The sequence below is a fragment of the Pan paniscus genome, chromosome 5 (assembly GCF_029289425.2).
Source record: "Pan paniscus chromosome 5, NHGRI_mPanPan1-v2.0_pri, whole genome shotgun sequence".
NCBI lineage: Eukaryota > Metazoa > Chordata > Mammalia > Primates > Hominidae > Pan > Pan paniscus.
The window spans coordinates 64,312,139-64,384,227 of NC_073254.2; the positions used below are offsets into that span (position 1 = coordinate 64,312,139).

The following is a 72,089-nucleotide window of genomic DNA, read 5'->3' on the forward strand; positions in this document are numbered from 1 at the left end:
TTAAAACACATGAAAAATGTGCAAATAACTCACAGGAAGGCAAGAAAAGAGAAACAGAGGAACAACAAACAGAGAAACAAATGAAAATAAATAATATAAGGCCAACTTGAGCCTAAATACACTAATAATTTTAAAAAGCACAAAGAGAGAAAATGGTGGAGAGAATATCAAGATGGATCATGATATAGTTCAGTAAAAAATTGAATTTGAAGCTTGGCCAAAGTGAGAATTCTGCTATGAAAACATCATTTAATACATTATATTTAGATATGCACGTGGATACATTTTCAGTGATAGTCATCACGAGAACATCAGGCAAGGGAAATTTCAATGATACTTGAGTCTTCCTGAATACCTCTGCGAGGCATGATGGAGCAGTGGGAATGGTGTTAGACTCAGTCCAAAGGAATGGTTAAAATGCGATAAGAACCCCATCGAAGCTCTCACATAGTTTCAGACACAAAGAGGTATCAGGGCTAAGACTCCAAACCAGGTCTGTTCTCTAAACTGAAACATGTCTCACTTAGAAGCTCATTCTCTATCATGGTTCTAACATTCTATTTATTATTTGACAGCTCTATGCAATGCTTAGTTTAACAAGTATTTAAAAATCCTGTTCATAAAATGGTTGGAATGGATGAGAAAGAAAAGAACATTTTGAAAAACCTACATTTCATGTGTGTACTTTCCACATTAATCTTCTAATAACTTCCTGTTATAGCTCTATATAGTGATATACTATTTTATGGCATCTAAATTTTGGAAGGAGCTATTCTTTGTGTAGGATCTCTCTGTTACTTTCAAGCTATTTAACCATGAAGAAGTCATGTAAAATTTTGGAGTCTTAGTGTCTAAATATGTAAAATTGTAATAATAAATCCCACCACAAAAGGCTATATGTAGTTGAAGTGATACCATATAAATAACATAATGTATTATTAACATTCAGCATAATTCTAAATACCTGAATATAGTTACTGTTTGAAAAAATGATTTGACATTTACAACCTCAAGCTAGATACCTAAATGCAGTTGAGATTTGCAGAAATGAAATAATTATCATGCCTCTTCAGAGATAATTTAGCTTTATTTAAAGAACATATATTTTTGATAAGTCTTTTACTAAATAATATTCTCAAGTTTTTTGTAATATAATTCACTTATATGCTTAAAGAAGCTCCAATATTCACAAAATTTTATCAACAAATGACACTCCTCCCCTGAACTTTTTCATGTACTAGAGGTATTTACATAAATAATTCATCAAGAGTGTTATAGGGTGTTGTACAAATTAAGTAAAAGACCAGAGATGGTATTTATGGTCCTTTTGTGCCCAAATGCTTCATTCTAAAAGGGTTACTAAATGCAGTGTATATTGCTGTGAATGCCATAAATACCACCTCATGGTCTTGTTTCGGAAGTACTTTTCTGGAAGGTTTTTGAATTTAAGTGGTAATGAATTCTGAACTTCAAGTTCCGTGAAGCCGGATAAAAACATTTCTATTCCATTTTTACATGAGGTCATTGGTTTCACAGTATGAAAATTTCTATATTGCTTCATGATTTTTCTTCCCATAAAAACATGCAGTAACTACAGGCTAATATAAGTATAAGGAATGTACCACATTCCTACTATGATACAATGGTTTCCTGTATATGATCCCAGAACTGTTCTGGTATCACCATTCCTTTAGCAGTGTCCTTCCTTGTTAAGGAAAACACAGTATTTACCATGGTGTCCCAACTATTTAGGCTTTGAGCACATTTCAAAAGTCCACTATTACCTTGCATGGCAATTATCAGTCTGGACACTTTGAAAGATTTTATTTTCTTTGAAGGATTTTATTTTTATTTTAGTCTCCATATAAATCTATATAGAATATAGTATATATTGTAGTGTTCTTATAATGGAGAGTCAAGAATGTGCTACCTTTGTTTGGGGCCTCATTTAGGCTTTCTTTTCAAGTTACCCAGTAATCTAGATCTATTTTGTGCCACCCTGCCCTCCACTGCCACCTGACAACCTAATCAGATTTTTGTTCTGAATGGTGACCTTTTCTACCTTTGCTTCACAGATCATCCTGACTTTCATTCCTACATGTAAGCACACACACACACACAAACACACACACACACACACACACACAGAGAGAGAGAGAGAGAGAGAAACACATATCTGTTTTGGGCTCCTGAGTCTGTGACACTCCTCCCCAGACAGTGATCTTGAAATATACCATGAGTTTTCATACTATGAGTAAGTGTGCTACTCTGTTCATAAACACTGTTGATAAGCTATGGACATGAGGGTGATGTTGAAGACCATTCCGAAAAATTACACCGTTGTTTGCCACACATTTTCTTGGAGATAGCCTATGAAGCTATTTAAGTCACTTAACCAATATTCATCTTTGAAGTAAACATGGTTTCTACTCCCTCCTGCAAGTGATGTGACACATGGTGGAAACCTAGGGAACTTTCTTTTATATCAACTTTCAGGAGAAAAGAGTGGATTCTGGGGAAAATAAAACACACTGAAACTAAAAGCAAATACCAGGTATCGGGCTTTGTTTGTAGCTACACTGTTGGCCATATTTCTTTTTCTTTTTTCTTTTTCTTTTTTTTTTTTTTTTTTTGAGACGGAGTCTCGCTCTGTCGCCCAGGCTGAAGTGCAGTGGCACGATCTCGGCTCACTGCAAGCTCCGCCTCCCGGGTTCACGCCATTCTCCTGCCTCAGCCTCCTGAGTAGCTGGGACTTAAGGCGCCCGCCACCACGCCCAGCTAATTTTTTGTATTTTTAGTAGAGACGGGGTTTCACCGTGTTAGCCAGGATGGTCTCGATCTCCTGAACCTCATGATCCGCCCGCCTCGGCCTCCCAAAGTGCTGGGATTACAGGCGTGAGCCACCGCGCCTGGCCCCATATTTCTTTAATGTTCAAATTTACTAATGTTTATGTCCTCATTTGAAACAGGCAAAGATTTGTGCTTCTTGATCACTGAATATATTAATATTTTACAACACTAAGAACTCATTGTTTAATATTTTGTTTTCACTTTCATTCCTCTACTTACTTAAAACGTGTGTCTGAAAAGGTTTAGCTGCATTTTTTTCAAATTATGTAATTTAATAAAATGAAATCAAAGGATTAGATATTTCAAATAACTCACAGCGGCATAAACTGTTTCCAGTTATGATGTTAGAAATGTAAAAAATCAGAAAATGCTTGAGTGAAAGGAGGAATGAGAGCAACAGAGGACGTAGATGGAGGAGGGAAAGACTAGATCATGTCATTTGCATTAGATTCTATAATTTTGACTTTTAGAAAACTGCATCTCTCATCAAAAGAATATAAAAACTTTAATCGTTTTTCTAACCACCTGCATAGTATTTCATATCATGGATCATTCCTAATTTTCTTAACCATTTATTGCACTTACGTGTATTTTTATAGCATTTGGTTTTCCTTTATTATAAATAATGCTTAAGTAAAAATCTTTTTATAGAGATACATTTTTGCATGTGAGTATTTCAGTATAATACATTCCTTCATGAGAAACTAACAAACCAAAAACCATGTTATTTTTAATATCACTTGGTATCTTTAAATAGGGGTCTTTCTACAAACTTTTAGTTCCCACTAATGATGTATTGAAATGGTTGCCTCTTCCCACTTCTCTGATGGGTAGATTTTAACATATAATTAATTTATTCTTGGCTGGACAGAAAGATAATCCTAACTATATTTGCAATACACTTTTTTGCATTATGAAAGAGGTAACTTTTCTGTTTAATGGCATGTGCATTTCTGTATCTATTTAGTGGATTTCTCTCCTTTTTTTTTCTAATGTAACACTTCATTATTATCAATCTATAGATTCATTTTCTGTATTTATGTAAACATACATAAGTCACATAGATCAACTATGTATTGACCTTTTAAAATAAAAGATTTAAAAATTAATCTTAAACTTTCACTTGCTGTACTTCTGCCTTTATACATGTTTTTTTTTTGTTTTCCAGTGAAATTACTATCTTCAAATAAATACTTTCAAGATTTCATGTCATGATTTTGTTCAAATTTCCTGCCCTAGTATCTTAATACTGTTTTCCAAAAATTATCTTTCTCATATGTAAATATCTTTATCAAAACACACATCTTTAATTTAATTTTAATTTTGGTGGTCTCTACTGAATAATTATTTTCCAAATGAATTTAGGATAAACATGTAAATTCTATAAAAGCTCTTCTTGATATTTCCATTCTGATTGCATTGAATTACTAAATAATGTGGTGAAATCAGGTATTTCTACTAAATTGAATGTCTTCTTTAATCAAAAGTAGTTTTATACTATAGATTTCTGTGAAAGCTCCTTTATTGTATTAATAAATTATTCCATACTTGTTATGTTATTTGGGTTGGGGCAGAGACTGTTCATTTATCACCATAACACTTGTTCACTGCTGAGTTCACAAAAGGGAAGAGTCCAGAGTGTGCCGCTCAACTATGTCTGAAAGGCAGAGCTCAGGGACTGGAGTTTGAAGAGAATGAATAATAATGCCAGCTAATAGTTATCGAGCACACTTTAAGCACAAGATCCTTTCTAAGGATTTTACATACGAACTCATTCAATCCTTAAAACAAACTTATGAAGTAGGTTCTATCTCTTACTATAACTTATGGATGAGGACAAAGAAAAATAATCTTTTTCAAAGTCACAGAGCAAGCACATGTTGTGTCCTGAATTCAAACCAGCTGGGTGACACCTCTGCTCATGCTCTTAATCTTTGTATTACACACTTAGAACTATTTTTTTTTGCTTTTACTACTGTGAAAGTACAGACTGCCACTGGATATTGTTTCTGCTTCAGAATTATTTGTTATTATTTATTCTATATCCAATAACATTTGGAAAGAGGTGTAAGACTGTTTCCATTTTTTAGAAAGGTGTTGCATGGTAAATAAGAGTTCTTTCTCTGTTATCTAAAATAGCTTTTTAAATGATTTTCCAAACAATATGTGTGATTCTGAAAGCTTTTGAGATAATAGAAGAATGGTGTACATGAGGTCATCCACCGCCCCCAACCTTCTTCATTACAGGGTACTTTTCACACAGTCAGTGTGCCCTGAGATATTTTGGGGGGGGAATACTTTTTATATTTAACAAATACAATTTATTGTGAAATAAGCCAACATATTATTTAAATTTGGGTAATGTAGACAAATGAGGTCAAAGTTTTGTTACTTGCTTATTTGATTTTCCTTAGACGTAGGCATACCCTTCCGCCTCCTTCCCCAACCCTTAAGAAATATTTGAATATGCTTACTCTTATGCAAAGTGGGAAGAGATGTGATTGGAATGCAAATTTTGAGAAGTATCATGTTAATTTCTAGAAAGAGCATATTGTAGTGTAAGAATACAGTAACACTGCCTGCCAATATGTTACAATAGACTGCAGGATTAGTTGGTTATCTAGCATGCAAAATTCAGAACTCAGGGCTCTAATTTAATCACTCTAAAATCTAATGCTACCTTGGTGAGGTAAGAGAAATCATAATACCTGGTAATGCAAAAATGAGTAAAGATTTTCTACAGCACACACATTTAATTTTCTTAGGGTAAATTATTACTTTGATTTTTGTAATGAGTTCCATTTATTAAATATTTCAGCTATAAAGCACCATCCTACTTACTGTGTCCCAGGATGAGTCACTGTTCTCCTGATGTTAATATGTCCATGATTGTGCTAATGACAATTACTCAAAAGATAGATACAATCAAGTGGATAGATCTAACATATGTAGTTTAAGTAAAAAGTGAGAAAGGGTCTGAAGGATTTACATGGGAGAAATGCCCATAGATCTAGATGGAAAGACATGGGTCATGTCAAGAGGGCATCATTCTCAAATTGTCCTCTTTTCTTGGAGCCACACAGAATTTTTGTACCTGTGACGAGAACCTCTGTATGATGCAGAAAGGGTTTGAGGCATGGCTTACCTGTTTACTTTTGGAAAGTGGGTGATGTCTTTTTTTTTTTTTCAAACACTTTATTGAAATGAGTAAAGAAATATACAAGTAGGTAGAACTGCGTATAACTTTGGTATAATGTTAAAATTTGACCAAGTATTTCTAGCCTTCCCTTTCCCCATGTCAGGCCCTTCAATATTCCCTAAGGCTTTAGTGCATTTTACGTTAGTTGGCCTTAACTGTGCTCTTCCATTGTGTTGAAATAATCATAACCTTTGCAACCCTGTTTACCCAGAAGATGTTCCTCATTCCACCCTAAGGCTTTCCTGAATCTCCAAACAGAAGCTATTTATGCTCATCTGGCAATAATAATATGTGACCCATATGTCTTTAGGGACTTATTAATTTCTCATATTATGCTATTTTATATATCTTTTATACTGCCTTTGCAATGAAATGAAACTATATTCCTTCCATGTATATAAACATGCATCTTGTATGCAATCAGTACTGAATACATATTTTGTTAAATTAATGGCATACGAAGATTTTTATTGTTTCTTGCTTCACAAATGTATATATAGATGTGTCAATAAAACAATGAGACATTTAAACTACTTCCAATTAAGTGATATTTACCTTGCAAGATGAGACTGAACTCTGTTTGCTTTGTGGATTCCTTTAATGATTGATTTAAAGTAGAAGTAAAATTTTAAAAGTGAAGAATTATTACTGGATGTTAGTTGTGCAGAGAAGATAATCAGAGTGGCTGAAAATATGGGGAAGGCGGGGGTGGGAGTTTAACCACATAAGGCCTATTTTAGCCCAGGTTACTGTTGAGGGACCCAGTTACACCATAAGTTGATTTATGCCAGCTTAAAAACTATAAATCGCATGATTTAAATTTAAGGCAGGTGTTGGACTTGACCTTTTACTCCAGCACTAAGAAAGTTTAAAACAGTGTTACTTCAGGATGTATCAGGATGGGAGTTAAGGTCTCCAGCATGATTAAAATCAGTGAAATTTAGCAGAAGCTACTGAACTATAGCAAAAGACATGAATCCAACAGACATCTCCTCCTCATCGTCACAGCATAGAACAGTTGAAAATAACAAAGACCTATTTTATCTCAGTGTCACACAGACAAGTGGCTTTACAGAATAGGATAGTTGTTGAGTGGTTGCATCCCAGATAATGGACTTGTATGTCACAGTCGAAGTATTCATCATAGTAGATGCAGGGGTTAGCTGAAAGAAAATAGTATGGTTTTACAATACAGTCTTTTAAAAATCGCATTTGCTGAGGAGAGACCATCTTATTAAAGACAAAAAGAGAAATTTTTATTAACAATAGCTAACTAAATTTAATTAGCATAAGCTAACTAAATCTGAATGCAAAACAGGTGATAAGATCATGTATGAAAAGAAAAAGGTAAAATTTTTGTCTTTGTGTAAAACAGGTTTTTATCACAATTTTTTAAATCCAATATAAACAGATTGGAGAGGAATCACATTTTTAATTACACTGTCATTTTGAAAGTATTAACTATGCCATTGCAATATAAAATATTCATAATTTTTTGTCTAATTCTCTAATGCTGCATTATTTAATGGTTAAAGATTTGCTTTGGATTATTAAAAGTAATGTATAACCAATGGAAAATGGAATTAAAAAGCACATATAGGATGGCATATATAATCTCTCCATCCACCCAGAGGTTATCTCAACTAACATTCTAGTGATTTTTCTCACCTTGCTCTATCCTATGGATGTGCACGCACCTACATCCTGGTACATACAGAGGCAGAAATGCACACGAAATTCTCCAATCAGTATGAAGATACCCAAAATTTTAAATTTGTGGCAATAGCACCAAAAAGCTTACCAAAATATTTTTGACCTGAATTCTCTATCACAACTAACAAATGTATCTATTTGTCTCTATATAAAGGCAAAAATAACAACAATTTAATTCCCTCTCTCTTTTAAGATTTTCTGACCTTTATGCAGTCTTGAATTTGAATCTTGATAATGGAAAAATTTAAATTTTTCCATTATATCTCTTCTCCTTCAATTATAAAGTTTGATCATTGCATGAAATTTATAACAATCTTATAAATTTTATTTATTTTTATTTTTATTTATTTATTTATGTTTGAGACGGAATCTCGCTCTGTGGCCCAAGCGGGAGTGCAGTGGTGCAATCTCGGCTCACTGCAAGCTCCGCCTCCCGGGTTCACGCCATTCTCCTGCCTCAGCCTCCCGAGTAGCTGGGACTACAGGCCCCCGCCATCACGCCCTGCTAATTTTTTTGTATTTTTAGTAGAGACGGGGTTTCACCGTGTTAGCCAGGGTGGTCTACGATCTCCTGACCTCGTGATCCGCCCGCCTCGGCCTCCCAAAGTGCTGGGATTACAAGCGTGAGCCACCGCGCCCGGCCTACAAATTTTAAATTTACATTTATGTCTTACTGTTTATTATTTTAGTGAATATCCTTCTATGCTATATACATTTTCCTCTTCCTAAATTATTAAACTGATTCACCTTCCAGGAACTTGGAGAATAACTACAGATTTATCAAGGTGCAACAAGGAGATGAAATATGGATGTCATATTACTGCCAGAGCAATTGTATATTTGATAGTGTATCTCTGCTTCTTTTTCCTACAATCAGTAATTTGCCAAAGTCATTACTCATTTTTTTAAAAAAATCAATTACCTATCTTTATCCTACTTTATTCTCTTACGTAGTATTCTGGTGAAATATGATTATCAGTGGATTTTTTTTTTCTTTAGCAGTAACATATATTTTCTTTGAATCTGTAAAGTGTTGTAATCCATTGTTTTCTTTTTTCTGTTGTTCTTAATTTATATACTTTCCTAATATTATAAGTAAGAATTATTTTTATAAATTTTATTTGAATTACATTAAAAGAATTATATCTGCATGTCTAGGTCTTACATTTTTAGCATTGTTTGTGCCCAATATGTTCAATTCTTAAGTTCATATATTTCTTTAATAGCTCTCACTTTCTCAAACACTTACAGGTGAAGAAAGGGCTTATGATATACATCATCTATGTGATAGAATCAATCTTCTTGAGTAACATTTCTCTTTCCTACTCTTCTTTTACTTCTATTAAATTGTTATACCACCACAGACATTGCTTTTCTCACCTAGATGCTAAAAATCTACTCAATTGCCATCCCTTCTCCTGCTAAGGCATAGGTAACTGGTTGATTTTTTTTTTTTTTTTCCGGTGGGGAGGAATCTCTCTCCATCTACATTTTTTTCCAGAAACGAGGTATAAAAAGTGAAGTGGATACAGAGAAAGAGAGAGGGAGACAGATAGAGAAGTAAATAAAAGAGTACAAGAGAAGAGAAACGAGAGAAAGGTAAAAGGAGGAAGAAGAATCCATTTTCTTTCTTACTTTAAAAGACAATAAAGTAACCTAGTTAGGTGAAGAAAAATAAGTGGCCTTTCAAGTCGGAGGTCACAGGATATTTTTCTTAGGTTTATTTTTTTCTCCACAGACTTATTACTAGTATAATTTATCTTAATCAAGATTATTCCTAGAAATTAAGAAATTATGTTTGCAGGTAGGCTTCAAAAAGTGAAATTTGGCTATCTAAGGGAATAAACAGAAATGGCACCCATTTGGCTAAAACTTCACCTTAGGTAAGATTTATTCAAGAAATTAAAAAAAAAAAGAGGCTGTAAGGTATAATGTGAGCATCAGCTAACTTTTTAGATGGTTCACAGGAACCAAAGAAGAATAAGGATCACTCAGTAAAAATTGCATGCCACAATAAGTGGTTAGGCAACCTGGGTAGGTAGTCATGGAGGGGCAAGCAATTGGAGAACACCGGTAAACTGAAAGCAACGGGCCTAAATTATGGGCTGCAGTAAGGGGGTCCAAGAACTTTTTAGAGAGCAGAGAAAAATCTACACTTACCTCAATATTTTATCTAGGTTGACACTAATTAAATATTTTAATCTATTGGGTGGGAACTCGAGTTCTCAGACCTAGACTTTGTAATTTCCTTTGCCATAGATTAAATCAATGGTCTTCAGTCACTCTGGCAATTGGGGAGGGGTAAGCAGAAATAATTTGTACATGAATGAGATGAAAGCTGTAGAAAAGTGCAATGTTTTTTAATGCTTAATTTAAAGGATGTATGGTTCCCAGATCAATGGGTTAACTGTAAACAAACAGAATGTATAAAACTTACTGCAAAGTTTGTCTTCACAGTTACTTGGGCAGGCTTCACATGGGACGCCCGTCTTATAAGGTTCATTCTTTGTTTCAGGATCATTTCCCCTTGAATAAAAAAAAGTGATTTCATAAAACCCATCTTTGAAAAACTCACATAAAACTTTACTCACAGTGTACAACCAATTTGAAAAACAAATTGTGTAAACATTCTTGTAAATAACAGTGATAATTTTTAAGATGGCTGTGAGATTTCCAATCTTACAGCTATAATATTTTTAGCACGTAGAACCAATAAATGTGAGTGACATGAAAATATTTTTCAGTCAATGTGCACATCTCGTTGGACAGTCAAGTCCTAACAGTACTTGGGAACTTTGGGTACTCCCAAGTACAAGCAAGGGGACTCACAAGCAAGAGGGCTTTAGAGCCAATTACAATAGAACATTCTTCATTAATACCTATAAGGACTTGGTAAACCATCATTTAAAAGGGCATGATTCTTACCAATGTTAAGAAGAAAACCTCAAGTGAGGCAAGTTAGAGAGGTTCTAACTCCATCTTGCACTATGTTATAAGAAACTTTTTACATGTTAATGTCTTTTATTGAAAGAGATGGTGTATATAAAAGATGAAAGTACATCAGCATGGATAAAACTAAAGTGCTGGGGTGTGGGAAAGAAAGTAGATGAGAAGTTCTAGTTCTGGACTAATTTGAAACTTTAGAAAAGACGGGCAGGGCTCAATGACTTATCCCTGTAATCTCAGCACTTTGAGAGGGCAAAGTGGAAGGATTGCTTGAGCCCGAAAGTTTGAGAAAAGCCTGGGCAAAAAAAAAGCAGCTTCATATCTAAAAAAAAAAAAAAAAAAAAATTAGTTAGGCCTGGTGGCGTATGCCTGTAGTTCCAGATACTTGGAAGGCTGAGGTGGGAGGATAGCTGGAGCCCAGAAGGTCAATACTGCAGGGAGCTATGTTGACACCTCTGCACTCCAGCCTGGGTGACAGAACAAGGCCTTATCTCAAAAGGAAAAACAAAAAAGAAAAGACAATTCTTACCCGTGTATGTCTAAAAACATAATGTAGATAATATCTGCTTCTAAATACAACTTTAAAAAGTAAATGTTCTGGTTTTAAAAAGCCTTTTTAAATATGATATTTGTTTATCTGAGCTGTTAAAATTTCACTTTGAAAAGAAGATTATTACTAAATTCAGTAAGAGATTTAATCAGAGACTTGGACTAATCTTCAACCAAGAAAATTCCCCATCATAGATCTCCATGTTTTGTACTTTTCTTTTTTGGATCAGTTGAAGTTCACTGCAGACTACCAACCCCTGAAAACGTGTATCACAAATGATGTGTTGTAGCAGCAAAGAGATTTTATTGTCTTCAGCACAATTTATATATAACTCATATAGAGTTATTATATGGTGATATTACACTCTGAATCAATAGTGATAGTGGTGGCGCCACTGAAAATGTGAAGTATGGCAGTGTGTTTTCAAATAAATCATGTTCATTGATTTATACTGAACATTTTGTATTGTGCTACATACATGGGAGGCAGTGGTTAAGCACCATGCATTGAGTTCACATTATGTAGGAAAGACTTATGTGTTAATCTAAGAAATACATGTAGCTGAAGGAGATATATGATGGCGTCACTGACTTTTATCAGCAGAAGTGCAGAAGTGATATTGAACTGGCATTTGTAGTCAAATATCAGGCAGTTCTATCCAGCTCTGAATAATCTTCACTTTTCTGATAACCGTCACTGGAGCCACACAGATGGGCCCTGCAGTCATCCTTGTCTTACTTGATCTTGCTTCATAATCACAGTTGATAGGAGAAGAAGGTGCAGCAGAACCTTACTGAAACAATCAGATTAAATTTTGTAGGAATTGTGACTAGTATCTGTGGTAGAATCTGTAACATGTATATTTAATTTTTAAAGAGAAGACATGCAACAACTTTTTGACTAGATAGCTAAATACAGGGAAAGACACTTGGCTCTTTCTATTTGTTTCCTTGTTAAGACTCCACTGCATGTCTGTCCTTTTGGTCTAACAATACTCTTGTTTTGTTGAAGTAAATGTCCTTGTTTCTTTGCTTAATCAAATTTTTTTCTCTTATATAATAATTACCTGAAGAATCAATGACACATAGGAAGACTGCTGGTAAATTGCTCTGAAAATATATTGGAGTTTTTTTTAAATAAGAGAAAATACAGTCAAAGGAATAAAATAATATATAACTAAATATGTGTTTTCACATAACTAGGAAGTAGTCAAGACTCAAACTACAGATTGTGTAACCATTCATCTTTGAAGGACATCTGGGTTATTTCCAGCTCTTGTCTATTATGAATAAAGTTGCTACAAACATTTATGCACACAAAAAAACAATGTTTGAAAAACTAGATTAGGTTACTTTAGGGGGATATATATTTTAAAAACTAATAATACATACTCATGACAATAGTGACAAACGTAGAGATATCGAGGTGATCCTTTTTGGCGGCAAGATGCAATGGCACAGCCAATCAGGTAAGATGTGGCCCAAACAATCTGCAATGATAAAGAGTTGTTTTATTACAGATTAAATATTTTACTAAATGACTATAATATCCATATTGTCATCCATGATTAAAAGTAAACATGTTGCTTTTAGGTTTACTTTGGGCATGGCTTAATAAGAAGTCATAGAAACAAAAGGACTCCCACGTGTCTGGATACCACACATGCATGTACACGCACATAGCTGCACACAATGGAAACCAGGTGGAGAAAATCAGCTGACGGGGAGGATGACTTGATGATTGACATTGTCTCTATTTTTTGTCAGTTTTTCTTTTTGAAAGTAAGTTGGGCTTCTAGATGTAATTTCTAATTTTAACAAATCCCAAAGTTCATTTTCTCTGGGATAGGAGAGATGGGTAGAGAGAGGGTAAAGGTCCAAAAGGTAGCGTTGATCATTTTGCTATGAACAGGCTGATGTTCAAAGAGGACTTGAGTGTTGCCTTTCTGTACATGGGCCGTACATGACTGTGCATAGGATTCATTTCTCTGATCTTATCCAGTATACTCAGGGATGATCAAAACTCTGTGTCAATTCTCCATGACTCATTGGAACGAAACATGAGTGGCTGTCATCAACGCTGGCTCATTCTCCCCTTCTCATCAAACTTATGTGGACAAGATAACTTATCAGTTTACATAATGAAGGCTGCTTGGTGGTTATATAAAAATCAAAGCTTGGAAGAAACTTTTCTTATCGGTCAGTGAACAGGCATACTGTAGAGTACTGAGTTGGTTTTTGAGGAAAAGTGAGCCAGGCTTAAATTCCATCATTTACTTCTTGGGTAGGGTATACTTAGAAGTTTGCTTTATGCCTCTGAGTTTCATTTTCTCAGCTGTAAAATGGGATACAACAACGCTGTCCTCTACATTATAAGTGAATGGTAGGATTAAACATTCAAATATTTAAGTGGTTCAAAAGGAGATGTTTTCAGTAAGTGTGATTGTTCTCACTCGCCCTCCCTGCCTTATGTGAGCCTGGGTAGCTTTCTCACAGTCCTAGAGACTTTCCTCACATTTCTGTTCATGTTCTTGATTAGAGAACATGTTTGCTATGACTCTTTTAGATAAAATATTGTTTTCTCTTTACAAAGAGAGTCATGCATGGGTGCCAATCTCTCCACACCATATGGCTTTTAATTATCGGCTGCTAACCTAGGCTTTTACTAAAACTATTGCTCTATCTGGGCATAAAAATTTTATAATGTAGATTCTTTGTTTGCAGGTTCTTACTAACATTTTCTACCAATGAGTATTTTCTGTAAGAGACCCTGTTGAACTCAGAATCTAATGGAGCACATAACCTGAAACATGATTTTAATAAAAATGCAGCTGAACATCTATTTTGCTATGTTCTCTCTCTATATTAATTCGTAATAAGATTATTGAACTTAATTTATTCATTTATTCTTTTAACTCATAGCAAAGAAAAATTGAAAATGAAACTTTTTTCATTAGGCCTTCAGACACAAATGATTGTAGAAAAAGAGCTTTTATTTTACAAAATTTTTCTATGAACATACTAATGTATTTATACAAGGCTACAGAAAATGTCGGAAAATGTCTGGAAAAGCCTTGTGGTATATTCCCCCACTGGGCCTGCTGTCATGGGCTTACTCACCTTTGCATTAATGTTCTTGCTGTTCAGTTCATTCTGCTTGGAACCCTGTATTCTGCTACTTGCCCTTCCCTGCGCTCAGCTGCTTCTGATTTTTAGAACATTAGGTGAAATGAAGTTCCCATCTCTCAAGTGCATATGAAAGATTAAGAGCTGTGTAAAGACCACTTGACTAGGATTCAGATCTGGGTTCTAGTCCTAGCTCCTCCATTTGCTAGTCATGAGAGGAATCCATAACTGGTGGAATGTAAAATGTTTCTATATTCTACTGTGTTAAATTTTAAGCAAATGAAAGCGAATTTCTCTGATTTAATTGTCTTCATTCCTGGAAACAGGAAATGAGAGAAATCATTTTGATAAAACGTGTTCTATTTTGAAAGTGACACCGATTCACTTTGAAGGAGACAAATCAAGATTATCTGAAGGTGATGGAATTCAGTTAATATACCACAGTGATGAGATAATGCTTTTGTGATAAAATTAGTGCGTTAGTTGACTTATATAGGAAATAGAAGGTTTGAATCCAGGCCACAAATTTCTTAGATTTTTAGCTTTCTAGATATTTATTGTATTTTTATCCCTTAATCCTTTGATAAGGTAAATTACATGATTAGTTTAATGTTAAGATACTCCTGGATTCCTGCCACATACCCTTTGTGTCTAAGTGTATCAATCTTAAAAGAAAATGCTATTTACTAGTGTTTTATTTAGGATTTCTGCATTAATTTCTGTGATTATGCCTCTTTTTTATATGCTTTATCTTCATTGGCTTTTAACATCAAATTTAAGTAGGCTTTATTTCAAGTGGATTTTATTTTAGATTTTATGTAACTTACCAATGGGCACATGTGAGAACATAGTGAAAGGAAGCAGTCTTTAAGCCAGAAGGAGAATCCTCTCAAGAAACTAACTATGCTGGCACTCTAATCTTGGACTTCCAGCCTTTGTGAATTCAATAAAATAAACTTCTGTGGTTTAAGTCATTCAGGAATGTGATATTTTGTTATGGTAGACTGAGCACACTAAAACAGATTTTGGTATCAAGAACTGAGATGCTGCTTCAACAAATACCTAAAAATGTGGAAGCAGCCTTGGAATTGGATAATGGGTACAGACTGGAAGTTCTTAAGTGCATGCTATAAAAAGTGTAGATTGCCTTGAGGGGAGTGTTGATAGAAATAAGGGCATTCAAGTCTATTTTGTTGTGGTCTCAGATATAAATGAGGGACATGTTCTTGGAAATTGGAAGAAAGGTAATCTTTGTTACAAAGTAGCAAACAAAATGGCTGCTGCCTTGTCTTCTAGTGTTTTGTGGAAGGCAGAAGTTGTGAATAACAAACATAGAAATTTAGCTGAGGAGATTTCAGAGCAAAGGATTGAAGGAGTGGTTTGGTTTCTCCTCATCACTTATAGTAAACCTACAAGAGGAGAGCAAGCAATTGAAGAAATCTTTATGCAAGGAAGAACCAGAACTTGAAGATTTACACAATCATTAGCCCATCTATATTGCAGAAAATGAGAAAGTATTTTCAAAAGAGAATCCTAAGGATGTCGCTGAACAACCATTAGATAAAGACACCATGGATATGATTTATGGATTTAATCATACATCTCAGCAGAAATAGAGGTGTGATTATGCAGTGGAGATACTGCCAGTTTGAACTAAAGTGGACAGAGAAAACAGACCCGAGTGAAGGAAGGCTGTCCGACTTCTTAGACTCTTCAGAATGACATGATAGAGATATTTCACTGCAAACATGCTTTATCTTTCAAGAAAAGGGAAGAATGACTCCCCAGATGTTTCAGAGATCATGAGGGCTCCCATGCCCACTACAGGTCCGGGGAGCAAGGCTGCTTCCTGCTTAGCTTCAAACAGTGTTGTCCCTGCAGATGATCTCTGAAAACAGCCATGTTAGCAGGGCCTCTTCTGAGAGTCATTTGATGAGGCTGCCTCACTGAGCTAAAGGGAAGAGGCTGCCCACAGAGCCATGGGTGATGCTGCCTCCAAGTTGGCCAAGAGTGCAGAGCATCAAACCAAAGAGAATTATTCTCAAGCCTTACTATCATATGAAATTTCTTTTTTTGTTTCCATATGAACTTTAAAGTAGTTTTTTCCAATTCTGTGAAGAAAGTCATTGGTAGCTTGATGGGGATGGCATTGAATCTGTAAATTACCTTGGGCGGTATGGCCATTTTCACGATAATGATTCTTCCTACCCATGAGCATGGAATGTTCTTCCATTTGTTTGTATCCTCTTTTATTTCCTTGGGCAGTGGTTTGTAGTTCTCCTTGAAGAGGTCCTTCACATCCCTTGTAAGTTGGATTCCTAGGTATTTTATTCTCTTTGAAGCAATTGTGAATGGGAGTTCACTCATGATTTGGCTCTCTGTTTGTCTGTTGTTGGTGTATAGGAATGCTTGTGATTTTTGTACATTGATTTTGTATCCTGAGACTTTGCTGAAGTTGCTTATCAGCTTAAGGAGATTTTGGGCTGAGACGATGGGGTTTTCTAGACAAACAATCATGTCATCTGCAAACAGGGACAATTTGACTTCCTCTTTTCCTAATTGAATACCCTTTATTTCCTTCTCCTGCCTAATTGCCCTGGCCAGAACTTCCAACACTATGTTGAATAGGAGCGGTGAGAGAGGGCATCCCTGTCTGGTGCCAGTTTTCAAAGGGAATGCTTCCAGTTTTTGCCCATTCAGTATGATATTGGCTGTGGGTTTGTCATAGATAGCTCTTATTATTTTGAAATACGTCCCAGCATCACACTACCTGACTTCAAACTATACTACAAGGCTACAGTAACCAAAACAGCATGGTACTGGTACCAAAACAGAGATATAGATCAATGGAACAGAACAGAGCCCTCAGAAATAACGCCACTTACCTACAACTATCTGATCTTTGACAAACCTGAGAAAAACAAGCAATGGGGAAAGGATTCCCTATTTAATAAATGGTGCTGGGAAAACTGGCTAGCCATATGTAGAAAGCTGAAACTGGATCCCTTCCTTACACCTTATACAAAAATCAATTCAAGATGGATTAAAGATTTAAACGCTAGACCTGAAACCATAAAAACCCTAGAAGAAAACCTAGGCATTACCATTCAGGACATAGGCGTGGGCAAGGACTTCATGTCCAAAACACCAAAAGCAATGGCAACAAAAGCCAAAATTGACAAATGGGATCTAATTAAACTAAGGAGCTTCTGCACAGCAAAAGAAACTACCATCAGAGTGAACAGGCAACCTACAAAATGGGAGAAAATTTTTGCAACCTACTCATCTGACAAAGGGCTAATAAGCAGAATCTACAATGAACTCAAACAAATTTACAAGTAAAAAACAAACAACCCCATCAAAAAGTGGGTGAAGGACATGAACAGACACTTCTCAAAAGAAGACATTTATGCAGCCAAAAAACACATGAAAAAATGCTCATCATCACTGGCCATCAGAGAAATGCAAATCAAAACCACTATGAGATATCATCTCACACCAGTTAGAATGGCAATCATTAAAAAGTCAGGAAACAACAGGTGCTGGAGAGGATGTGGAGAAATACGAACACTTTTACACTGTTGGTGGGACTGTAAACTAGTTCAACCATTGTGGAAGTCAGTGTGGCAATTCCTCAGGGATCTAGAACTAGAAATATCATTTGACCCAGCCATCCCATTACTGGGTATATACCCAAATGACTATAAATCATGCTGCTATAAAGACACATGCACACGTATGTTTCTTGCGGCATTATTCACAATAGCAAAGACTTGGAACCAACCCAAATGTCCAACAATGATAGACTGGATTAAGAAAATGTGGCACATATACACCATGGAATACTATGCAGCCATAAAAAATGATGAGTTCATGTCCTTTGTAGGGACATGGATGAAACTGGAAACCATCATTCTCAGTAAACTATCGCAAGAACAAAAAACCAAACACCGCGTATTCTCACTCATAGGTGGGAATTGAACAATGAGATCACATGGACACAGGAAGGGGAATATCACACTCTGGGGACTGTGGTGGGGAGGGGGAAGAGGGGAGGGATAGCATTGGGAGATATACCTAATGCTAGATGACGAGTTAGTGGGTGCAGCGCACCAGCATGGCGCATGTATACATATGTAACTAACCTGCACAGTGTGCACATGTACCCTAAAACTTAAAGTATAAAAAAAAAAAAAAAAGATCTAAAAAAAAAAAAAAAAAAAAAGAAATTTCTTTTGCCTGGTTTTGGATTTGCCTGGGACCCATTGCTGCTTCCTTTTCTATTTCTATCTTTCGAAATGAGAATGTCTATCCTATGCCTGTCTTTCTGTTGTACTATGGAAGCATATAACATTTTTTGTTTCATAGGTTCACTCCTGGAGAGAAATTTTACCTCTGGATGAATCACATCTTGAATCTCATGCATTTAGATAATATTTAGGTAAGACTTTGGGCCTTAGACTTTAGAGTTGATGCTGGAATAAATTAAGAATTTGAGGGCTCTTGGGATGGAACGAATCTATTTTGCGTGTGAGGAAAAAATAAATTTGTTGGGGAGGGGCAATGGTACAATGTTATGAGCTGAATTGGTCCCCCAAAATTCATATTCTGTACCCCTAACTTCCATCCAGTGTAGCTGTATCTGAAAATAGAGTTTCTAAGGAAATAATTAAGATTAAATAAAGTCATATGACTTGGGCCCTGTTCCAGTAGGATTTGTGTCCTTATATGAACAGATGCTAGATAGCTTGCTCTTATGGTCTCTCTTGTCTCTGTCTCTATCCTTGACTCTCTCTGGCTCCTCTTTTGCACTGGGGAGAAGCCATGTTAGGACATTGTGAGAAGGTGTCAGGCAGAAAGCTTTCACTAGAAACTATGCTCTATTAAGATCATAGACTTCTAGGATCCAGAATGTGGGAAAATAAATTTCTGTTGTTTAATCCACCCAGCTGTGGTGTTTTGTTATAGCATCCTGAGCAGACTAATAGAGCAAAGATGTGAAGAAATTGCAAATTTTGTAAATTGCTGGTGGGAATGTAAAATGGTGCAGCTGCAACAGAAAATATAATAGTACTCCAGTTTTTCAAATAATAAACACAGTATTCACATATGATCCAGTAATTCCTCTCCTTGGCATATGCCCCAAACAATTGAAAGCAAGCACTCAAACAGATATTTTCACACCAATATTTAAGGCAGTATTATTCACAATAGCCAAAAAAAAAAAAAAAAAAAATGGAAACAACTCAAATGCCCATCAGAACAGACAAGCAAAAGGTGATATACACATGCAGTGAAATAGCATTTAGCCTTAAAAAAAAGAATACAATTCTGACACATGCTACAACATGGATGAACATGGATTTAATATATCATGCTGAGTGAAATAAAGCAGACACAAAAGGACAAATATTGTATGTTTCCAAATTTATGAGGTACTTTGAGTAGTGAAATTCACAGAGACAGAAAGTAGAGTGGTAGTTGCCAGAGGTCTGGGGAAGTAGGGAGAGGAATGGAAGGTATTGTTTAATGAGTACAGAGTTTCGGTTTGGGAAAATGAAAATATTCTGGCGATGGCGTTGCACAACGATTTGAGTGAACTTATTGCCACTGAACATTCATGCCACGTTAATGCTGAACATGAAACCAGTTAAAATGGTAATTTTTTAAATGTATATTTTACCACAATAAAACTAAAGTTAGAAATCAGGGGTTTCTCTGTATTGTAAGGTACCATTATTTTCACTTTTACAAATACTACCAATATCAAATGAGATTGATGTCTTATGATTTTGTGAGTTCCTGAAAAATCTAGTGAGTAAAGAAGGATACTAAGAGGTTAGGCATCTTCTCTAAGTCGTATTTTGAACAGAACACTTCCTTCTATTTCAAATTATAAGAGGAACTCAGCAAATTGAGTAAAGATTGCCATAAGAAGGTAGAATGATTTTCAGTTGTTTCTTACTTACGTTTCCACACACATGCTTATCTCTTAAACAATATGTGTGTTTGCCAGCACACAGGTTACCTGAGTGTAGTGGTCAGTAGTTATGTCATCATCCGTTGTTGTCCATTCTCCATGTTTGAAACTTGTAGACTCACTGTACCAGACTCCAATTACACTTGACCATGATACAGGATAAGATGTCATATGCATATTTTCTCCACAAAAGGTATCTGAAATGAGAAAACGGGCTGGGTCATACTCTGAACAAATGGGAAATAGTATACAAGGAGACTTTCCTCATTTTTATTTTATGAATGGTTCACTGATCATCTTGACAACATCTTCTGAGAGGGAGTAAAATAAGTTGTATCCCCGCTGAAAATCTTTCTCATTGATGAATGAGCATGTGGTACTCAAGTTTGGTGAAACGTTGATAGTAGGTGATGAACAAGTTTTGAAATCAAATCATCAACATTTCAGTCTCTGCTGCTTCCAAGCTGCTTTAGATAGGTGAAACCAAATCAGAGAAGCCTAAGAGTGCTAACAGGGTCTATGGCTTAAAGGAAGCTACACACAGGTGTTCATAATACAAAGATGTTGAATAAACAGTTGTTTATTTAGCCATTCATGTATGGTGTGGGCTTTTGGTTGAACATGGTATTCAGGAGTATCTGTCTTTTCTTAAGGCAGGCAGGAACCACTTTGCTAATTCACTGCTAAAAAGCATTGGACTAAGATTCCAAATAATCTGTAGATATAAATGTGAATTAGCATTTTTAAAACATGTTAATTAAAAAGAGATTCTCATGTTAAAATATAATGTTTATTCCTGAGTGAAGGTGATATAGTTTGGATGTCCCCTCCAAATCTCATGTTGAGATGTAATCCCCGTGTTGAAGGTGGGGCCTGACCAGAGATGTTTACCTCACGGTAGTGGATTCCTCAAAGAACTTGGTGCTGTCTTCATAATGGTGAGTGAGTTCTCATGAGATCTGGTTGTTTAAAAGTGTGTGGCACTCCCCAACTCTCTCTCTCTTGCTCCCTCTCTCACCATGTGAGACACTTGCTCCCCCTTCACCTTCTGCCATGATTGTAAGCTTCCTAAGGTCTCACCAAAAGCCAAGTAGATGTGGGTGCCATGCTTCCTGTACAGCCCGCAGAGTCATAAGCTAATGAAATCTCTTCTTAATAAATTACCAAGGCTCAGGTATTTCTTTATAGCAACACAAAAACAGCGTAACACAGAAGCAATAATGTTTTTTTTTTATTATTTCCTGGAAACTAGCAGTAAGTTACCTAATTTATATGCTTCAAGATGGGCTCATTTTTGAGCACCTAAAATTGTCTTATGGGCAGCTGAGCAGGGCTGCATATAACTTATTTCTCAACTGCATTATCGTTCCAAAGCTAAGCAGATCCCCATGGTGCTATTGTTCAGTAGCTATAGTAACTCCACAGAATGGAGACCTAGGTTTCTAGCTGCTCACTCCACTCTTCTGCAATACTGAGATTTTTTATTCATTTTTCCTCATGGTCAGAACTTGGAATCTGAAAACTCCAGAACTTGGAATCTGAAAACTTAAAGATATAAACCTTAAAAATTAATGAGTTAAAACAGTGTAATAGTCCACAATTCACTGCCTTGTATGACCCAGTGCAAATGAGGAAATCTAGATGACTTAATTTACTTTCATCAGGGTACATAACAATCCCTGTTTTACTTTTTTTTTTTTTTTTTTTTTTAGTCCAAAGGCGGGTCATATAGATACACACTTACTTGGAAGTCTCCTCTCAAGGGGGTTGCTCTCTGTCATATCACAATACTTTGAAAAAATTCTGGCATTTTCTGCAGCCTCTTCACTCCAACTCTGTAGTGGAAAGAAAAAAAAAAGCACATGTTCCAATTAATATTTTCATAAGATTCTAATTTATTGTTTCTAATAATCCATGAGATATATCTTCAATTGTATCAACTAGAAATTTAAATAATGAGATTACTATTAAACGTTCTAGTAGAAAGAGAAAGACAACAATTTCAATTTATTATGTTGGCCCTTGAATTCACAAATTCAAAACTTGGTAATTACATTCAGAGATAGATTCTCTCTCAGATGTAGTAGAGAATTTAAGTAAATGCTTCCAGGGAAACAGACCAGAGTTACTTAGTAATTTATTTGTAGTTTAAACTCAGACATGTTATTTTATCTCTTTGAATCTCAGTTTATCCATCTGGAAACTGTTACCTGTAATTTATGCCCAAAGGTTTGTTCAAATGTGATATTCCAAGGAATACAACTGAGATGTGACAAATCTTCTGTATTGAATAAATGCTGGCTGTGATTAGAAGCAAGTATAGAGTCATATTTCCATCTAAAATTATGAATAACAAAAATAAAAGCTAACTCCACATGCCAGAATCTGTCACCAATTCTGTGTGTATCTTCTCTCACTTTAACCTCATGGCAACTCTACATAAAAAATAATATTATATCCATTTGAAAATAAGGGAAATAAGGCACAGAGATGTTAAGTAACTTTTCGGGGTCACACTATAAATAACTGACAAAATAAGAATTTGAATCCACTTAGGATGGCTTCAGAGTATGTGTTCTTGACTCTCAGTGTGCATTAACTGTGCTGAGTTGAAGCATTTGGTCAGGTATGACTAAGTAACAGCTGTTTTCCCAATGCAGAAAGGGAGAAATTCTGCATCTGTAAATATGACACTCTGTGATAAATGATCTCCCTAACATTCTCCTATCATTGTGGTGTATATGAAACTGCCCAACTTTTACAAAGAACTGAGCCTATGAACATTTGTCTTATCTGAGTTCCTTTGTCAGGAAACCCACCATCGGGCCCCGCAGGTGGTAGTAGGGAACTGAGGCTTTCCTGATCACCACACCTGGTCAAGGAGACACAGCTGCTGCCTGTTGACAAAATCCTCTTCCTTGTCCCTCCTGTTTTCTGTCCCTCCTATATAAACTTTTAACTTTGGTTGATTAGGGAGAGGGAGGGATTTGACAGTCAGGCTGACATCACCCTCAACAAAGCCTTTCTTCCCAGGCAATGGGCAATACTCATTTTTGTGCTGCAAGCAACTAGACCTTGGCTGAAACCCTGGTGTTCAGCAGCATATACATCCATTTAAAAGAATACCCTTATATGTGCATATAACAGATTGCCAACAGAAGTCATAGAGTTTGTTTTTACTATAAGTTTTTATGTAAATCATTCAGCTACTGTTTAGACTGTTTGGAGGACACTCATTTTCAGTGTCGTCCTGAGCATGTAGTTTAATTATTATATGTATTTGCTGCCATCTTGTGGTCAATGTTTAGAATTACCCTTGGGGTTGATGAATTTACCAAACCGTGAGATGAATTAAATAACTCATTAGCCTAGCACTGGGTAAAACCATGGTTTTGTAGGTTTCGAAAGTTTCAAACAAACAAAAAAATTATTTTAGTCATGGCTATGTCTAACTGATAAGCAGAGATGACACAACACATCTACCAGTGTATAGCCTCTCTGGGCTGGGGGAATACCATGGCATTCACTACTAAGAACAAAAAACCAAACACCGCATATTCTCACTCATAGGTGGGAATTGAACAATGAGAACACATGGACACAGGAAGGGGAACATCACACTCTGGGGACAGTTGTGGGGTGGGGGGAGGGGGAGGGATAGCATTAGAAGATACACCTAATGCTAAATGACGAGTTAATGGGTGCAGCACACCAGCACGGCACATGTATACATATGTAACTAACCTGCACATTGTGCACATGTACCCTAAAACTTAAAGTATAATAATAATAAAATAAAATAAAAAAAAGAAAACTTACCGGAACTGGAACTTATCTGGTTAAAATATAGCAGGATGTTTGCACTTTGAAGATGATGTATAGGACATTACCTCTGATTAATGTTGGTGAGATACTCCTATTTTGCGACATATTCAAAATTAAAATTAAAGTTTGTATTTATGATCGTACCAAAGCTCTGAATTCCAGCTTTAACAAATGACTCTACTTAGGTTCTAATATTGTGTTCAGAAACTTTTTTTTTTTTTTAAAGAAAATCTCTGCCTGGTAATTGTGGTTAACTCTTCAGTCCTATTGTTCCTTAAATTTGCTGTTGCTACTTCTAATCCTACACATGTCCTATGCATTGTTTGTGGAGCAGCTGAACTCTCATATTTCCTTTGAAATATTTCTCAGTTTTACTGGTACACTTACTTTTATCGTCTTGTTGATGTTTCATACCTTTTTACGTTAGTGCTTGAATATATGTATTCTTGTATTATTTCCAGTGTTTTTTCTGTATTTGCCTTTCATCTCCAATCTCAAATCAGAGGCTATATTTTTTACTTTTCTTTACCTCTGTTTGTACCTCCTAGGTAAACTTATTTGCTCATCTGGCAACCAAGGAATTTGGACTCTACTTCTCCAGCTCCTCGGATCTGGCCCACTTGCATTTTAATCTGTGCCCCAGTCCTTAAGATTTTGAATAAGCTACTCAATTTTCCTTAGGTTCAGTGTCATAATATGTAAAATGAAGACAATTTTATTGGGAGAAGGAAGTGAGTTAATGTAACAAGGTATTAGAAAAATGCCTGTAAATAATAAACACATGTATGTTGGCTACAACACCATGCAGGAATGCCTATGAAAGCTATTGATTTTTATTTTTAGTTCAAATACCCCTTTGGATTTTAAAGTGATTAAGAGATAAATCTCAAAATCATTTATCTATTTCCTTGTTTCATCCTCTTCATCATTTGCAAGAGAAAGGTTCTCCTTAGAATCACCCTCCAGAGCCTGCACTATTTCTAACCCTTGTTGCTATAGGCTGGTCCAGGGTTCAAGGAAGCAGGCTGAGGGTGCTCATGAAACTGAGTGATACTGCTGGATAACAAATGTGAGGGTAATCACCTAAACACCTGAGACTTCCCTAAATTTGTCTTGTAGCAGAGCATAGCAGGTTTATAATGAAAGAATTTCTCTTCCTATTTATGGGATGCAATGAAACTGGGGGATAAATTTGCCAATGTTTATTTACCTGGCCACATCAACTAACTAGATATCTGGATATTTTAATTCTAGGAAGAGTGTCTTAGCCTCTGGACTACTGCCCAATGAAGACAGCTATGAAATGCATGGATAACTTGTTAATCAATATTTGTCGTGTGTACTGGCAGCATCAGCATCAGCTGGGAGCTTGTGGTGGTCTCCAGGTCAGACCTCATGAATCAGGATATCAGAGAGTGAGACCCAGGAAAGTGTGCTTTACTAAGTTCTTCAGGTGATTCTTGAGTACTTTAAAGGTTGAGAAGCACTGTCTTAGGATGTGGAGGAATGAAGCTAGACTGGCTGAGCTCTGTCATTGACTAACCATATAATCATCAGAAAGTTACTTACCTTCTCTGGACCTTTGTTTCTTCTGCTATGTAAAAGATTTGTTGTGAAGATAAAGCTTTTAGCACTTTGAAAGTGCATAGAACTTAATAAAACTCAGTAAACACCATTACTATTATTGCAATCATGATTGTTGCTATTTTTTGATCTTACCATCTTCAGCATGTTGCTGGCTGGTGGAACTACTCTTCTCCTGAGGGCATTGTGTATATTAACGATCTCTTCTTGTACATTTGGCAAGTCGGTGACGAGCTTATTAAATTGGTCTCTAGCTGATTTCTTCTGTTACCAGAAAAATATTAATTAGTGTTACTTCTTTTAAGTGGAATTTGTCACATATATTTTGCAGACCTATAGGTAATGCAAATTTATAGTTTATATTAAACAGTGATTTATAGCATTTTTGAATTTATAATGTCTCATTATATTGGATTCCATTTCTCCAGTACTAATTTTGAGGATTTCTCAACGTCAGGCTGACATTACATTAGTCTTCAGAATAATGCACTTGTTATCCTGTTATTAGGGTTTTTCCAGGTTCATACTTTGGACCATGTTGAAGCACTTTTTATTGGGCAATAATATCCACAAAGGGAGATATCTTAAAATCACACCTGTTACTTACTTCTCTGGCTTATTCTCCACACCTCCCACCCTGCAACAATTGTACTCTCTGCTTCCCAAATAAACTACTTCCACTTGAACCCTTGTCTAGAGGTGTGTGTCTGGGAGAACCCAAACTAAGAGATTCATTATTGAGGACAAAGTTGCAAGTGTTATTAACACAAATTCTGTGTCTTCTTCCTGTTCATATGAGAAAACATCAGTGCTCTCAAGTGTATGTGTGAGAGAGTATAACATAGAATTCAAATTCAGCCTATAATCTTGAATTTGTGACTGTTCTTTTCATTTATTTATTTTTTATTCTGAAACTCACTAAGAAGAAGAATACATGACCAAAGTATTTAGGTTAGCATTAATCGCTATAAAGAGAATCTTTGTGTGTGTGTGTGTGTGTGTGTGTGTGTGTGTGTGATATCACATGTACTTCATACCTTTTTTAAAAAATGTGGCAGAACTAATGTACTATAATGTGAGGGGTGTCTGTTGCTTCCTTAACTACCACATGACCATCAGCACAATTTATGAATGAATACGATCTAGCATCATAACTTACACAATATATACAAGTATTCACTGTCATTTATATCAACAGTTTAGGGTATGGGGAGAAAACTTAAATATGGAATTCAGAAGACTCCTGTAGAGACTGTCTCTGTGGACATACTCACATGATGTCACTTTTTTCTCACATTGCAAGTCATGCTGATTTGGACTAGAGGAGAGGCTGCGGACCCACATGATTCCACATACTATTTCCAGATTACAACTCTCCTTGCTCCTCTGAAAACCTCTGCTGCAGGGAAACTCATGACATTTTCCTCTCACACCTCATTCCTGAACATTTATTTAACATCCTATCATGGATTCTTTTCTTACTTCCTCTCATTCCTGGAAATTGGGTTTCCTGAAATGAATTCATCTTTTCCACCCAGATTTCTGAAGTCAACTCAAAGGACTTCAACATCCACATGGATGAATCCAACCCTTTGATGTCTCAGGCCCTCAAAATCTTCCTCCTTTAGACTTCTCCTTCAGTCCTCTTTATCCTCACTTTAATGGTCACCTACTATATCTCATGATCATCCCAAAACACCATAGCTCCCAAATCACCTGGTCAAGCATTTCCCTGCCTGATTGGAATTTCCTGTTCTTCCAAGTTGCCACGATCAGCCATTCTGGCTGTTCTTCAATATAATCGAGCCTTCTAACTCATTCTTCATTTTCTCTACTAGCCCTCTCTTGTCTTTCCTTTCATCTCTATCTGTGTTCTCTAATTTCACAACTCTCCTTTTGCAATATTGAATCTTTTGTCTGCACACCATCATCTAGAAATGCCTACCTAAGACATCCCAACTTTGGATGAGACTGACAATTCTCTTGCCTGTTCTATCAGCTGAGCATTGCCAGAAAAATGTCTCACAAAACAAAACAACACATATCTGCATGACCCCAAATCAGTAAGATTGACCTCAAATAGTTCCTTAATTCTGCTAATCAATTCTAATGAATTGTTTGATTAACTCACTCTGTCACTCTCCACATTATTGTAGAACTTTTGCAATCTCCCCTATTCACAACTACCTTCTCTCAACAGAATGTGAAATATCCTTCTTCCCTCAGTAAAGAGAAGCCATCAGAGGGCAGCTGCTTCAACTGTCTCACCCAGTCTGTCAATCTACCTGTATCTGTCCCCTTTCTTTCCTCCTCTTCTGTGGTACAAGTGAATGGGTCATTCTTTCTAATCTTTCTAAGGCTCAATTCTCCAACAGTGTTATTTAGTCCATTCTCTTCTACCGTTCCCCCAAATCTTACATTATTTACTTTTCATTTTGTTTGCTGTCAGCCACTCTTTCTTTTTGGCCCTTCCCAGCAGTGTTTATTTATGATTATGCAGCTTATATCTCTTTTTTTGAGAAGAAGTCTCACTCTGCTGCCAGGCTGGAGTGCAGTAGCACGATCTTGGCTCACTGCAGCCTCTACTTCGCAGGCTCAAGCGATTCTCCTGCCTCAGCCCCCCAGTAGCTAGGATTACAGGTGTGCACCACCATGACTGGCTACATGCTGCTTATTTCTTAAAACAGATAAACAAGCAACCATCTCTTCATTTACGTCACTTTCCCATTCAACTATTGTTCTCTGTCTCTACTCTCTTTCCCTATCAATATTCTGGAAAATATTGCCAACTCTGGCTGTCTACAGTTGCCCAAGTAATAGAGCCTCGCATTTACCTCCCTCCATTTTTTTCAATAATATATTCTCTATTCTAGGTGATCCACCTGCCCTGCTGCTTAGGCATTAGGCAATGTCTGGAGAAATTTGAGGTTGTCATGATGGGCATGATAGGGGGAGAGTGCTCCTGCCATTTTGTGAATAGAGGGCAAGGATGCTGCTGCTAAATTCCTGCTAGGCCCAGGACAGCCCTCACCACAACAAATAATTATCCCATACAAAATGGCAATAAGGTTGAAGTTGGGAAACCCTACATTAAAAATACTCCTATTAAAATCTGTGACAAGCTCAATTTGCATATGCAATATTGTTTTAATGACTTTATTCTACTTGGTTTATTGGCAGCTGACTCCTTTGACTAAACTTTCAGTGTAGAAATACTCTTTCTTTTGGTGTAAGGAACAAACACTCTCTTTATTTTTCTCTTTCCTTTCTTTGCTTCTTTCACCTGGACTGATTGTGGCTACTGTCTAGCTTTGAGCTGGCCTCCCAGAATCCACTAATGCTTTACTATGTCTCTAATCTCTCTCCCACTCCTTGATCCATTCTTTCATAATGAATTCTCCAGTCATCATTTGGAGTAAAAATTTTAAAACACAGACACAATGGATTCACTTTACTGTTAGAAGTCTTCAACAGTTTACCATTCATAAAAAGAGGAACTAAAATCTTTAACAAGGCCTTTGAATACTCTGTTTATTCTCAGCCTCTATTTAGGATATGTGCCCTTATCTCTGATTTTTTTTTTTTTTTTTTTTTGGTTATCTGAATGTGCCAGTTTCCTTCCTGCCATAGAATATTTGCCCATGCCTGTACCTTTGATAGTACACCTTGTTAACTTGCAAAGCCAACTTATTCTTCAGATTGCAGGTATACCGTGTGCTCAAATAAGTCTCTAATTAACTCAGAGACGATTCAGCCTGCCTGTTACCTGATCACAACTCTCTATAGTTTTCCTTAAAAAAACTTTTTGTGTGACATCTACCAGATTGTCATGGAAAACTACCTATATAAAAAGTAAAAACAATTTCTGTTAAATTAGACACCTAATATCCCAAAAAACACTGCCACTGGTGGAAGTTTAAAATACGATTCAGGTCTGGTGGTTAGTCTATTTGCTTTCTACCTGGAGTCTGAAAAAAGAAAGCATAATACTACTTTTGTTGGCAAATTGGAACACATTATTTATTTTAACTCGGACTCATGTTTAAAGTTTATGTAATAAATTTGTGTTGGGGGCTAAATTTATCTTCTTGTTTAAATTTAAAATTCTTAAGCCTTTATTTTATGACCAAACTATCTATAAAATTATGAAAATATTCTAATAATTCTCTGTTATAGAGCATAAACCTATTGTTTTATCAATGCCTTCTACTTTTTCTTTTGTATTCTTGGTCAAAAGCGGATTGGGTATGGTTTCCCTTGGACGGGTAGGGTTCTACTTATCTGCTCCTTGCTCTGGACTTTTAACTAGTGACACTAATTTCTTCTTTCACATGACAATCTGGGCCAGGCTGTTTCCCAGAACTTGGCCTAAGTGGTCTAAACAGCCTAGTACTAGGTCTTGATGGCAAATATAGGTTTCTGACTGTTTGCCGTTTTCCCATTCCTCTGAAATGGTGGCTATACTTCAGGTTAGCTTTTTCCTTATTATGAAGCATGAAGGTCACCCTTCCTCACTGGGGAAGTAAAATGGTCAGAGAATCAGAGGGAAGGAAGAAGTCTTATTCAGGACTCTAATTCAGGACGCTAATTCCAGCTTACTGGAGGATTACTGGGCATTAAACAGGAGCTCCACCTAGTCTCTCTCTGGGGAAGAAGAGTGAGTAATAGGAACCAAATACCAAACCAACACCCTAATAGCCTAATGCATATGGATTTTCTTTCCACAAAAAAACTAAGTGCCTTTTATTTCTTACTTCTCTACCTGGCCTATGAAAATGTAAAAACCACTCATTTTCTATACCAAAGTTATTTACTTCAGTTTGTCACAAAATTTTGGGTAAATTAAAATATATATTATTTTCTTTATATCATTGAAGTTATTTAAAGGTGAATATTATTGGCTGATCATAAAATATTATATCATTGAGTGTTCTACTTCTGTTTTGTGACTGTTAAAGTTATTGTTTTTAATTATTAGTGAGATTATTGTTTTTAATTATTAGTGAGATTAAGGTAGCCAATGGAATTCAAACTGCTAATCAGCTCCTCACGTCGCTCTTTGTGCTGTTGGCACCTTTCCATTTTATATTTAATTTTGATGCTTTAAATTCTTGTTATAGTAAAAAATTATATAGGTAATCTGCATTCTCAGTTTTTTTCCTGTGTTATTCAGAGAGGCCACAATGAAATAGATATGGACCCACAGAGCTAACTGATTAAGTATAATTTCAGGGCCTGCTAGTCCTCAGATATTGGCCATATTACTCAACTTTACTATTCTTTGGTTCTCTCCTTTATAAAATGGTATTAAGATGAGTACTTGCCTAACAGGGCTATTGTGAGAACAAAGTGAGTAATGGATGCAGTGGCCTCACAACAGTGCCTCTAACATGGTGAATTGTATTAAAGTGTTAGCTCTTATCTTTATTTAGAAAGTAATTATGAAACATCCAACCCTCACATACTTTCATGGACAACATAGGCAGTAAGCAAGCAGCAGCAACCAAAAACAATAGGCGTTTAATTTCCATCCCTGAAAGAAAAATAACACAATTTTAGATTATTCTCAATTCATGGGATAACATCTTGTAATAAACTTTATTTAAACCACTTTTACATGTGTTTGCATTTTTTTTTCTAAAAGAAACCTTTAGGATCCAAACAAGGTTTAATGTGTTAGTCATTGGGACCCAGATAGAAAGGCAGGACTGTTGTTTGAAGGATAGTAGAATCTCAAAAATATAAATTGTTTTAATCCCTGGACCTTTGAATATGTCATATTGTATGACACAAGGGAATTAAGGTAGCAGATGGAATTCAAACTGCTAATCAGCTAACATTAAAGTAGGGAGATTATCCTGGAATACCTAGGTGGACCCAACGTAATCACAAGAGTATTTAATGTTGAAGAGGAAGTCAAAAGAGTCAATGTCAGTGATGAGCATGAGACAGACTTGACCAGTCATGCTGAATTTGAAGACAGAGGAAGATACTCCAAGCTAAGGAATATGGATAGCCTCTGGAAGTAGGAAAAGGTAAGGAAACAGATTCTCCCCATAGTTTCCCTGTTGACATTCTGATTTTAGCCTAGGAAGACCTATTTGAATTTCTGACCTCCAGAACAGTAGGATAATAAACCTGTATTTATTTTAGAACATTCAATTTATGATAACTTGTTATAGTAGCAAGAGGAAACTAATATAAGAACACAGAAAGATTCTATTTAAACTCTCCGTCAGCTACAAAGAAGAGGAGTAACTTGCTACTACTAATTTATGTAAGTGACTTGGCGATATTCCATAATATCTGATCACCTTGCTAAGCATGGTTGTCATTACAAGTCAGACAAATCAGAGCTAATGTACCTTCTCTTTTATTTTTAGTTAATATAGCTAGCTAACTCTAGGATATTAATAAGTATAGATTATTGAATTTGGTTGGCACCTTCTTTTCACCATCTGCCAAGTTTATTTCTGAATTAATCCTGCTGTGTGAGAAGCAAAAAAGGCTAACAGTTTGGTTCTCATTTTACAAAAGCAAGCACTTTTAAAGAGCAAGTTAACAAATTTGTGCAGAATAATACAGGGCAGACGATTAATCGTGCTTTTTCACCCAATGATGTAGTTTACCATTGCTCTCACGCTTCCCCTGCTGACTGCCAGACATGCTCAATATGAGAAGAACTCTCTAAATCAATTCTTTCAGAGAACATACACATGTAAACAATCTCACCTTTATCACTCTTTTTCATCTATTTCCTTTCCTTTCTTTCTCCCTCCAAATGTTCACATAGCCTCACATTTCAAGATTTATCGTAATATGGTGACACAGATGATGAAATGTCCCTTTCTCTTTCTAATGCTCAAAAAATCTAGTAAAGCAGATAATATTAACCCTGAGGTAACTGAAACAAAAAAAGTAAATAAAAGGGAGATTCTGAGGGGAGGGGCTTCAAGAAAGATAGCTGACTACGCATCTGGCACTTGCCTTCTCCACCAAGAAGAACCAAAATAAGGAGTAGATAATTAAACTTCAAATAGACCATCTAGTATTCAACAGATAAGTGACATGAAACACCTAAAGCAAAAAAGGAGAGAAAAACAAGGCAGTTTGCTCAGTTGGGACTGACTGGGAGCCTGGAAAGGCTCCTTAACACATGGAAAGGGTAAGTGAGTGACCCCTACTGATGCACATTTTCATCATGGACTTCTGCTTCCTAGCCATTGGGATGCTTCTAGACTCTCACAGACCCCTCGAGGCTACCAAAGAGTTGCCTGGAGACTGCCCAAAGGCACAGTTCCAGAGGAGAGTTCACGGTGGGTCGCACGGGTTTCACACACCCTTGAGTGCTAGGCAGCTACAGAAGGGTCCTTTATTGAGAGCCTATTCCCAACCAGGCTGCATCCTGCACAGGGCCCCAGCAGTCCTTGCATATCCACATCTCTGGAGCCACATTGACATTTCCCACCTGAAGTGTCTGCTGCACCTAGCTGCTGCTGCCAGAGATGATATATTTAACAAGTGCTGAAAGAAAAAAAAAAAAAAGAAACATCCACCTATGGATACTATAACCAAGAAAGTTATTCTTCATAAATGAAAGATTAAAAAAAAGTTTTTTCCAGACAAGCAAAGGCTAAGGGAATTTACTACCATTAGACTGGCCTTACCAGTAATACTTAAAGGAGCCCTACACATGGAAGTGAAAAGATATCTACCATCATGAAAACACACAAAAGTGTTAAACCCACTGGTAGAGCAAACACAAATAAGGAAGAGCAAAAACTCAAATGTTATCACTACATAAAACTACCTAACCACCATGATAAACAATAAGAGAAAAAGGAAACAAAAAATATACAAAACAGCCAGAAATCAACTAACAAAATGACATATCAATAATAACATTGAATGTAAATGGATTAAATTTTCCACTTAAAAAATACAGAGTGGCTGAATGGATTAAAATATGACCCAACTGTATTCTATCTATAAGAAACTCATCTCACCTGTAAAGACAGATATAGACTGAAAGTAAAGGGATATCAAAAGATATTTCATGCAAATGGAAACCAAAACCAAGCAGGAATAGCTATAGTTTATCTTATAGCTATAAGATACAACAGACTTTAAGTTCAAAACAGCAAAAGCAGACAAAGAAGGTCATTATGTAATGAAAAAGGGATCAATTCAGCAAGAGAATGTAACAATTCTAAATGTATGCAACCAACAATGGAGCACCTAGATATATAAAGCAAATATGATTATATCTAAAGGGAGAGATAAACTCCAATGCTATAATAGTGGGGACTTCAACACCCCACTCTCAGCATTAGACAGATCATCTATATAGAAATTAACAAAGAAACATTGGATTTAAATTGGATATTAAACCAAAGGAACCTAACAGACATTTATAGAACATTTTATCCAACAGCTACAAAGTGCACTTTCCTCTCATCAGCACATGAAACATTCTCTAGGATGGACCATATGTTACAAAACAAAACAAGTCTCAACAAATTTTTAAAAATTGAAATGATGTCAAGTATCTTCTTTAACTACAGTGAAATAAAACTAGAAATCAATAACAAGAGGAACTTTGGAAACTGTAAAAAATGTGGAAATTAAACCACTGGGTCAAGGAAGAAATTAAGGAGTAAATCAAACAATTTTTTAAACAAATAAAAATTGAAACACAGCATACCAAAACCTATGGGGATACAGCAAAAGCAGTGTTAAAAGGCAAGTTTATACTGACAAACAACTACCTCAAGCAAAAGAAAGATTTTAAATAAACAATCTAATAATGCATCTCAAGAACTAAATGAAAATAAGGATAAATCAAACCCAAAACTGGCAGAAGAAATCACAAAGTTTAGAGCAGAACTAGACAAAATAGAGACTTTAAAAAATATACAAAGGATAAAAAAAAGTTGATTTTTGAAAATATAAACAAGACCAATAGGCCAAGTAACCAAGATAAAAAAGAGAAGGCCCAAATAAACAAAATCAGAAAAACAAAAGATATTACAATTGTCACTAGAAAAATACAGAAGACCACAAGACAATCATGGATAACTATATACTAACAACTGAAAATTTTAGAGAAAATGAATAAATTCCTGGAGACATACAACCTACCAAGATTGAATCAGAAAGAAATAGAAACCAGAGCTGACCAATAATGAATAATGACACTGAATTGTAATAAAAACTCTACCAATAAGAAAAGTCCAGGATCAGATGATTTCACTGCTGAATTCTACCGAATTTTCAAAGATGAACTAACACCTATTCTTCTCAAACAATTCCAAAAAAATTCAAGGAAAGTTGCCCTAATTCATTCTAAAAGGCTGACATTACTCTGATACCAAAACCAGACAAGGATGCAACAAAGAAGAAATCTATAGGCCAATATCCCTGATGAACATAGATGCAAAGTTCCTTAACAAAATACTAACAAACCAAATCCAACAGCACATGTAAGATATAATGCACCATGATCATTATAGCAGTGGGATTTATAGCAGGGATGCAAGGATGGTTCAACATATGCAAATCAATAAATGTGACATATCACATTAACAAAATAAAGGAAAAGAACCATATGGTAATCTCAACAGACTCCTTAAAAACATTTGATAAAATTTAACATCTCTTCCTGACAAAAAACTCTCAACAAACTAAGAATTGAAAGAACCTAGCTCAGCCAGGCACAGTAACTCATGCCTGTAGTTCCAGCACTTTGGGAGGCCGAGGTGGGCAAATCACTTGAGGTCATGAATTCAAGACCAGCCTGTGCAACGTGGTGAAACCTCGTCTCTACTAAAAATACAAAATATTAGCAAGGCATGGTGGCACGCACCTATAGTCCTAGCTACTCAGGAGGTTGAGGTGGGAGAATCACTTGAACCCAGGAGGCAGAGGTTGCAGTTAGCCAAGATCATGCCATTGTGCTCAAGCCTGGGCAACAGAGCAAGACTCCATCAAAAAAAAAATAACATAACTCAACATAATAAAGGCCATATATGACAAATCCACATCTAACATCACACTAAATGGAGAAAAGCTGAATGTCTTTTCTCTAAGGCCTGAAACAAGACAACATTGCCCTTGTCCAGCACTCTTATTTAACATAGTGCTGGGAAGTTCTAGCCAGAGAAATCACGTGAGAAAAAAAAATAAAAGGCATTCAAATTGGGAAAGAGAAAGGCAAATTGTCACTCTTTGCAGATGATATGATCTTATGTCTAGAAAACCTAAAGACTCCACCAAATTCTTAGATCTGATAAGTAAGTTAAATAACTTTGCAAGATACAAAATCAACATGCAAAAATCAGTAGTGTTTCAAAGAAAATACCTAAAGATAAATTTTACCAAAGAGGTGAAAAATTTCTACAAGGAAAACTGAAAAACTCTTATGAAAGAAATTGAAAAGGACACAAAAATTATGGGCTCTAATTAATTCTAATAGAAGATTTTGAAAATATATAATATTACTGATATTATTAGAAAAATATATATATACACACACAATCTGCATATTTTACATATAGTTTTTTTGTCAAAAGTGTGTGAAAAAATTCATTGTTTCATGATATAAGATATTTGATATAATGCTAAATCTAGGTAAATTAATCCCAGAACTTATTTTCTGTGCAAGTATTAAAAGCATCCAGAAGAAAACTTATTATGATCTCTTGAGAATGATTATGGGATAATCAGTATCACCTGGGATTATGGTTACTTTGCATGTTGGCATATCCAATGAATTCTGGTTGATCAAAGTTTAGGGCAACTATGCTAAGGGAAACTGCTAAGAAGGGACCTTAGATTTTTCAGTCCATGCTTTGGCTTGAGGTCAATGAATAGGTAAAATGTGTACACTCAAATTTACACCTTCTCAGAGAAAAGAAGCTACAAAAAAAAAAAGAAAACAAAACAAAAAAAAACCTGGAGGGTCATTTTTGTTTGCTTGAGGTCTAAAATAGTCACTTGGGGTGACTGAGTCAAAATATGAGGGTAAAAGTTAATAATTCAACATCAGAAGTAAATTAAGCATTTTAGAATGAGGATTGAATACAGGAAATTATGAAGGTATCTCTATTGCCCCAGAATTATAATAGTACAGATTTTGGGCCTTGGGATAATTCCCGGACATATGGGTCAAAATCAGGTAAAGCTGAAGGGATGGAAAACTGCAGGAAATAGAGCATTTGGCAAATAGCAAATCCTGCTGATGTAAGAAAGATGCAGACCTAAAGATTAGAATTGTAGAGTATGGCTCAGAGCTGGAACAGAGGTTGTGAGGGTGAAAATATAAATGGGCCCAGGGTAAAAGACCCTGTAGATCCAGACTGAGATACTAAGCCCTAGTCCAACCTCTGGGACTTATCTTATCCCAATGTTCCAATGGGATAAATTATTCTCTACCACCTGGAAAATTGCAAATCTAGGAACTAAGTAGGCCATTTCAACCAAGGAATTACATAGCTGCTTGAACTTAGGTAAAGGTAGCTCTTCTGAACAGAAGTATTACAGAAGAAGAAGAAGCATTACTTCATTGGCTTTAGCATCAATTCCTTCTTAACACAATTATTTTATACACAAACGGCAATCTTAAGCCAATACTCTTAAAATATTTCCAGATAATAATACCAGCAACTTGATACATTATTTAAATTATTTCTTTACCCTTTAGTTTCAGATTGTGTTTCTTGTTGACAAATTTGTAGATCATAAACAACTAAAAGTTAATATTTTGTGAGAGGAAAGATCAAAGATGAGGGAAAAGACTGAGGACAGCTGGGTACTGCCCTATGGCATGCCCTGGGGAATGTACTCTCATAGATTCAATTGTTAGACCGTGACCTTCTCAGAAAGCACTTACATGAAGAACAGTCCCTTCCTTGCCTTAACCAAAGAATTAACTCTACAAAGAATTAACATGAACTCTACAAGAAATACATCTTCTTTTTAATCTTCCTCACCTCAGTGAATCTGTTATTTGTTTAAAAAAGTTACTGAGGTATAACTTACATATAACACAGCATGCAAGTCTTAAGTGTATAGTTTGATTGATTTACAACTATGTATATGCTAGTGTAACCACTACCAAAAGCAATATATAGATGATTTCCAACACCCAGGAATGTCCCTTGCACCCCTTTCAGTCTGAAGCCCTCAAGAGTAAAACCTATCTTGATATAACTAGGATTAGTTTTATCAGTTTTTAAACTTTGAATAAGTGAAATATCTATTTTTAATGTCTAACCTTTTTCACTACTCATTATTATACTTATGAGATTCATCCACGTTGCATGTGAAGAAGTTTGTATTTGTTAATAACTGCAGAGTATTCCATGGTATACACACAGTATAATTAATTTAATCATTCTATTATTTATAAGAATTTTGATTATTTTCAGTTTGGAACTATTATAAATAAAACTATGAACATTTTCTCTGTACCTCTTTTAGTAAACACTGTTGTTATTCACTGTGTGTGTGTGTGTGTGTGTGTGTGTGTGTGTGTGTGTGTGTGTGTGTATGTGTTTGGATATATACCCCAGAGTGGGATTATTGGGCTGTATGGTATACACATGTTTTCCTTTGGTAGGTATTGTCAAATATTTTTCCAAATGAGTTTTATCAAATCATACTTCCATCAGCTTCATACCCTCACCTATTATTTGTATTCTCAGCTTTTTTCAATTTTATCTATTATGTTTGTGTAATACTATTTCATTGCAGTTTTTAATTTGTATTTGTTTAATAACAAGATATTGAGCTTATTTACATGTGCTTATCAGCCACTTTGATCCCATCTTTTCTGTAATCTCTGTTGAATGTTTTTTCCATGGTTGTAATTAGGTTGGCTCTTTTTCTTATTCGCTTGTATGAATTCTCTACATGTTCTTGATAGGGCAATTGTCAAATGTTTTACAAATACCTTCCCTTAGTCTGTGGCTTACTATTTGAACTATCTTAGTTGTAGCTTTTGTTAAACAAAAGTTTTTAATTCAAATAAATCCAGTTAATTTTTATTTTCTTATGTTAGTGCTTATGCATGTGTTGGCGTGTGTGTGTTCTATTTAAGAAATTTTGGTTATCCAAAAGTAATGAGTCATAAAGGCATTTTCTTCCATAAGATAGATTTAACATTGAAAAAATATTGGAGAACAAAGCTGTAGGATTTACAATACCAAGTATTAAAACTCACTATAATGCTGAAGTCATTAAGACAGAGTACTAGTAACACAAATACAGATAAATGGACCAATGGCATATTATGTAATACAGAAACAAATTCACATACATAGTCACCTGATTTATGACAAAGTCTCAAATGCAATTGAGTGGGGAAAGGATGATCATTTTTATAAAAGAGATGAGGTCAATGGAATATCTAATAGAGAAAAGATAAGGATTCTGATAACTACCTTCCACTAAAAACAAAAATTATTTTCCCTTGAGTTGTAGATTTAAATGTGAGTACCATCTTATTTTTACAAATCTAAATGTGCAAACTATCATATTTGTAAGACATAAATACCAGCTATTTGATGATTATCTGATATTATTTGAAGTGTGCAGTCATATTTCTTCCAAATTCTCTTGTCTAATGATTTTCTCTCATTATAGTCAATTTGATCCATTGCATTATATGTAAAAGGTCTTTGTGAAAAGAAAAGGAAGGTGATTGGTGGTTGCTTTGGTATATATTACTAAAGGTAAGATTTCCATAAGCAGTTTTGGAGAGAATAATTCAGAGAGTACAAAGCATTAATGGGATTGAGATAGAAACTGGAAAGGGAATGAGGGAGCAGGAAGGGCCCAAAGGCAAGTTGTTGAGGAAGGCTGAGGTGGGGCACAAAATTTGTGTAATTTACAAGTCCAAGACCTAGCATGAAGACCCTGGAGACTTGAAGCAAGGGTGGAGACTGGCAGATGGAAAGACTGCAGAAAGAAGTTTGGACAGCTTAAAATCCTGCCCCCTGGGGCCCACCACTGAGTTCTCAATTTCTCCCTCATGCTGTCTGGGTTCTGATAGAGGCTGCCTTATAGCCTTTGTAAAATAAATCTTTTATCGCCATTATCCATTAAATGTCTAGCAACTCCCCAAAACAAAATGTCAAGTTATAAAAGAGACAGAGGACCACTACCTGTTTGACTATGGCCCCTTATTACTGGCTAATTCTTTTGGCAGCATTTTCAATATTTTGTGAAATAAAAGATGCCTACCTTGTCATTTTCAGATCTATATAACCCTATGGTAATTGTCCCTACGTGAAAAAATGTTTCTTCTAAGCCCTCCCCAAGAAGTTCATGAGAATGAATTCAACATGTAATATTACTTTGTATTTGTGTAGTATATCTTAGCTTATAAACCCCTTTATTAAAAGCATGGAGATAACTAACATTTACTTTTAGATAACAATAGCATTAGAATAAAACTTTGCATGTAATCTCACTTAACATTATAACAATGCTTTTGGGTAGTCACTTATGAATCTTATTTTCAAATAAAGAAACTGACAAAGATATTATATAACTTACCCAAGTCCACACAGCCTTTAAATTTGTGTCCTGATAAGAACCCAGCCTTTCTCTAGGTAGTGTATTTGTGCTTTTAAATGACAGTCCACAGGGGAGATTTGTTCAATGAGGCAGTCAGTACAAGGTAAATGCCTATAACAGATCAAGGGATTTACGGTGGACACCAGGCATGAATACATGATAATCAGAACAAATCTAGAGTCTGTGAAGATTACAAATCATGATTGTGGGGACATTTCTAGTTTGCAACCCAGGCAACATCATCAATGGAACTCACCAATTTTAAACTTTTACCCTGGGAACAAACTGCAAAGATTAGTTGTATGATTCAGCAGAGCCACAATCAGATAACAAAGGTCACTGTAAGGGAAAATGACTTGCTGGTCCAGAAACTTCTCAACTTTATTAAATTCATTCAGTAATTATTTATTGAGGTTTTAAGATGATTTATGCTCTCTTCTAGATGCTGAGGATACATAGAATCACCAAACATATAAACTACACAATCTTATGGAGTTTGGTAACTGTTCTATAATGTGTCACATACTTGGAGAGGCTCTGGGAATGAAAAGATAAATAGTCCATTTTCCTAAGAACTTCCTGGTTAAAAGGAAAACTTCTGCAATTTGGGAGAATTCTAATAGAGATTTGTCCAGGAACAATGTGGAAGCAACTAACTACCTTGAGAGGTCTAGAAATACTGAACACTAAATTGTAAAACACTAAAAATTCCAGAAATCATTTGAGTCACATGATGAGAAATATCACAGGACACTTAGAACAAAGAAAGAAATATCACACAGACAGAAATCACATATGAGAATAGAAAATTTGCTCTGAAACTGTGTGTAATCAGATGTTTTTGAATTGTCTTATTATTCTGAAAAGTTGGGAAATGTTTGTATATGTGAGTGCATGGCCGCTTATATTGAAGTCATAGCTTGCTGGCCTCTTTAAAATTATGAATTAAGTCTTTGTTCTTTGTAAGAAAGAATACGTTATTATTTAATAAAAAATATTTTTCTTGTATCTTGCTTAAGAAAGGGCAATTGAATATCTAAAAGGAAAGAGTAAAAATAAGGTAAGAATTGTGTAGTCATAAGTTATTCTTTGTTAGTTCTGGGGTGAGGGTTAGGAAATAAAAATTAAAAGAAAGATCAGAGTCTCTTAAGATAGAACTTTCTGGTCTTGCTAAAGTATGTAATGAATGTCCAGAAAACCATCTGCAGGAAAGGAGAACTAAACATCACTAAAAATTGCTCACCTATACCTAGAAGAATTTCTTTTTTGGTTGAGGGAGATGGTGTTAATCTAAAAACATAGAAAAGCTTATCTGTAAACTCTTTCATAGATAAGATGAATTATCTTTAGCTTAACTTTAATTGGCTTTAAAGAATTTTACATGATCTTGAAATTAACACTTCCAAATTATTGAGCAACTTTCTCCAACAAACTACATTGTAAAAAGAAAGCTGCAAAAGAATGCTATTACTTCACCAAACCAGCATGGTTTATATATTAGAAATGTATAATTGTCATTTATTTCTTGCTAAACTGCTGTTTATAAAGGAGAGTGTTGATTCAACATCAAGTCAAGTGTTTATGGAAACTTAATTGCTCTGGTTTTATCTGTTGGTCCTGGCAATTCCTGGCATTGCTCTACCCAACACAATGCTGTCTGTATTTATAGCACTGATGTGTTCATATAGAGTTGCTATCCAGCTTCAAATACAGTTTTAAAAGAATTTGGGAAGTGTTGGAAAGCAAAGAATAACTTGATTTGCATGTGAGTCCCAAATATTGGTGCCAGTTGGCTGTTTCTGTTCACAAATTTCCTATTTTCATAGATTGTTCTCTTTCTGTTTAAGCTTTTTAGCATAGCAGGAAACTATCTACAATAACTTTTTTCCCTAAAATAATAATCTGACACATTTATCTAGCATATCACAACATGATAGAATATTTCTAACTGGATTATCCCAGAAAAATCTTGAGAGATAGATAAAGGCTAATGTGTTTACAATCACATCATGTTTGTCTGAATATATCCATTTTAAAAAGAACCTTTAAATCAATCATTTACTCAGAGATTGGCTAACAAAAATTTTAGAAAGCCCAAATACATAATACATATTGAAGGAAGCATTCATGTGTTAAATGTGATTTTAAAATCATATTTGTAAAATAATTTTGCATATATTCTAGCTGTGGCTTTCTTCTAATTATCCACTGGACACAGACATCCTCTCCTTTCCCTTCACTTTCTCCATGACTGAACTCTTACCTACAACAATCCCATTTGTGTCTCATTGCTTCTTCATACCACTCAGTAAAATTGTGCTTATGCTTCAAAGTCCTGTATGTTGCAAGGGCTCAGTGACTCCAGACTTGCTCAGAAACTCAGGCCAAAAAGTACTCTAGACTTTAACAAATTCAAACTTATGTTGCACATAAAATAAAGCCAAAGTCAGTTTCTGAATTTGAATTTTAAGAACCCTGGGAGATTAATGGCCCTTTGAAATTTTCCCCCTCTTCTTCTACAATTTATAGCTTTCATAATCAGAATGAAAGTCAATATACATTTATCCTTCTATTCAACTTTGTTTTAGTTGTCTACTTCTCATAATAAATAATCCCAAGGCTCAATGATTTAAAGCAATAAATGTGGTCTCTTGGTTTCTGGGAATCAGTAATTCAAGGATGGCTTGACTGAGCACATTTGGTTTATGGTGCCTCATTGATTGCAATCAGTTGTCAGTTGAGGCTGCAGACATTTATATCTCTGATGGCTTTCCTGCTTCCAAATTGATTTACTTATATGACTTGCAAGTTGGTGCTGTTTGTTGGTGGGATGCCCTAGTTGCTCTCCAGATTGGCCTTTCCACAGGGCTTCTGATTATCCTTATAACTTGACAGTCACCTACCCCTGAGCAAATGATGCAAGAACACAGGAGAGGCTGAAATGCCTTTTATGACATAGAGTGAGAAGTCACACACTTTAATATTCTATTGTTCACAGAGTCTAGCTCTAATTCGATTAACAAGAAGACCACACAAGAGCATAACTACCAGGAGGCAAGGATTATTGAAGCTATCCTGGAAGTTGCCATCATACACTCCTACCCCTAACCTCTTTTTAACTTTAAATTCAGTTTTTTCTATGGCCCACTTGAGGAAAGTCTTGTGATTCCTCTCAAGCTATCAGAAAGATGTCAGTATAAATCTGGAAGTACGAAAACAGTATCCTTTCTTTCCCAGGAGTAAAAGTGTTTAAAAATCATGCCAAAAATGTAAATGGAAAAGGAAGGTACTATGGTCTAAATGTTGGTGTCCCCTCAAAGTTTATATGTTGGAACCTAATACCTAACGTGATTGTGTTAAGAGTTTGGGCCTTTTGGGAAAGACTAAGTCAAAAGGGCTCCATTCCCTTCAATCTTGTTTATAAGGGGACTAATCCCATGGGTACTACACCCAAACAAGGTTGAAGGGAGTGCCTGTGCCATTTTTGCCATGTGAGGATGCAGCTAGAAGATGCCATCTATAAGGAACAGGTCCCTTATCAGACTTTAAATCTAACAGCTCTTTGATCTTGGACTTCCCAGCCTACAGAACTGTGAGAAATAAATTTTTGTTTTTTATACATTACCCAGTCTAAGGTATTTTTATTATCACAGGCCAAACAGACTAAGAAAGAAAGATAGACAAATAAATTGCACTGTCACAAAAACAAACTTCCTAACCAATACCAAGTCTAGCAATCACATGGATCTTTCTCAAAAATGACTGTAGAGATTTAGATGCAGTTAATTTGGAATTTGTGTCAGCTAGGATGCCAAAACAAAAAGATGACATACTCAAACTGGGTAATTGAGGGAGAGTTTAATGATGGAAATTTCCAAAGTTGAGGGTAGGGTGTAATAATACCAGTACGGACAATAGAGTAACCAGTAGTAGTAAATTTGTCACTCCTAGCCTGAATGGGTGAGAGAAAGCAGGAGTTATTGTAGGTTGGAAAGTGAGGGAGCTGTGTGGAAAGGGCTGCCTTGCAAGAAGCTGTGGCCTCAGGTATTGAAACACAGCTAGCCCATAGAACTTCTTCAGGTTGGGAAGTAAGTAAATACATACCTTGGACTTTGGCCAAAACTGACTCGAAGTCAAGGTCAAGACAGCCTGTTAATACAGACAATTATGCAAATTTACATGATTTAATTTCTAACCTTCAGTTTCTTGTGAGACTCACCCAAATTTACTTGAGTTGTTTAACTCTGTATATATAACAACATCCTTGAGTTATGAAGGATATTGTTTTCTGCTCCAAATTAATCCCCAAATTTTGCTTAAGGTTGTTTGTGTAGACTTTAGTTTGGGTTTCTAATAACAAAATTGGCCAGGCGTGGTGGCTCATGCCTGTAATCCCAGCACTTTTGGAGGCCGAGGTGGGCAGATGACCTGAGGTCAGCTGTTCGAGACCAGCCTGGCCAATCAATGTGGTGAAACCCCATCTCTACTAAAAATACAAAAATTAGCCTGGTGTGGTTGTGCGTGCCTGTAATCCCAGCTACTCAGGAGACTGAGGCAGGAGAATCGCTTGAACACAGGAGGCAGAGGTTGCAGTGAGCTGAGATCGCGCCATTGCACTCTAGCCTGGGGGATAAGAGGGAAACTCCATCTCAAAACAAAAACAAAACCAAGACAAACAAACAAAAACAAAGAAAGAAAGGAAAAAAGTATGTGTCTGTCTTCCTTCTAACATGCACTTATTATTCAAAAACATTGATTTAAGAGCCATCTCCATGCCAGGTGAGATATAAGATGATGAACACATAGTTTTGAACAAAATAATTGCCCTACTGGAACAGAGGTTACATTGTAATGATCACATGGCTTCAGGAAATAGACATAGTAATGAGGACAAAGTGATGGATGCTTCTAAAATGGTCACTCTACAGGGCAGTAATCCATGAATCTGCTGAACATAAACTCAGCGAAAGTCAAAGCCAATTTTTTTTTTTTTTTCATTTTCTAGATAAGTCATTGAAGTTTTTTTTTTATTATTTTTTTATTTTTTTAAGAGGAAAATAATCTTTTTTTTTATTTTTTTTTATTTTTTTTTTAAAGTAGTCTTTTTTTTTTTTTTTTTTCTTTTTTATTGATCATTCTTGGGTGTTTCTCGCAGAGGGGGATTTGGCAGTGTCACAGGACAATAGTGGAGGGAAGGTCAGCAGATAAACAAGTGAACAAAGTTCTCTGGTTTTCCTAGGCAGAGGACCCTGCGGCCTTCCGCAGTGTTTGTGTCCCTGGGTACTTGAGATTAAGGAGTGGTGATGACTCTTAACGAACATGCTGCCTTCAAGCATCTGTTTAACAAAGCACATCTTGCACCGCCCTTAATCCATTCAACCCTGAGTGGATACAGCACATGTTTCAGAGAGCACAGGGTTGGGGGTAAGGTCACAGATCAACAGGATCCCAAGGCAGAAGAATTTTTCTTAGTACAGAACAAAATGAAAAGTCTCCCATGTCTACCTCTTTCTACACAGACACAGCAACCATCCGATTTCTCAATCTTTTCCCCACCTTTCCCCCCTTTCTATTCCACAAAACCGCCATTGTCTTCATGGCCCGTTCTCAATGAGCTGTTGAGTACACCTCCCAGATGGGGTGGTGGCCGGGCAGAGGAGCTCCTCACTTCCCAGTAGGGGCGGCCGGGCAGAAGCGCCCCTCACCTCCCGGACGGGGCGGCTGGCCGGGCGGGGGGCTGACCCCCCCCACCTCCCTCCCGGACAGGGCGGCTGGCCGGGCAGAGGGGCTCCTCACTTCCCGGTAGGGGCGGCCGGGCAGAGGCGCCCCTCACCTCCCGGACAGGGCGGCTGGCCGGGCGGGGGGCTGATCCCCCCACCTCCCTCCCGTACGGGGCGGCTGGCCGGGCGGGGGGCTGACCCCCCCACCTCCCTCCCGGACGGGGCGGCTGGCCGGGCGGGGGGCTGACCCCCCACCTCCCTCCCGGACGGGGCGGCTGGCCGGGCGGGGGGCTGACCCCCCCACCTCCCTCCCGGAGGGGGCGGCTGGCCGGGCAGAGGGGCTCCTCACTTCCCGGTAGGGGCGGCCGGGCAGAGGCGCCCCTCACCTCCCGGACAGGGCGGCTGGCCGGGCGGGGGGCTGATCCCCCCACCTCCCTCCCAGACGGGGCGGCTGGCCGGGCGGGGGGCTGACCCCCCCACCTCCCTCCCGGACGGGGCGGCTGGCCGGGCGGGGGGCTGACCCCCCACCTCCCTCCCGGACGGGGCGGCTGGCCGGGCGGGGGGCTGACCCCCCCACCTCCCTCCCGGACGGGGCGGCTGGCCGGGCAGAGGGGCTCCTCACTTCTCAGAAGGGGCGGCCGGGCAGAGGCGCCCCTCACCTCCCGGATGGGGCGGCTGGCCAGGCGGGGGGCTAACCCCCCCACCTCCCTCCCGGACGGGGCGGCTGGCCGGGCCGGGGGCTGACCCCCCCCACCTCCCTCCCAGACAGAGCGGCTGGCCGGGCAGAGGGACTCCTCACTTCCCAGTAGGGGTGGCCGGGCAGAGGCACCCCCCCCACCTCCTGGACAGGGCGGCTGGCCGGGCAGGGGGCTGATCCCCCCACCTCCCTCCCGGACGGGGCGGCTGGCCAGGCGGGGGGCTGATCCCCCCACCTCCCTCCCGGACGGGGTGGCTGGCCGGGCGGGGGGCTGACCCCCCCACCTCCCTCCCGGATGGGGCGGCTGGCCGGGAGGGGGGCTGACCCCCCCACCTCCCTCCCGGACGGGGCGGCTGGCCGGGCAGAGGGGCTCCTCACTTCCCAGTGGGGGCGGCCGGGCAGAGGCACCCCTCGCCTCCCGGATGGGGCGGCTGGCCAGGCGGGGGGCTGACCCCCCCACCTCCCTCCCGGACGAGGCGGCTGGCCGGGCAGAGGGGCTCCTCACTTCCCGGTAGGGGCGGCCGGGCAGAGGTGCCCCTCACCTCCCGGACGGGGCGGCTGGCCGGGTGGGGGGCTGACCCCCCCACCTCCCTCCCAGACGAGGAGGGAGGACGCTCCTCACTTCTCAGACGGGGTGGCTGCCGGGCGGAGGGGCTCCTCACTTCTCAGACGGGGCGGTTGCCAGGCAGAGGGTCCCCTCACTTCTCAGACAGGGCGGCCGGGCAGAGACACTCCTCACATCCCGGACGGGGCGGCAGGGCAGAGGTGCTCCCCACATCTCAGACGATGGGCGGCCGGGCAGAGACGCTCCTCACTTCCCAGATGTGATGGCGGCCGGGAAGAGGCGCTCCTCACTTCCTAGATGGGATGGCGGCCGGGCAGAGACGCTCCTCACTTTCCAGACTGGGCAGCCAGGCAGAGGGGCTCCTCACATCCCAGACGATGGGCAGTCAGGCGGAGACGCTCCTCACTTCCCAGACGAGGTGGCTGCCAGGCAGAGGCTGCAATCTCGGCACTTAGGGAGGCCAAGGCAGGCGGCTGGGAGGTGGTTGTAGCGAGCCGAGATCACGCCACTGCACTCCAGCCTGGGCGCCATTGAGCACTGAGTTAACGAGACTCCGTCTGCAATCCCGGCACCTCGGGAGGCCGAGGCTGGCGGATCACTCGCGGTTAGGAGCTGGAGACCAGCCCAGCCGACACATCGAAACCCCGTCTCCACCAAAAAAATACGAAAACCAGTCAGGCGTGGCGGCGCACGCCTGCAATCGCAGGCACTCGGCAGGCTGAGGCAGGAGAATCGGGCAGGGAGGTTGCAGTGAGCTGAGATGGCAGCAGTACCATCCAGCTTCGGCTCGGCATCAGAGGGAGACCGTGGAAAGAGGGGAGAGGGGAGAGGGGAGAGGGGAGAGGGGGGAGGCCAAAGCCAATTTTTTCTAAGTCCAACCCACCATACATTTGAAAAATATGTAGAAATACATTAGAAATCTGTAAACAGGTACACATTAAGAAGGGATAAGCCAAATGCTATCCCTCCCCCCTCCCCCCACCCCACAACAGGCCCCGGTGTGTGATGTTCCCCTTCCTGTGTCCATGTGTTCTCATTGTTCAATTCCCACCTATGAGTGAGAACATGTGGTGTTTGGTTTTTCGTCCTTGCGATAGTTTGCTGAGAATGATGGTTTCCAGCTTCATCCATGTCCCTACAAAGGACATGAACTCATCATTTTTTATGGCTGCATAGTATTCCATGGTGTATATGTGCCACATTTTCTTAATCCAGTCTATCATTGTTGGACATTTGGGTTGGTTCCAAGTCTTTGCTATTGTGAATAGTGCCACAATAAACATATGTGTGCATGTCTCTTTATAGAAGCATGATTTATAATCCTTTGGGTATATACCTAGTAATGGGATGGCTGGGTCAAATGGTATTTCTAGTTCTAGATCCCTGAAGAATCGCCACACTGACTTCCACAATGGTTGAACTAGTTTACAGTCCCACCAACAGTGTAAAAGTGTTCGTATTTCTCCACATCCTCTCCAGCACCTGTTGTTTCCTGACTTTTGAATGATCACCATTCTAACTGGTGTGAGATGGTATCTCATTGTGGTTTTGATTTGGATTTCTCTGATGGTCAGTGATGATGAGCATTTTTTAACGTGTCTTTTGGCTGCATAAATGTCTTCTTTTGAGAAGTGTCTGTTCATATCCTTCGCCCACTTTTTGATGGGGTTGTTTGTTTTTTTCTTGTAAATTTGTTTGAGTTCATTGTAGATTCTGGATATTAGCCCTTTGTCAGATGAGCAGGTTGCGAAAATTTTCTCCCATTTTGTAGGTTGCCTGTTCACTCTGATGGTAGTTTCTTTTGCTGTGCAGAAGCTCTTTAGTTTAATGAGATCCCATTGTCAATTTTGGCTTTTATTGCCATTGCTTTTGGTGTTTTAGACATGAAGTCCTTGCCCATGCCTATGTCCTGAATAGTATTGCCTAGGTTTTCTTCTAGGGTTTTTATGGTTTTAGGTCTAACATTTGAGTCTTTAATCCATCTTGAATTAATTTTTGTATAAGGTGTAAGGAAGGGATCCAGTTTCAGCTTTCTACATATGGCTAGCCAGTTTTCCCAGCACCATTTATTAAATAGGGAATCCTTTCCCCATTTCTTGTTTTTGTCAGGTTTGTCAAAGATCAGATAGTTGTAGATATGCGGCATTATTTCTGAGGGCTGTGTTCTGTTCCATTGGTCTATATCTCTGTTTTGGTACCAGTATCCTGCTGTTTTGGTTACTGTAGCCTTGCAGTATAGTTTGAAGTCAGGTAGCGTGATGCCTCCAGCTTTGTTCTTTTGGCTTAAGATTGGCTTGGCAATGCAGGCTCTTTTTTGGTTCCATATGAACTTTAAAGTAGTTTTTTCCAATTCTGTGAACAAAGTCATTGGTAGCTTGATGGGGATGGCATTAAGTCTATAAATTACCTTGGGCAGTATGGCCATTTTCACGATATTGATTCTTCCTACCCATGAGCATGGAATGATAGCATTTGGAGATATACCTAATGTTAAATGATGAGTTACTTGGTGCAGCACACCAACATGGCACATGTGTACATATGTAACTAACCTGCACACTGTGCACAAGTACCCTAAAACTTAAGTATAAAAAATAAAAATAAAAAATAAAATAAAATAAAAAGGGATAAGCCAGAAAAACCTAATTGTTCAAGGATATAACACAACTTTCCTTATTCCTATAAAGAAAATTTTTCCAAAATATGTGTCTGGAAGGAGTTAGGCAAAGAAACTCGTAAGTAAAATTGCAGATCTCAGGAAATATTGCTTAATTTTTAAAACTAAATGCCATTTAATTTGATTAATGATTAAATATTATGAATCAATATTTAACTTAGTCTTCATAAATTTTTAGTTTACACTTTGGCAGCCAGGTCCTAGCATAAAGCAACCACCCTAAAATTTCCTTATATGTCCTCATGTTAGGCTATTTTTCCTACCTAGAGAATATAATACTTGAAATGGTTTCTCACTATGCACACTTGAACTTAATTTTGATAATTAAGAATGAAGTTTACATTATTCATCAACAAAATGGAGCAAAAGGAACAGAGTTATTTATAGAACTGGTTATATTAAATGTGAAGGATTATTATTTCTTTCAAGATTATGTATTGCTTATATTATTGGTGGTAAAATTTCTACCTTTAGTGAAATTATTAGCAATAGTAGATAAAATATTTAAAGTTTTTTTAAAGCTCAGTACCTATACTTAACAAAAATATAAACTTGACAACCCACTTGACCTCCAGATTTTATTTCTCCAGTTTCATTTCAGTGGATCAGAACCATAAAGCTGAGCTACTAATATATTTTAAGGAGTGTTAAACTGATAGACACAAGCAGATATCTGTGTATGACTGAAAATTCCTAATTAGTTGATTGGTTTAAATACATTCCTTAACCCACAGTTACTTTGATTTTCTTATTTTTAAATATAGAAAATAAGATATATGCTCTCCCAGTATTCTTCCTGAATTAATATACCATGTTGAATTTTAGTTTTCTCTGTCTTTCCGAAGTTAGAAAAAAAATAAACAAATGAGGAGGGAGACATTTTCAGTCAATAATAGAACCTTAGCAAGCCAGAAACCTAATGTAGTTATTACTATCAATGATAGATCTTCCTTCAGTAGCTACTGAATAGGAAATATGGCAATTCTGAATAATATTAGAACTAAAGCAGTTATGTAGTTTCTTAAGGCAAGTACTGATGCCTAATGCTATAAAACATTTAGAAAAATAGACCCAATTGATTTCAGATAACTAAAAACACTCAGAAAAATCATGATTTTTTCCCTTCATGTTCTTCCAGAGAAGTTCAAATCATAACTGATAATGTGCAAAGAGTAATGACATTTGATTTTGAATGTAAATGTTAGAAGTAACTTTCCTCCTGGGGTAGGGAAAACCACCATTTTTAAGGGTTGGTTGACTCAGTCCTTCCAGCCTGCCTTCAGGATATTATTTTATGAGGCCAGCATCATCCTGATACCAAAAACTTGGTAGAGATACAGCAACGACAACAAAAACTTCAGGCCAATATCCTTGATGAACATTGATTCAAAAATCCTCAATAAAATACGGCAAACAAAATCCAGCAGTGCATCAAAAAACTTATCCACCACGATCAAGCTGCCTTCATCTCCAGGATGCAAGTTTGGTCCAACATATGCAAATCAATAAATGTGACTCATCACATAAGCAGAATTAAAGACAAAAATCACATGACTATGTCAATAGAATGCAGAAAAGGCCTTTGTTAAAGAAAACCACATCCCATTCATGTTAAAAACTCTCAATAAACTAGGTATTGAAGGAACATATCTCAAAATAATAAGAGCCATATACGACGAACCCACAGCAAACATAATAACAAATGGGCAAAAGCTGGAAACATTTTCCTTGAAAACTGACACAAGACGAGGACGCCCTTTCACAACACTCCTATTCAACATATTATTGGAAATTATGGCCTGGGCAATCAGGCAAGAGAAGAAAATAAAGTGTATTCAAATAGGAATAGAGGAAGTCAAACTCTTTGTTTGCAGATGACACGATCCTATATATAGAAAACTCCATTGTCTCATCCCAGAAGATTCCTAAACTAATAAACAACTTCAACTTCAGCAAAGTCTCAGAATACAAAGTCAATGTGCAAAAGTCAATAATATTCCTATATACCAACAAGAGGCAAGCAGAGGGCCAAATCATGAATGAACTCCCATTCACAATTGCTTCCTAGGAATATAGCTAACAAAGGAAGTGAAGGACTTCATCAAGGAGTACTACAAAATACTGCTCAAACAAATCAAAAAGGACACAAACAAATAGAAAAATATTCCATGCTCATGGATAGGAAGAATCGATATTGTGAAAATGGATATACTGCCCAAAGTAATTTATAGAGTCAATGCTATTCCCATTAAACTATCATTGGCATTCTTCACAGAATTAGAACATTTTATTTTAAAATGTATGTAGAACCAAAGAAGACCCCAAATAGCCAAGAAAATTCTCAGCATAAAGAACAAAGCTGGAGGCATCACTCTGCCCAACTTCAAACTATACTGCAAGGCTACAGTAATCAAAACAGCATGGTACTGGTACAAGAACAGATACATAGACCAGTGGAACAGAATAGAGAACTCAGAAATAAGACCGCATACCTACAACCATCTGATCTTCGACAAACCTGACAAAAACAAGCAATGGGTAAGTATTTCTATTGAATAAATGGTGCTGGGAGAACTGGCTAGCCATATGTAGGAAATTGAAACTGGATCCTTTCCTTACACCTTATACAAAAATCAACTCAAGATGGATTAAAGACTTAAACGTCAAACCCCAAACTACAAAAACCCTAAAAAAAAATCTAGGCAATACCATTCTAGACATAGGCATGGGCAAAGATGTCATGACAAAAATGCCAAAAGCAATTTCAACAAAGCAAAAATTGACAAATGGGATCTAATTAAACTAAAGAGCTTCTGCACAGCAAAAGAAACTATCATCAGAGTGAACAGTCTACAGAATGGGAGAAAATTTTTTCAGTCTATTCATCTGACAAAGGTCTAATATCAAGAGAGTATAAGGAACTTAAACAAATTTGCAAAAAAAAAAACACCACCAATAAAGGTGGGCAAAGGACATGAACAGATACTTCTCAAAAGAAGACATTCATGCAGGCAACAACATATGAAAAGAAGCTGAACATCACTGATCATTAGAGAAATGCAAATCAAAACCACAATGAAATACCATCTCACTCCAGTCAGAATGGCTACTATTAAAAGTCAAAAAACAACAGTTGCTGATAAGGTTGCAGAGAAAAAGGAATGCTTTTACACTGTTGGTGGGAGTGTAAATTAGTTCAACAATTGTGGAAGACAGTGTGAAAGTTCCTCAAAGACCTAGAGGCAGAAATACCATTTGACCCAGCAATTTCATTACTGGGTATACACTCAAACAAATATAAATATTCTATTATAAAGATACATGCACATGTGTGTTCACAGCAGCACTATTCTTAACAGCAAAGACATAAAATCAACTTAAATGCCCATCAATTATAGGCTGGGTAAAGAAAATGCGATACATATACACCATGGAACACTATGTAGCCGTAAAGAGGAACACGATTATGTCCTTTGCAGGGACATGGAAGGACTTGGAAACCATTATCCTTAACAAACTAACACAGGAACAGAAAACCAAACACTACATATTCTCACTTGTAAGTGGTTGCTGAATGATGAGAATGCATGGACGCATGAGGGGGAACAACACACACTAGGGTCTGTCAGAAGGGAAGATAGGGGGAGGGAGAGCATCAGTAAGAATAGCTAATGGATGCTGGGCTTAAAACCTAGGTTATGGAATGATCTGTGCAGCAAACCACCATGGCACACATTCACCTATGTAACTAACCTGCACATGTACCATTGAAGTTAAAATGAAAGTTGAAGAAAAAAAGAATTATCTCACCAAGCTCTGTCCTGGTAGCTGCAAAGAAACTGGACTATGAATGTGTAAAGCTCACACACACACACAGACACACATGAAATAACTTCCCAATTTTTTTTTGAATTTTAAGAAAATTCGAGCCCTTTAAAGCTTAGATCTTGCCTTTAGGCTTTTGCAGATTTATTTAAGATAAAGTCAATATAGGCCTAATCTCATAGTATGAACCTGATAGCCTACTACAAGCGATATGTTCAATGATTCTTTCTGGTCCAGAAATTCCAAGCAGGTCAGAAGGAGAGAGAGCAAATGGGTAGCAGTGAATCATGACATTGGATTTATATAGTCCCACAAATTACTCTCTCACAAAGTACTCTTTCTATTAGAATGGAATGTTTATTGACAATATAGATGAAAAGTCGTGGCCTTATATAAATTTGGGAGCCAATTTTTTAGTTCAGACCACCAGCAGAAAGACAATATGTTCCATGTGATATTACTTTAAAATCACTTCCATCAACATGACCTGGAGAAAACCCTCAACAGTCAAACTAATAGTCAAAAATCTCTGATCTAGTAATCACAGTGTGCAAATAAATAAAATGATGTATACAACTATCTACCAGAGTATGCTGTATATTATCAGAATATTTTTCAAAAGCAAGCAAAAACAAGGATGCTACCTTAGTCTCTCACAAAGGCATATGTTTAATTGTACCTGTTCCAGGTTCTGCTTCTTTACCTCTCACCTTGTCTGCTAAGGGGACGTTTTTCTCCACTAATATAAGAAGAGGAAGAATTTTCTTAATCCATTTACAATTATTCCTTAATGCAGTTAAGAAAATGACAATATTCCTGTGTAATAGAAGATATTGTCATTTCTGTCTTATATACGAATGGAGTACGGTTCTGAGAAGCAATTTAAAATCTCAGTACTATAGAAATCCAGGCCCCATAGCTTCTGAGTCTAGATTTTAAAATAATACTGTCTTCTGCTTCACATCATTTTAAAACAGATGAGGTAAATGAAACAAAATTAAAAATGCCCTTTCTCTCTTGCATAGTTTTAGTGAGGGTGATATTTCTACTAATTCATAAATTGGTCACCAAGAACAAACAATGGGGTCAATCTTCAGCAAACTAGGAAGACATTTTGCACAGAGAAATAATTTTGTGGTGAAAACTCAGATGAAATAATGTGAACACGATTCAGAGTTCAATGTGTTTGATGTGGCTATATTAATGAAACATAGGTTGAGTATCCCTTATCCAAAATGCTTGGGACCAGAAACGTTTGGGATTACAATTTTTTTATTTTAAAATATTTGCATATACATAATGAGATATCCTGGGGATGGGACCCAAGTCTAAACATAAACTTATTCACATTTCATATATACTTTACACATAGCCTGAAGATACTTTTATACAATATTTAAAAATAATTTTGTGCATGAACCAAGGTTTGTGTACATTGAACCATCAGAAAGAAAAGGTGTTACTATCTCAGCCACCTACTTGGACAATCTGTGGTTGCTTGGCAATGCCATTATTTCTGACTCTAAATATATATGCAATCTATAACCAATAATTTTCTTACAGTTATTCACACATAAATACTTAACAGAAAACAATTATGATATACCATTAATATAGTGAAAAATCATGTGTTTAGGCTAACTAAGCAATAGAGTAGCATCACCAGAATACCTGTATCTGCTGTTAAACAGCAACAACAAACAACAGCAAGTTTTTAGTCTCCACCTATAATGTGTTTTGATTAAAACCTTACTACACACTGTATTTTTTTAACTTCCTCTGTGTTTTCTCCCTCCCATGTTTTTTATCCTTTTCTTTACTTTTATTTTTATTTTTTTGGTACAGAGTGAGTGTATATATTTATGGGGTACATGAGATATTTTGATACAGGCATACAGTGCATAATAATCACCTCAGGGCAAATGAAGTATCCATTACCCCAATTATTTATCCTTTCTTTATGTTAAAAATCTAATTCTATTATTATAGTAATTTTTAAATGTGTGATAAAATATTGCTGACTATAGTTACCTGTTGTGCTATCAAATACTAGATCTTATTTATTCTATCTAAGTAAATTTTCTCTATCCCTTAACCACCCCCACTTCCCAACCTGCCCCACCCAACAACCCTTTCCAGCCTTTGGTAACCATCATTCTACTCTCTATCTCCATGAGTTCATTGATTCTAATTTTTAGATGCCACAAATGAATGAGAATATGCAAAGTTTGTCTTTCTGTGCCTGGCTTATTTCACTTAACATAATGTCCTCCAGTTCCATCCATGTTGTTGCAAATGACAGTATCTCATTCTTTTTTATGGCTGCATAGGACTCCATTGTATATATATGGAGTATATATCACAGTTTATTTATTTATTTGTCTATTGATAGGCACTTAGGTTGCTTCCAAATCATGGCTACTGTGAATAGTGCTGCAATAAACATGAGAGTGGAGGTATTTCTTTGATATATTGATTTCCTTTCTTTTGGCTATATACCTAGCAATGGAATTGCTAGGATCATATAATAGTTCTATTTTTAGTTTTTTGAGAAACCTCCAAACTGTTCTTCATAGTGGTTGTACTAATTTGCATTCCCACTAACAGTGTACGAGGGTTCCCTTTTCTTCACATCCTTGCCAGCATTTATTATTGCCTGTCTTCTGCATAAAAGTCATTTTAACTGGGCTAAGATAATAAGTCATTGTAGTTTTGATTTGCACTTCTCTGGTCAATGGTGTTGAGCACCTTTTGGTATACTTACTTGCCATTTGTTTGTCTTCTGTTGAGGAATGTGTATTCAGATTTTTGCCTATTTTTAAATCAGATTATTAGAATTTTTTCTTTAGAGATGTTTCACCTACTTACATATTCTGGTTATTAAACCTCTGTCAGATAGTTTGTAAATCTTTTCTCCCATTCTTTGGTTTATGTTTTCACTTCATTGATTGTTTCCTTTATGGTGCAGAAGCTTTTAACTTGATGTGATCATAGTCGTCAATTTTTGCTTTGGTTTCCTGTGCTTGTGGGATACTATTAAAAAAATATTTGCCCAGTCCAATGTCCTGGAGAATTTCCTCAATGTTTTCTGGCAGCAGTTTCATAGTTTGATATCTTTGATTTAAGTCTTCAATCCATTTTGATTTGATTTTTGTACACAGCAAAAGATAGGGTCTAGTTTCATTCTTCTGAATATAGATATCCAGTTTTCCCAGCATCATTTATTGAAGAGAATGTCCTTTCTCCAATGTATGTTATTGACACCTTTGTTGAAAATGAGTTCACTGTAGATGTATCAATTTGTTTCTAGGTTCTCCATCCTGTTCCGTTGGTCTATGGGTCTGTTTTTATGCCAGTACCAAGCAGTTTCAGTTACTATAGCTCTGTAGTATAATTTGAAGTCAGGTAATGTGATTCCTCCAGTTTTATTCTTTTTGCTCAGAATAGTTTTTGCTATTCTAGGTATTTTGTGGTTTCATATAAATCTTAGGATTTTTTTTCTGGTTCTGTGAAGAATGTCATTGGTATTTTGATGGGGATTGCATTAAATCTGTAGATTGCTTTGGGTAGTAAGGATGTTTTAATACTATTAATTCTTCCAATCTATGAATCATGGAATATTTTTCTGTTTTTGTTTGTTTGTTTGTTTGTTTGTTTTTGTTTTTTGGTGTTCTCTTCAATTTCCTTCCTCAGTGTTTTATGGTTTTCATTATAAAAATCTTTCACTTTGTTTGGTTAAGTTAAATTCTAGATATTCAATTTTATGTGTGGCTATTGTAAATGGGATTCCTTTTTAAATTTCTTTTTTCACATTGTTCACTGTTGGCACATAGAAATGCTACTAATTTTGTATATTGATTTTGTATCCTGTAACTTTACTGATTTTTTTATCAGTTCTAATAGTTTTGTGTGTGTGTGTGTGTGGAGTCTTTAGGTTTTTCCAAATATAAGATCATATAATCTACAAACAAGGATAATTTGACTCTTCCTTTCCAATTTGGATATCTTTTATTTCTTTCTCTTGCCTGATTTCTCTATCTAGAACTGCCAGTATTATGTTAAATAGCAGTCATAAAAGTTGGCATCCTTGTCAGTATCCAGATTATGGCCGCATAATCAGAGAGTGCTAGTTGCAGGTCTAGAGATAAGGGCAAGACTGCTTTGAATTTGTTTTTAATCAAGGGAATTCTTATGACATCAGGGTCATAACCTAGCAACAGATTGCATCATCTGCAGCCTGTATAGATGACTTTACTAACTAGCTGGATATAGGGAGATAGTTTTAGTCCTGGTATGTGAGCAAAAGACCCATTCTAGAAAGCACAGCCCTGGGGCTATGTTTCCTATTAATCCTGTTGGGGAAAGTTTAGTAGGAAAAACAAACAATTGAACTGAATATTGTGGGTCTATGCAATCTAGCTGTCTCTGAGAAATAGCTTGCTCTATTTCCTCAATTTCTGTTTTTGCTGCAGGGGTTAAATACCTGGGAGAGTCTAGGGCTTATTGCTCTTTAGGATAGAAAACAGGTTTTGTAACTTATCAGTAGTTATGCCCAAAGTGGGCGAAGCCAATTAATATCACCCAGTAATTTCTGATAATCATTTAAGGTGTGTAAGTTGTCAGTGTTCAATTTAACCTTTTGAAGTCTCACTGACCAGGAAGTTAGTATGTATCCAGAATATTTCAAAGGAGAGGACTCTGTACTTTTTCAGGGGCTACGATTAAACCTCTTAACCGTGTATTCCTTTGGACACAGGCATATAGACTTAAAAGTACTGGCTCTGTTGGATCTGCTAGTAAAATATCATCCATAAAATGAATAATCTTGCAATTAGGAAATTCTTTTCTACTTGGGAGAAAACCTTGATTTACATGACACTGTCACATGGTAGGACTGTTCAGCATCCCTTGAGGAAGTACTTTCCAATGAAATCAGTGAGCTGGCCTTTCATTATTGATAGCTGGTATAGTAAATGCAAAGTTTTATCTGTTCTGTTCTGCAAAGGGAATAGTATAAAAAACAGTCTTTTAAGTCAATAACGACTCTAGGCCAATCTTGAGGAATCAGCTTGGGGGAAGTGAGCACCTGTTGAAGGGGCCCCATAGGTTGCAAATTAGCATTAATAGCCTGTAAGTCATGTAATGGTCTCCATTTGCCAGATCTTTTGGGAATAATGAAAATGGGTGAATTCCAAGGGCTGTTTGATGGTTCTATGTGGCTGGCTTTTAATTGCTCCTCAATTAATTCATGGGTTCTTTGTAATTTCTCTCCCTTTAAAGGTCACTGTTCTATGCAAATTGGATCTTGAGAGAGCCACATCAGGGGTAGGGGAGGAATAACAGTGGCCATTATTAGAAAGAGGTCTACAGAGTGACCTCAACCCTCTCATAAATGGGCTAGGAGCTCTGATTTCTCTAATCATTCTTCTTATCTCTTTCTAAGCACCAAAATAAATGGGTACATACATCCGATTGCCTTGCCAATCTTGCATTACCGGGCAGGCTAAGAGCTCCCCTTCTAATGCCGCTTGCCTAAGACAGGGTCCCATAGCTGTAGTGTATCCCTTGTCTTTCTTCCAATTTATTGGAGGAGGGAGCTCAGGAAAAACCTTTGTTTTCTCTTTGGTATCTTTACCCTGTAATGGTGGGACTAAGGGAGGAGGAGCAGGCAGTAAGGTAGGTGATGGTTCTTCCACCCTTCCCTTTTTAGGCTCTTCTGGGTAGAGTGGGGCCAAAGCAGCCCTAACTAATGCCCATAACGTTAAAGATGTTACTGGGACCCGTTGCCCTTGTGCATGATGTTGTTTAAGACTACTCCTCACTTGTTCCCAGAGCTCTAGGTCTAACATGCCTTCTTCCAGGAACCATGGGTTATGGGAAACAAGAGTTTGCATTAGGTCTCTTAATTGAGCGTGTGAAACCAAGGCTCCACTAGCTTTAAGCAGCTATTTCAATACTTTTATATACTGTTTCTTTTGAGCTAATAACTGTTGTCCCGTGATGAAACCCTAGCCTGAAAATTCCCCCAAACTTGGAAATCCCGAGCAGGCATCAGTGACTTACTGACTGTGCAGTCTCTTCACCTTTATTTTTGGGGGTTCCATTGCAATCTGTTGCAGCATTCCTCACAGGGGGGCACTACCTGCCAGGTCTGTCCAGCAGACTGGCCAAGAGACAAATGAAAGAAGTATGCAAACGTCGGTATTTTGCCTGAGAGTATAGCTAGGGAACTGCACAGCTTAGCACCACCACCAAGAGTGCAGCCCCGATAAGTTAGAGCTGCTTGTATTTATTCAGTACAGATTTAATCACAAAGGCCTGGAGCAAACACAATTTGTGGGTAATTAACATTGTTGCCCCCCTGAGTAGAAAGCAGGCCTACACACGCGAATGATCAAAGGTTGGTTTCCGGAGATGAAAGTAAACGAATTCATCTACATAAATTCTTTTACATTCCCTTGTTATCTACCCTTCGCACTCTGCTTCAGGGTAAGAGAGTTAGCTGCCTTCAGCTTTTATTCTCTTCCAAAGCTTTGCAAAACCTCTTGGCCTTCCAAGAAGGTTTGCGTCTTTCCCTATAATTTTTCCCACCACCCTGACCTATGTCCTACAATGTATTATTATTATTATGTCCACAATTCTTATTTTGATTTGTATGGAAATTTTTGTTTTTGTTGTTGATTTCTGCAGTGTTAATTTTTGTGAGTCTGTTTTATTTAAAATATTTCCATCAGAAGGAGGATTTGCATCATGGTGGATGAGAGGCTGGACTAGCTTGCAGCTCCAGACAGAGAAGTGTGCAGAGGCTCACATTGTGAATTTTAGCTCCAGATTGACTGCAAGAACAAACCAGAAATCCTGAAAGGACCCACATACCCTCTGAAGAAAGCGGACTACTCCTGCAGGACCTAGGAGATACCCCAAAAACTGTGAGTGTCCCAACTGTGGAAGTGGGAAAGGGAAACCCTCCTCTCCTGAACAAACAGCACCACTGGAGAAGCTGAAGGTCTGCTTATGGGAGAAATTTCTGATCTTATCTGGAGCTGAGTCAATTTGGAGAGCAGAGCAAAATACAGAGGTAAAGGAGGCAGCAGAAAGGCCCTGGGAGCTCGCCGGGTCCCCTAGAAGGCCATTCTTGCCTGGCACCACAGAGATCCATCCAGAGGGTGGCCAGAGGAGCAGGAGGTAAAACTCCACAGGGAGAAGGAAATCTCTAGCTGAACTTTGTAACAATTCAAAGGGGGTTTGAAACCTGGCTAGATCTTGGGGGAGGGTGCAAATTCAGTGTGCAGACCCCACAGGCAGGGGTAGAACCATGCCCTTTTCATTTGCAGTTGGGAGGTGGGTAGCCTGTGGCAGATTTTCAAGCCCGTCTCACACTGCACCTGGAAATGGACTCAGGGCTGTTGAAGGGGCATGGTGGGAGTGAGACCAGCCCTTTGGTTTGCATGGGAGCTGGGTGAAGCCTGTGACTACCAGCTTTCTCTCACTTCCTTGACAACCTGCATGACTCAGCAAAGGTGGCTATAATCCTCCTAGACACATGACTCCAGTGACCTGGGATTCTCACCCCCATCCCTGACAGCAGTGGTAGCAACACGCGCCCAAGTAGATTCTGAGCTCAGACACGCCTAGCCCTGCTCCCACATGATAGTCTTTCCCTACCCACCCTGGTAGCTAAAGACAAAGGCACATACAAGATCCCTGCCCACCCCGGTTCCTCCTCATACTAACACAGCTGATGCTCTCTGGAAAGCACCAACTCCTGGCAGAAGGCCAACCAGCACAAAAATAGAGCATTAAACCACCAAGGCTAAGAACCCTGAGGGAGTCCATTGCACCCCCCTGCCTGCCACCTCCACCTCCACTCAACAGGCACTGGCATCCATGGCTGAGAGACCGATAGACAGTTCACGTCACAGGACTCTGTGCAGACAACCCCCAGTACCAGCCCGGAGCCTGGTGGACTCACTGGGTGGCTAGACCCAGAAGACAGATAACAATCACCACAGTTTGGTGTACAGGAAGCCACATCAATAGGAAAAAGGAGCAAGTACTACATCAAGGGAACACCCTGTGGGACAAAAGAATCTGAACAACAGTCTTCAGCTCTAGACTTTCCCTCTGACAGAGCCTACCCATGTGAGAAGGAACCAGAAAACCTATCCTGGTAATATGACAAAACAAGGCTCTTCAACACCCCCCCGCAAAATCACACTAGTTCACCAGCAGCAGACCCAAACCGAGAAGAAATCCCTGATTTACCTAAAAAATAGTTCAGGAGGTTAGTTATTAAGGTAATGAGGGAGGGACCAGAGAAAGGCAAAGTCCAATGCAAGGAAATCCAAAAAATGATACAAGACATGAAGGGAGAAATATTCAAGGAAATAGATAGCTTAAAGAAAAAACAAAAATTAAGGAAACTTTAGGCACACTTTAAAAAATATGAAATGCTCTGGAAAATCTCAGCAATAGAAATGAACAAGTAGAAAAAAGAAATTCAGAGCTCTAAGGCAAGGTCTTCGAATTAACCTAATTCAACAAAGACAAAGAATAAGAAAATATGAACAAAGTCTCCAAGAAGTCTGGGATTATGTTAAATGACCAAACCTAAGAATAATTTGTGTTCCTGAAGAAGAGAATTCTAAAAGCTTGGAAAACATTTTGAGGGAATAATTAAGGAAAACTTCCGTGGCCTTACTAGAGAAAGGAAATTCATCACAAAAAGATCTTCACCGAGGCACATTGTCATCAGGTTATCTAAAGTTAAGACAAAGGAAAGAATCTTAAGAGCTATGAGACAGAAGCATCAGGTAACCTATAAAGAAAAACCTATCAGATTAACAGCAGATTTCTTAGCAGAAACCCCACAAGCTGGAAGGGATTGGGACCCTATTTTCAGCCTCCTCAAATGAAATAATTATCAGCCAAGAATTTTGTATTTAGTAAAACTAAGCATCATATATGAAGCAAAGACACAGTCTTTTTCAGACAAATGCTGAGAGAATTTGCCATTACCAAGCCACCACTACAGGACCTGCTAAAAGGAACTCTAAATCTTGAAACAAATCCCAACAAAACAGAACCTCTTTAAAGCATAAATCACACAGTACCTATACAACAAAAATACAAGTTAAAAAGCAAAAACAAGAAACAAAAAGTCAAGGTATACAGGCAACAAAGAGCATGATGAATGTAACGATGCCTCACATTTCACTACCAACATTGAATGTAAATGGCCTACATGCTCCACTTCAAAGATACAGAACTCCAGAATGGAAAAGAACTCACCAACCAACTCTCTGCTGCCTTCAGGAGACTCACCTAGCATGTAAGGACTCACATAAACTTAAAGTAAAGGGGTGGAAAAAGGTATTTCATGCAAATAGACACCAAAAGCAAGCAGTGGAAGCTATTCTTACAGCAGACAAAACAAACTTTAAAGCAACAGGAGTTAAAAGAGACAAAGAGGGACATTATATAATGGTGAAAGACCTCGTCCAACAGGAAAATATCACAATCCTAAATATATATGCACCTAACACTGGAGCTCCCAAATTTATAAAACAATTACTAATAGACCTATGAAATGAGATAGATAGGAGCACAATAATAGTGGGGGACTTCAGTACTCCACTGACAGCACTAGACAGGTCATTAAGTCATAAAGTCAACAAAGAAACAATGTATTTAAACCATACCTTGTTACAAATGGACTTAACAGATATATACAGAAGATTTCATCCAACATCCCCAGAATACACATTCTATTCAACAGCGCATGGAACTGTCTCCAAGATAGACCATATGATAGGCCATAAAACGAGCTTCAATAAATTTAAAAAATTGAAATTATATTAAGCACTCTCTCAGACCACAGTGGCGTAAAACTGGAAATCAACTCCAAAAGGAACTTTCAAAACCATGCAAATACATGGAAATTAAATAACCTGCTCCTGAATGAGCACTGGATCAAAAACGAAATCAAGATGTAAATTAAAAAATTTTTCTAACTGAACAACAATAATGACTCAACCTAATGAAACCTCTGGGATACAGCAAAGGTGGTGCCAAGAGGAAAGCTGATAGTCGTAAACGCCTACATGAAAAAGACTAAGAGAGTACAACTGACATTCTAAGGTCACACCTCAAGGAATTAGAGAAACAAGAAGAAACCAAATTCAAACCCATCAGAAGAAAGGAAATAACCAAGATCACAGCAGAACTAAATGAAATTGAAACAAACAAACAACATACAAAAGATAAATGAAACAAAAAGCTGGTTCTTTGAAAAGATAAATAAAATTGACAGACCATTAGCAAGATTAACCATTAGCAAGAGAGAAAATCCAAATAATCTCACTGAGAAATGACACAGGAGACATTACAACTGACACCACTGAAATAAAAAAGTTTATTCAAGACTACTAACACCTTCACTCACATAAACTATAAAACCTGGAAGAGATGGATAAACTCCTGGAAAAATACAACCCTCCTAGCATAAATCAGGAAGAATTAGAAACCCCAAACAGATCAATAACAAGCAGAAAGAATGAAATGAATAACATGAAAATAATGAATAAAAAACTACCAACAAAAAAATTCCAGGACCAGATGGATTCACAGCAGACTTCTGCCAGAAATTCAAAGAAGAACTGATATCAATCCTTTTGACACTATTCCACAAGATATGGAAAGAAGGAACCCTCTCTAATTCATTGTATGAAGCCAGCCTCACCCTAATAGCAAAACCAGGAAAAGACATAACCAAAAAAGAAAACTGCAGGCTGATATCCTTGCTAAAATCCTTAACAAAATACTAGCTAACCAAATCCAACAATATATCAAAAAGATAATCCACCATGATCAAATGGGTTTCATACCTGGAATGCAGGGATGATTTAACATCAAGTCAAGAAATGTGATACACCACATAAACAGAATTAAAAACAACAATCAGGTGATTATCTCAATAGATGAAGAAAAAGCATTTGACAAAACCCACATTCCTTTATGATTAAAACTCTCAGCAAAATTGGCATACAAGGTACATACCTTAAAGTAATAAAAGCCATCTATGACAAACCCACAGCCAACATAATACTGAATGGGGAAAAGTTGAAAGCATTCTCTCTGTTAACTGGAACAAGCCAAGGATGCCCACTCTCCCCACTCCTCTTCAACATAGTACTGGAAGCCCTAGCCAGAGCAATCAGAAGAGAGAAAGAAATAAATGGCATCCAAATTAGTAACGAGGAAGTCAAACTGTCACTGTTTGCTGATGATATGATTGTTTATCTTGAAAACCCTGAGGACTCCTCCAGAAAGCTCCTAGAACTGATAAAAAAGAAATTCAGTAAAGTTTGCAGATACAAGATCAATGTACACAGAGAGCTACAAATCAGTAGCTCTTCTATACACCAACAGTGACCAACCAGAGAATCAAATCAAGAACTCAACCCCTTTTACAATGGCTGCAAAAGTAAATAAAATAAAATACTTAGGAATATACCTAACCAAAGAGTCAAAAGACCTCTACAAGGAAAACTACAAAACACTGCTGAAAGAAACTGTAGATGACATGAACAAATAGAAACACATCTTATGCTCATATGTGGGTAGAATCAATATTGTGAAAATGACCATACTGCCAAAAGCAATCTACAAATTCAACGCAATTCCCATCAAAATACCACCATCATTCTTCACAGAATCTGAAAAAAAATTCTAAAATTCATATAGAACCAAAAAAGAGTCCACATATACAAAGCAAGACTAAGCAAAAAGAACAAATCTGGAGGCATCACACTACCTGATTTCAAAATATACTATAAGGCCATAGTCACCAAAACAGCATGGTGCTGGTATAAAAATAAACACATAGACCTGTGGAAACCACAGAATAGAGAACCCAGAAATAAACCCAAATACAGCCAACCGATCTTCGATAAAGCAAACAAAAACATGAAGTGGGGAAAGGACACCCAACAAATAGTGCTGGGATAATTATCCCCAATTGGGTAGCCACATGTAGGAGAATGAAACTGTATCCTCATCTTCACCTTATACAAAAATCAACTCAAGATGGATTAAGGACTCAAACCTAAGATCTGAAGCTATAAAAATCATAGAAGATAACATTGGAAAAACCCTTCTAGACATTGGCTTAGGCAAGAATTTCATGACCAAGAACCCAAAAGCAAATGCAATAAAAACAAAGATAAACAGCTGGGACCTAATTAAACTAAAGAGCTTTTGCACGGCAAAAGGAATAGTCAGCAGAGTAAACAGACAACCCACAGAGTGCGAGAAAATTCTTCACAATCTATACATCTGACAAAGAACGAACATCCAGAATCTACAATGAGCTCAAACAAACCAGTAAGAATAAAACAAACAATTCCATCAAAAAGTGGGCTAAGGACATGAAGAGATAACTCTCAAAAGAAGATATACAAACGGCCAACAAACATAAGAAAAAATGCTCAACATCACTAATTATCAGGGAAATGCAAATCAAAATCACAATGCGATACCACTTTACTCCAGCAAGAATGACCATAATCAAAAATTCAAAAAACAGTAGATGTTGGCATGGATGTAGTGAACAGGAAACACTTCTACACCAATGGTGGGAATGTAAACTAGTACAGCCACTATGGAAAGCAGTGTGGAGATTCCTTGAAGAACTAAAAGTAGAACTACTATTTGATCCAGCAATCCCACTACTGGGTATCCAGCCAGAGGAAAAGAAGTCATTACACGAAAAACATACTTGTACATGCATGTTTATAGAAGCACAATTCACAATTGCAAAATCATGGAACCAATCCAAGTACTCATCAATCAACAAATAGATAAATAAATTTATATATATTTATATAAATATATATGTATATTTATATATAAATATATTACATATATTTATATAAATATATATGTATATTTATATATAAATATATTACATATATTTATATAAATATATATGTATATTTATATAAATATATTACATATATTTATATATAAATATATTTATATATTTATATATAAATATATTTATATATTTATATATTTATACATAAATATATATAAATATATTTATACATAAATATATATAAATATATTTATACATAAATATATATAAATATATTTATACATAAATATATATAAATATATTTATACATAAATATATATAAATATATTTATACATAAATATATATAAATATATATAAATATATTTATACATAAATATATAAATATATATATATTTATAAATATATTTATACATAAATATATAAATATATATAAATATATATATTTATATATTTATATATAAATATATATAAATATATTTATATATATATATTTATATATATATAAATATATTTATATGTATAAATATATATAAATATATTTATATGTATAAATATATATAAATTTATTTATATGTATAAATATGTATAAATATATATAAATTTATTTATATGTATAAATATATATAAATTTATTTATATGTATAAATATATTTATATATATTTATATATTTATTTATATATTTATAGATATATATTCATATTTCTATATTGTATATATTTATATATAAATATATTTATATTTCTATATTGTATATATTTATACACACATTTATGTATATTGCATATATTTATATACATATATATTCTTGTACATTTATATATATGATGGAATACTCCACAGCCATGAAAAGGAATGAATTAACAGCATTTGCAGTGACCTGAATGAGACTGGAGACTATTATTCTAAGTGAAGTAATTCAGGAATGAAAAACCAAAGATCGTATGTTCTCACTCCATATGTGGGATCTAAGCTATGAGGATGCAAAGGCCTAAGAATGATGCAATGGACTTTGCGGACTTGGGGGTAAGAGCGGGAGGGGAGTGAGGGATAAAAGACTACAAATATGGTGATGTGTATACGGCTTAGGTGAAGGGTGCAGCAAAATCTCAGAAATCACTACTAAAGAACTTACTCATGTAACCAAATATCACCTGTACCCCAATAACTTATGGAAAAAAATAAATAAAAATTTTAAAAAGTTAATGTCAAAAAATTAAAAAATCTCTATTAAACACAGTGTATATATATGTTTTATATTAAAAATCTGCTTGTGGATTTATTTTATAGTCTGTGGCTAAAAAATTTGGAGTCATGAAGAAACCAATATTCTCTCCTCATTACAATGTCCAATATATGCCAAATCAAACAAGATTTGCATAATTAACTGGAAAACTTATAAAATATAAGAGGCATTAATCATTTAAACATTTTTTAAGAAGTAGAATTCATAAGGAGGAAAGTACTCAATCACAAGTAAACAGTTCAACGACTATTTACAAAATGAACAGGCTCACATTTAATTGGTTGAGTGGTGGCTTCAAAAAGAAAAGCCCATATCCTAATACCCAGAAACTATGTATGTGACCTTATTTGGAAAAGGGTTTTTGCAAATGTAATTAAGCAAAAGATTTTGAGATGTTATCATCCTGTATATCTGGGTGGTGGGCCTTAAATTCATAGCAATTTATAAAGGACAGAAAAGGGTAAGACAGAGACACAGAGACTATCTTGGAATTGTGCAACCACAAGCCAAGAAACAACAGAAACCAGGTGGAAGAGGGAAAAAGGATTCTTCCCCAGAGCCTTCAGAGGGAGCACAGCCCCGTTGACACCTTGACTTCAGACTTCTGGCCTCCAGACCTATGAAGAAAAAAAACAAAATAGTTGTTGTAATCAATCTAGTTTAGGATGATTTGTTACAGCAGTCTTAAGATATCAATATAACACATAGCTACCAAGGTCAAGAAGTAGACTGTTAACACTTAAGTATCCCCTCTTGTTCCAACCACATTCTTCTTCCTAACAGCACAGATAATTTGTGAATGCTTTTGAATTATATATGAATGAAGTCATGCAGTATTTTTTATGACTAGTTTCTTTTGCTCAATATTACATTTGTGAAATTTAGTAGTGTCACTGATGCCATTTATATTTTCATTTTTGAATGATAATTTCATTTTACAAATGTATCACACTTTATTTGACTAACTGGCAATGGACTTTTTTATTAGCTTTTGGTAATTTTGTGCAATTCTATAATTTTTAGTAATTGCATTACAAATTCTTGGATACTTCTTCGGGATACATGTGCATATTTTTCTACTGAGTATAGAAATTATATTGCTGGGTCACATTCAAATTTAGTTTAGTTCCTGCTTCTGTAATTCCCCTAGAGTCAATTGTCCTATATATACTAACATGGTTCCTCCCTTCCCATTTTCTACCTAGCTAGCAACAGAAAATCCGCTTGGACTAAAAGGAAAAATCTTCAGTATAGATTGTTACAGTAGGGTGTTTTTCCTTTATTGTGAAGAGACGTATTTATTTGGTATGACTGCCTGAAGTGATCTAATTATACTATTGATAAATAAACCTTTGCAGTGCCCACTGCTTGCTTAACCTGCTACAACACCATTCTCAGAGATATTACATAGGATCTAAATCTCATTTTTCACATTTGCCCCATGGTCTGCTTTCATCTCCAATCCCTCAAGATCCAGTCTCAAAGGTGAACTATTCCATGACTCCCTCCTGCCCTATCCAAGTTAGATTTTGTTTTAGCAGGTTTTTTGGATTGTTGTTTTTAAGTTTTTATTTAGCTTTTTATTATATAGTGAGACTGGTCCTCAATATGGAGTCAACATGGTTGGAGCTGGCCAGGCCTGATGGCTCACGCCTGTAATCTCAGCACTTTGGGAGGCCGAGGCTGGCGGATCACGAGGTCAGGAGATCAAGACCATCCTGGCTAACACGGTGAAACCCCATCTCTACTAAAAAATACAAAAAACTAGCCAGGAGTGGTGGTTGGCGCCTGTAGTCCCAGCTGCTAGGGAGGCTGAGGCAGGAGAATGGCTTGAGCCCGGGAGATGGAGCTTGCAGTGAGCCGAGATCACGCCACTGCACTACAGCCTGGGCCACAGGAGAGACTCCCTCTCAAAAAAAAAAACAACAAACAAACATGGTTGGAGTTAAAAATTATCATGCTTGTGAAAGCAACTAAATGGCAGAATAATACAAATAATATCTAATTATTATGTTTGTGTTTGTTATTCCTTTATTAAATGGAATTTTCATAATCTAGGAAGGACTCTACTGTTTCTGACAGATCAAATATCTAAAAATATCAAATAACCTGATTAGTTTATTGTGAATAACAGAAAACAAAACAAAAAACACTAATAGCTTGCTATTTTTTTTTGTTTTTCAAGTAATAAACCCTAAATATAAGGGCTCCCAATTAAAACAAAGTAATAGAGGTCCTAGCATTAATTTAAAAAATGAGTTACTAATGAAGGGTTATTACAGTTGACCCTTGAAGAACATAGATTTGAACTCTGTGGGTTCACTTACATGTGAATTTTCTTCTGCCTCTGCCATTCTTGAGACAGAAAGACCAATATATCCTGTTATTCCTCCTTCTCAGCTCATTCAAAGTGAAGACAACCAGGATGAAGGCTTTTAGGATGATCCACTCCCACTTAATGAATAGCAAATACATTTTCTTTCTTATGATTTTTAAAAATAAAATTTTCTTTCCCCCAGCTTACTTTAGTGTAAGAATACAAGAAAAAATACATATAATATAAAACATTTAATTGACTGTTTTGTTATTGGTATGACTTTCAGTCAATTATAGGTTATAAGAAGTTCAGTTTTCGGGGAGCTAAACTTAGGCATGGATTTTTGATTGCACAAGGGGTTGGTGCCTCCAATTCCCATTGTTGTTCAAGGCCCCACTATATTTTGCTCATCCTAGAAAGCAGCTTTTATGCACAAGAATTGGTACCCCCTTTCTTTGACTTTCTTACAATTTTTTAGTAAAAGGAATATGATTATGTGGGAGAAATTATTGCTAGTTTCTCCAATAACCCTATTTCTGCCCATGGATGTACCATTCTGGATCAATTTTTCATCTGAATATTATTTAGCAAAAATTTATCCTGGCATTTGATAGATCTGACCAAAAGTCTTAATTTCTACTGCTTAATTCCCATTGCTATTGAAAGTTTGCATTCCTTTTTAATGTGCATGTACTTCGTGGTTCTCAAAGTATTTAACAAACAAAAGTTGTACAGTAAAGATTTGTTAAAGAAAGGAAAAAGGAAATGAAAAATGAGGATGAAAAAATGGAGACCTCTTCTTTTATTATTACAGCACATTTGGGCACAGGATTTTAAGTGTTCATTTCTTAGAATGCTATTGACTGCCTTAATATTTCTCTCAGTTTGCCTGAACTTCAGACGGGATTCTTTCTGACTATAGGCTTCTGACCTACCTTTTCTTAGAGCATTTACTTGGGAAACTGGCAATTGTAAATTTTTTCTCTGACTCTTTGAGATGTAAACCTTATATAACCCAGGAACATCTTTCTCAAGAACTTTGGAACTATTGCTTTGAATCATAATCATATAGAACCTAGAGACTGTCTTTTAAACTCTGTGGGAGAGTAGAAGCTTAACTTCACACAACAATCAGTAAACACGAATAACCTAATCACATGGACCAAGCACCCTCAATGTCCTCCAGTACTTTTCAATTAGCTGGCTCCAGTGTTTTAAAATCCTCCAGCCTTTTGTTTCAATGCAGTTGAGTTCAATCTGCCTTTCCTATTGCAATATAATCTTAACCCTTATTACGATAGTATTGAATAAGGTTTTCCTTGTCATTTTTAACAAGTATTGTGTTATTATGTATTATGTGCAAGTTTTCTTTTATACTACGTCCCTTACTGTCTCCTTACCTTTTCAGTTCCTCATTATCTTTTATACTTTAGGTCAGATGTTATGACACATCTATTTCCAAGAGACAAAAGAGTAATGAGACTAAAGTGAACTCAAGAATGTAACTCTCCCCACACAACACTGGGCTCATTTAAATTTTAAAATGTCACCATTTTCTATGGAAGCCAAGTTCAGTCCTCCTCCCTTCAGAGACAGCAACATTTTGGGTAGAGAAAGTCATCCTTTATATTTCACAAACCGAGGAGGCTTGAATGAAATAAACAAGAAGGACAAGGGGTCCACAATCTATTTTCAAGGAGCAATGGATAACAAATGGAGAAAACATTTAAAGGAAAGATGACAAGAGGAAGACACAGGTCACTTAGAGAATCAGAAAAAATAATGACAACAAAGAGATAAATTTGAAAGTGCTA

The 72,089-nt window shown here is 37.0% G+C and overlaps 1 protein-coding gene across 1 annotated transcript; it reads right to left on the minus strand.

Annotated features, from left to right (window-relative positions):
• Window positions 1-7,084: 7,084 nt before the first annotated feature.
• On the minus strand, window positions 7,085-46,654 carry CRISP1 (cysteine rich secretory protein 1). The gene is made up of 9 exons (XM_003833171.6): window positions 42,616-46,654; window positions 40,332-40,463; window positions 31,238-31,305; window positions 25,908-26,036; window positions 22,108-22,198; window positions 20,412-20,560; window positions 12,650-12,747; window positions 10,200-10,288; window positions 7,085-7,212 (listed from the first exon to the last, which is right to left on the minus strand). Exons 3-9 carry the CDS (start codon window positions 31,301-31,303, stop codon window positions 7,085-7,087), a joined length of 750 nt encoding a protein of 249 aa, XP_003833219.1. The 5' UTR covers window positions 31,304-31,305; window positions 40,332-40,463; window positions 42,616-46,654.
• Between the last annotated feature and the right edge of the window lie 25,435 nt (window positions 46,655-72,089).

Coding starts and splice junctions, on each gene's coding strand:
- CRISP1 (XM_003833171.6), bottom strand. CDS start 31,303: ATGGAAATTAAACGCCTATTGTTTTTGGTTGCTGCTGCTTGCTTACTG. Junction 22,199..25,907: donor CCAGCAACATGCTGAAGATG/GTAAGATCAAAA, acceptor TTTCCACTACAG/AGTTGGAGTGAAGAGGCTGC. Junction 12,748..20,411: donor CTACTGACCACTACACTCAG/GTAACCTGTGTG, acceptor TTATCATTGCAG/ATTGTTTGGGCCACATCTTA.